The 72089-nt window shown below is 40.4% G+C and overlaps 2 protein-coding genes across 12 annotated transcripts in view; both read left to right on the plus strand.

Moving 5' to 3' along the window:
- Nucleotides 1-298: 298 nt before the first annotated feature.
- Nucleotides 299-40199, plus strand: PNPLA8 (patatin like phospholipase domain containing 8). Its single transcript, XM_030307733.1, is given in 16 exon segments — nt 299-1326; nt 1477-1626; nt 8409-8560; nt 12736-12830; nt 15972-16034; nt 16037-16062; nt 16065-16107; nt 16110-16143; nt 18940-18974; nt 18977-18996; nt 22264-22306; nt 22309-22356; nt 22359-22411; nt 22413-22457; nt 32043-32238; nt 39156-40199. Coding segments are annotated over 16 exon segments (2028 nt in total). The 5' UTR covers nt 299-576; the 3' UTR covers nt 39431-40199.
- Nucleotides 40200-67944: 27745 nt separating this feature from the next.
- NRCAM (neuronal cell adhesion molecule) overlaps nt 67945-72089 on the plus strand; it is a 258429-nt gene continuing 254284 nt past the window's right edge. For all 11 annotated transcript variants that reach the window (XM_030307737.1, XM_030307742.1, XM_032592377.1 and 8 more), the window contains exon 1: nt 67945-67998. The gene's annotated coding sequence lies outside the window, so the exon portion shown is untranslated. The remainder of the gene's footprint in view (nt 67999-72089) is intronic.

Genomic DNA, 72089 nt, shown 5'->3' on the forward strand with positions numbered 1-72089 from the left:
GCACTGACAAATGAATTGTTTTCGGTTAGCTTAAAAGTCAAATCTGCGCTATCTGTAATGGAAATGCATTACTCTGTCTTCTTTTGAGACAAGCTGCCGAGTTTAGTTCGAGCAGAAATGTATTTTATCTTACACCTGGTTTCCATTTTACCTTGAATCCTAATTTTTTTTTCTTGCCATTTCAGGTAAGACCATGAATTATGGCATTTCTTAAATGAAGCATTCAGGAATGAAGTGAAAATCATAACATATAGAAAATAAATGATTTGTAAATTATGTCTATTAATTTGACTACAGATATATTATATTTACCTCCTTAGTAATGCAAGAAGTCTTTGTGGGAAGCAGAGAAGCAAGCAACTGCATTTCTTGTGCTCACCTAAACATTACTGGAGGATAAGCCACGTCAGTCTACAAAGAGGTTTTCATACAAGCAAAATAAGATGTAAATGGACCAAAAGTGAAATACATTCTTGCAGCAAGCACTGTTCCTCTCCAAGCCACCATGGTTTACACATTGGGATTTTGAAACTTAGCACTTCTGCCCCCAAGGGACTAACAAAAGTGAGCATTCGTATGTCCCGTATTAAAAGTACTTTGAACTCTGTTTCAAAGGCTGTTTTTGGCACTCAGAATGAAATGATCTCACGTTTAGCTCAATTTAAGCCAAGTTCTCGAATATTAAGAAAAGTATCGGATGGTGGCTGGTTAAAACAGAAAAACATTAAACAAGCCATCAAATCTCTGAAAAAGTATAGCAACAAATCAGAAGATACTTCTTTTTCAGAAAAGGAAAGTCGTGTTCTAGATGAAGATCTAGGTAAACAAAGCCTGTTTCGTTACACGCGTAGTATAACCACAAAATTTGGAGAGTCGTTCTACTTTTTATCAAGTCATATTAATTCATACTTCAAACGTGAGGAAAGAATGCCTCAAAAAAAAGAAAGTAAACATTTCCAGGACAAATCGGAACTTGAAGATACAAAGGTTGAAGAAGGGAAATCTAGCTCTCCAGATCCTGGCTCCCTGAGGGATAAGCTAGATTCAGAATATTCCTTATGTTCTGAGGACAAGCCTGCAAGTCCCGGTGGAACACCCGAGGCACTTCCAGTTTCTACTAAACAAAGTATTGCTAACTTTCTTTCTCGTCCCACTGAAGGTGTACAAGCTTTAGTAGGTGGTTATATTGGTGGACTTGTCCCCAAATTGAAGTATGATTCGAAGAGTCAGCCGGAAGAACAGGAGGAGGCTGTTAAAGCCGAGCAACCTGTCAGCAAAGACAAAAATGCAGAGGAGAAAAAGCGGTTATCTCTTCAGCGAGAAAAGGCAAGTTGTTACCAGTGTTGCTTGAAGTTCTCATGTTTGTCCAATTCCTAAGTTTCGTTTCCCTATGGACCTAAGGAACTTCAGTCATTTGTTGATATTACTAGAGCAGTTTCATATTCTACTCATCTATATTTTAACATGTTTTTATAGATTATTGCAAGAGTGAGTATTGATAACAGAACCCGGGCATTAGTCCAAGCATTGAGAAGAACAGCTGACCCAAAGCTCTGCATTAACAGGGTTGAAGAACTGACTTTTCATCTCCTAGAATTTCCTGAGGGAAAAGGAGTGGCTGTGAAGGTAATTCTAATTTATTGAATCTGGTTTTGTCTCAGAATAAGAATACTAATACACTTTCTAAGATGGAGAGAGCAAAGCCTTTCATTTTTTTTTATTTAAATATTTTTGTGGTTTAAGGGGCGCCTGGGTGGCTCAGTCGGTTGAGCGTCCGACTTTGGCTCAGGTCATGATCTCGCGGTTTGTGGGTTCGAGCCCCGTGTCGGCCTCTGTTCTGACAGCTCGGAGCCCGGAGCCTGCTTTGGATTCTGTGTCTCCCTCTCTCTCTGCTCCTCCCCCGCTCATGCTCTCTCTGTCTCCACAAAAATAAAATAATAAAAAAAAAAAAACATTAAAAAGTAAATATTTTTGTGGTTTTTATCATGCACATGTTGTGTTATAGATTAATTGTCCCAATTATTCAGTGATAAATATTACGCTAAATACTCTCTTACTCTGTGACGATGAATTATGCTATTGGTACTGCTATCTGTACTTTGAGATTAAACATTTTAAAATAGAAGCTATAACTCAGTGCATTCATTGAATTGCCTAATAGTTGCCAAATTTTCTAAAATGCAATGTAGGTGTTTATACCAGATGTCTACTCTTTTAAGACAGGAGATGTAATTCATAAGTAACACCATTGCTAATTTTTATTTCATGATCTTTTGTATTTGCAGATCTAAAAAATTTAATGATCAATGATAATTGAATTGGTAATTATTTTAATAAAAAGTTAGCTTTTCTCGGCCTCAGTTTTTTCAAATATAAAAGTGAAGCTAAATTAGACCCATTTAAATAGACTGTTTCCAGAGAAATACTATAAAATATGAGTGATGTGGTTGAGTCTCTTTACATCTGTACTGCTAAGGTTATTTGTATTATCTAATGAACAATTTACAAATACATAATCAATAGATAATGTTAACATTTGATTAGAGATCTGACTTGCCATTCAGAAAATTTTAAGTTAACTAGTTCATATTTATTCCATTTTTTGACAGTTAACTTGCTGAAGAATGATCTAAGTCTTTAAATAAGTTGGCCTTCTGTAGTTGTATAATTCATACTTATGATGTATGTAAGCTAAACTTTAGAATTTCACGGTAATAAAATTGGGGATTGTCTTTCATAGATATTTAATCTCTTACCTAAAAGACAAATCTCCCAAATATAGGTATGCTTTTAAGTCCAATTAACATTTCAGTGATATACTGAAAGCTGAGATCTGAAGTAGAATTGCATACTTTAAAGAACTTTTAAAAAATGTTTTATTGAAGTATAGTACACATGCAGTTATTGGTATAAAGTTCAGTGACTTTTTCACAAACTAAATGCATCTGTGTAAGTGATGCCCAAGATGAAGAACAGAATTAACCAGCACTTCAGAAACCTGCCTTGTGCCCCTCTTCAGTCACAGTCTCCCCAAATTAGTTTAGATTAGATTAGTTTTGCTTGCTTTTGTACATTATATAAACCACTGTGATTGGTTTTTTTCACTCAGCATGTTGTTAATAGTCATTCACATTGTTAGGGGTAGTTGTAGAACAAGCTTTTTTGTTCCATGGTGTGAATGTATCACAATTTATTTACTTATATACCCCTGATGGATGTTTTCCAGTTTTGGTCTATTATGAATATTCATGCTAATAGAAATTTTGAGGGCTCTTTTATTTTGCATTACTGATCCCAAATCTGAGGACCTTTCAATACCAAGGGGTAGTGTGATGTAGGAGTGTATATTCAGATCAATTATGAATGAAAAGCTGGATGGTCTGAAAAAAGTTCTTATCATATTTGGTATACATAATAAGTATCTCAAAAAGAATGAACTTGATAAATTAAGACATGTTCATACCTACACTTTCATGTGAACTTTCCTAATGAGATAAATAAAAAAGTAACCTTTTATTATTATTATTTTTTAACATGAAATTTATTGTCAAGTTAGGCCTTTTATTATTAAAAAAAAAAGACAGTGTAAACGTTGTAAAAAATAAGGAAAAAAGCACTAACAGTGGCAACAGTGTGAAGCCTGCTTAGGAATCTCTCTCACTCTTTCCTTATTTCTCCCCCACTCTCTTTCTCTTTCTCTTCTCTCTCTCTCTCTCTCTCTCTCTCTCTCTCTCTCAAAATAAGTAAATTTCAGTCGGTTAAGTGGCCCACTTTGGCTCAGGTCATGATTTCGCGGTCCGTGAGTTCGAGCCCCGCGTCAGGCTCTGTGCTGACAGCTTGGAGCCCGGGACCTGTTTCAGATTCTGTGTCTCCCTCTCTCTCACCCTCCCCCATTCATGCTCTGTCTCTCTCTGTCTCAAAAATAAACAAACGTTAAAAAAAAAAAAAACCTGCAAAAAAAAAAGTAAATAAACTTAAAAAAAAAGGCATTCCTTAACATTAAAAAAAAAAAATGACATATTTCTGCTACCCAGAGATTACTGCTGTAAGTGTATTGATGTCACTTTGTATTAATCAGAGGAAGCTGAGTTAAACTTAATAACAAACAATACCAAAACCTAAGTGGTTTAACACAACAGAAACTTATTTGTCCCTTGTGCAACATCGCCTGGGGGTTTAGGTGACTCTCCAGGGCAGTGAACGTGCGGGTGGTGGCTACTTTGATCTTGTTCTCTGTCTCCATATGAGGCCTCCTCCATGATGACTCTAGCAGGTAAGAGAGTATTTCAGCAGAAAGTGCCACAGGCTTCTTCTACTCAGAACTTACTTATCCTGCTTTAGAAGTACTGCCTTTGTATGCCAGGAAGGAGGAGCAAACTGGATACTGGGGAGTGTTAGTAAGGCCTACCACAATATTTTTCTAGAAATTGTTCTGTGTATATTTAATATACCAAAATAAAGTCATTGTATATGTACTATTTTATAGCCTTTTTTAAAATTAAATTTTTTTTTTCTGTTCATAGTGTACACCTTTCTGTATCAGTAAATTTTCATCTCATCCTATACCCAGGTTGAAAAGGTTCTTTATATAACTGATAGTGTCCAAACGAGGGTCCAGTCTAGACCATACATGCCATTTGGTTATTTCCCCCAGGTCACTTATAGCGCTATTCTTCCTTCCCTCATTTTCAAAACTAATTGAAGAGACCAGGCTGGTTATCTTGTAGAATGGCTCGCTTTCTGGATTTGCCTGGCTTCCTGCTCATTGGTGTTATTTGACGTATTCCTCCTTCCCTTTTTTTCCTGAACGCTGGAATTTAAATATAAAGAATTGATTGAGTTAAACAATTTTTTGTTATAGAACATTGTATGTGATGTCATGTGCCTCATCTTGTATCATATCAGAACATAATTGGTTGAAAAACCATTAGTAATGCTAATGTTGACCCCCGGATCAGAGAGATGACAGTCTGATCTTCTCATTGGACATTTAGGCTGGAACCATGATCCCATTACCCATTAACCTGCTTGTTCCCAGAACTAGTCAATTCATTAGGGTTGCAGAATGATAAATGTCTAATTCTGTCACTCTTTCTGCATTGTAATTGACATTCTTTTGTAAAAGTAGAGCTTTCCTTTACCAGTTAAAGCTATTTGGTTACTCTCAAAGACCAATTTTACAGGATAAGCAAGAGAAATGCTTAATTTCTTTCTACTTAGTCACCAATTTTCAAAGTAAAGAGATGCTTTCAAAGCTGCCTCATTTGGGGCGCCTGGGTGGCGCAGTCGGTTAAGCGTCCGACTTCAGCCAGGTCACGATCTCGCGGTCCGTGAGTTCGAGCCCCGCGTCAGGCTCTGGGCTGATGGCTCGGAGCCTGGAGCCTGTTTCCGATTCTGTGTCTCCCTCTCTCTCTGCCCCTCCCCTGTTCATGCTCTGTCTCTCTCTGTCCCAAAAATAAATAAACGTTGAAAAAAAAAAAATTAAAAAAAAAAAAGCTGCCTCATTGGTGACATGAATGTTTTTTGGCATTTTTAAAAAGCTATCCTTATGAACTAGTTTTTCATAAATTGTGTTACTATAAATTTTTTTCTCCCCCTCCATTTTTTTTGAATGCTGAATTCATCTCTGCTTTGACTGGTAGGGGCCCTAAGCTCATTCATGTGACCTTTTTTAACTTTTTATAAAAATAGCATGGACAGAAAACTGTATGTAAGCATACAGCTCCATAAATTTTCAAAAATTGAGAACATCCATATAACCCTCACCCAATATAAGAAACAGAATGGTAGCAGCACTCCCAAAAGCCCCTCTGTGCCCCCTTCCAGTCACCGTCTCCAAAACTCCAAAAGTCAGAGTTTTACTGACGAGTTTTCCTGAGTTTGAGCACTATCGATTAGTTGTGCCTTTTTTCTGCATGTTGTACAAATGGAAGGATACGGCATGTGCTTTTTAGGTATTTTTCACTTGACGTTATTTGTGAGAACCTTCTATGGTATGGTTGTGAAACACACTCACTGTGCTGTGTTCTGTGGTATGAATATAGTGCAATGTATTTATCCATATTACTGATGATGGACATTTTTGGATAGTTTTCAGTATGGGAATGTTTAGGAATAGTGCTTCTGGGACATATCTTTTGGAAAATATAGGTCTTTATTCTTTGGGAGTGTATACCCAAGAGGAGTTTCCTGGTCACGAAGTATGCCTCTTTTCATCTTTAGCAGGTACTGCCAAATGGTTTTGCAAAGTGTTTATAGCACTTTATACTTTTGCCAAAATTATATCAGCTTTCTGGTTGTTCTTTTAGCCATTTTGTTAGATGTTTAGCGATATTAAATTGTGGCTTTGGATTGTGTTTCTCCAATAACTATGAAGTTTAGCACCATTTCCACTGTTTATTGGCCATTTGTATACCTCCTTTGTGAAGTGCCTCTTTCAGCTCTTTCTCGTTTTCCATTGGGTTGACTAGCTTTTTCTTATGATTTGGAGAATTTCTTTATATATTATGGATAGAAGTTTTTATATGTATAGTATATATTAAATATAATATAACATAGCATGTAATGTATATAATAGTATAGCTACATATATCTTTTTTGTAAGTGTATTTTCCCACTCTGAGTTACCTTTTAACTCAGCTAGTTTCTCTGTCTTCCATTTATGGCCCTCTATCTGAACCAATCCCAGTTTTTCAGTCTTCTGTTTCTTTCCCCAATGATCAAATGCCTCTAGAGAAGAAAAGCTATAGTTTGTCAGCTCACGTTTTAAAATTTTATTTATTTAAATTCAAGTTAGTTAACATACATAGTATTCAGGATAGAACCCAGTGATTCATCACTTACATATAACACCCAGTGTTCAACCCAACAAATGCCCTCCTTAAAGCCCATCACCCATTTAGCCCATCCCCCTACTCAACTTCCCTCCAGCAACCCCCAGTTTGTTCTCTGCATTTAAGTCTCTTCTGGTTTGCCTCCTGCTCTGTTTTTATCTTATTTTTCCTTCCCTTCCCCTATGTTCATCTGTTGTGTTTCTTAAATTCCACATATGAGTGAAATCATATGATATTTGTCTTTTTCTGCCTGACTTATTTCACTTACCATAATACATTGTAGTTTCATCGATGTTGTTGCAAATGGCAAGTTTTAATTCTTTTTTCCTCTCCAAAAATACAAGTAGTATTCCATTGTGTGTGTGTGTGTGTGTGTGTGTGTGTGTATACCACATCTTATTCATCCATTAGTCAGTGGACATTTGGACACTTGCCATAATTTGGCTATTGTCGATAGTGCTGCTATAAACATTGGGGTGCATGTGCCCCTTTGAATCATGATCTCTTCTCCAGATTCTTAGCCTCCCTTGCCCTCATTGCTTCTGCAGCTTTTAAACAGATTTTTTTTTTGTATTTTATTAAACTTTTCTAGTTCTTGGAAAGAAACTGTCCTACCCTAACCAGAAATGGAAATTTACATTCCCATGCTCTACCATTGTTCAGGTTCTTCTAGTGGGGCCTTGAAGCCTGACATTAGCCAGGGCAGAAACACAACCGAAAAGAATTTAGAACAATAGTAGTTCAGATTTGACATATCATACAAAAGAAATAAAATGAGTGAAACATTGGGATTCCTTTTTTTTTTTAATTTACTGAAGGTTACGTAGCACTAGTGTAGCTGCTACTCAACTTTGCCCCAGTACCTGGGGTACTGACGAGGTGAGATCTTTCTCTGTACAGAACCTAGTGAATCTTTGCTAAACTCAATGTAGAACCCTACGATCTAGGCTCTTGGCCTCTGGTCAACACTATGAACATGTGGAATCTTGAAGTCCTAGTTTTGTTTAAATGGATTATTTACATATTAAATGAACTTAAATTTGAACTTATTGTAATGGGATAGAAGTTTCTGCCTTCTACCTTAGTTTGATTTATTAACTGACATTTATTTATATTTCACTATGACTTACCCTTATATCCCATGTACACAAGATGGTTTATGTTTTCTTTTGATAACAAGTTTAATTTCCAGTAATTACTATGAAGCAGTTTCATCTTCTTTAGGATTTGGAGAAAATATTTATGTAATTAGAATGTTATTAACCTTTTGCGGTAACAATTAATACTACATAAATTTGTGTTAAGCAAATTATATTTTTTTCTAATTATTAAGCATTGTATTTTTTAAAGAAAACATTTGGCTCGAGGTTAATTTTTAACCTAGATATTAGAAAAAATGTCTTGAATATTAATTGACATTAATAATATGTTAAAAAGTCATTTAAGATTACTGAGAAATTAATAAACACTGGCACTGTGATTATATGTGCTGATCTATGTGTGTTGGTTAAAAATAAATCATACATTTTCACTCTTCATTTGACAAAAGCAATAAAGTATCTTTTCTCTCAACAGGAAAAAATTATTCCATATTTATTACGATTGAGACAAATTAAGGATGAAACTCTTCAGGCTGCAGTTAGAGAAATTTTGGCCTTAATTGGCTACGTGGATCCAGTGAAAGGAAGAGGAATCCGAATTCTTACAATTGATGGTGGAGGGACAAGGTGAGGCTAGAAAAATGATTTTTCTTTTAAGTTTAATTTTGAGAGAGAGGGAGAGAGAGAATCCCAGGCAGGCTCTGTGCTGACAGCGCGGAGCCCAACACGGGACTTGAACCCACGAACTGTGAGATCGTGACCTGAGCTGAAATCAAGAGTCGGATGTTTAACTGACTGAGCTACCCAGGCACCACAGAAAAATGATGTTTTAAATCTGCTGATCCAGTTCAGCCTTAGGAATTTTTTTAACCAATTCTGTGTAATTATAGTAACTACTTCGTTATAAAACCAAATTTTTGAAATAAAACAGTAAATAGTTTTTCTTAACTTGTTACTTACCGTCTAAGAGAATATATACCTGGATTTTCTTTTAGTTTAATTTGATCCAGTATTTATTTCAGTTTGGTCTTTTCAGACCTTTTTGGTAATTTAGCACAATTTACCAACCATGATTCTCTTAAAATCTTGGCAATGTTTTATAATGTCGGCTTTCCTTCATTATATTTATCTTACCCATGTTTACCAGTCAGCTAGTCACTTAATTAAGTGATGGTTAGAAAAGGAGTCTGTATCAGTAACTTCCTGACTCCCTACATCTTCACTTGTAGATGCCAGTTCTGGTGCTACAGGGGCCATCTGAGCATTCTCAGCTCAGGAGGTCATTTCACCATCAAAGTCCATTCTTTCTGCTGGCAGTTCATCCATACTTCTTGTTCTTAGTTCCTACTACTTGTTGGTTAGATTCTTTGATGTTAGCCTTTCGCCCCAAATTTTCTAGCTTGGGTGCTAGTTTCCTGCCATCTCTGCTCTTACCTCTTAAATTCAAAGTACATGCCTGCGCGTTGTTCTTAGCTTACTTTGCCTCTCTGATTTTGTTCTCTGATAGTCCTGCCTTGCCAGTTACTGTTTTGTATGTCCAAGTACTACCCTGACCTTTTTAAATTCTAAAGTCCTGTGTGCAAGCCAGATTCTTTTAATTTTGACACAATGTGAATGAAGGAGTGGATGATGAGAGAAGAGACTAATAATCTAGGCAGAGGACAATAAAATAATAACTTCAGATGATGGCAGTGGGAAGCAGGAGGAAGGAAAAATATGTAAGAAAACTTTGAAGAAAAAGGGGTTTGGATGTAGTTGAAAGAGGTCAAGGTCACTCTTAAGTGTAGACCCTATGGATGATTGGGACAGAATTGCAGGGAAATGGGAGGAGGTGGTTGCTATTGAGAAAGACAGTTCTGTTTTGCACATGTTGACTATAAGGCTTCACGCAGCAATATAGAAGTGCTAATTTGGCAAGTGAAGGTGGAATTGATTGAGGAGAGAAAAGTCTTAGAAGACCTTTTGGATGTTTCTTACAGAAGTGAAATTCAAGAAAGTGAACGTTAGTCATATGATAAAGTGGTAATGAGTTAGAGAGAATCATTCTAGTGCATAGGATTGGTTCCAAGTAATGAGAAGTAAGGAGAATGGCAGTTGAATGAGTAAGGAATTTCACCGAGGAGCAGGAAGAAGCCAGTCCTCTTCTGCCATTAAGTTCAGAGTATTTGGGAAGGATGGTATCATTTATCGAGTCAGCTAACATATTGAGTACCTGCCATGCTCTACACGGTGATTTGGATCCTGGGGTCACTCAGTAAGCAAAATCCAAGTCTTCATGGTACTTGCATTCCAGGGGAGGAAAGAGAACAAATAGGGGGAAAAAAATGTACTTTTGAGTAGGAATGGGTGTTATGAAGAAAAACAAAGCAAAGTGATAAAGAGTAGCAGTGCTATTTTGTACTGTCAACAGAAGCCAAATTATGGAAAGAGCCCAAATGTCCATCAGCTGATGAATGGACAAAGAAGATGTGCTATAGGGGTGCCTGGGTGGCTGAGTTGGTGGCGAGTCCAACTCTTGGTGTGCTCAGGTCATGATCCCAGGATTGTGGGTTTGAGCCCAGTGCCAGGCTCCACACTGAACATGGAGTCTCCTTAGGATTCTCTTTCTCCCACTGCCCCTATCTGCTGCTCAATGCCCTTTGTCTCTAAAGAAAATTAAAAAAAAAAAAAAAAAAAAAGATACATGTGTGTGTGTGGGTATATGTGTGTATGTATATATATACATATATATATACATGTCATATATATGTATATGTCAGTGATGTGGATGGAACTAGAATGTATTATGCTAAGCGAATTAAGTCAAAGACAAATACCATGTGATTTCACTCGTGGAATTTAAGAAACAAAACAGATGAACATAGGGGAAGAAAAGGAAAAATGGGGAGGCAAACCAGAAGAGACTCTTAAGTACAAAGAACAAACAGGGTTGCTGGAGGGGAGGTGGGTGGGGGGCATTGAGGAGGACACTTGTTGGGATGAGCACTGGGTGTTGTATGTAAGTGATGAATCACTGGATTCTACTCCTGAAACCAATACTACACTGTACGTTAACTAACTTGAATTTAAATAGAATCTTGGAACGAAAAAAAAAAAAGAGTAACAGTACTATTTTAAAGAGTGATCATGACTATGACTTCTTTTTTTCCGGTTAAAAAATTTATCGAGATATTAACTTACATTAGTTTCAGGTGTACAACACAATGATTTGCGGCACACAGGACAGCCCCCACAGCACAGTTGTCCGGCCCAGGTGTCACTCGTGCTGCCGATGGGACACCTGGGTGTAGGGGAGCGTGAGAAAGCAGCCAGAATGGGAAGTGTAGTTGGAAGGAGGAAGGTGTGAGGGCTTGTGAGGAAAAGAACCCAGATCTTTTATTTCTTTTGTATATGAGAGCCCGGTAGGCTGTTAGGCTGATAGAATCAACCTGGCAGGTATACTTATTTTTAAATTTGTCCTGAAGTAGTTTATAAATAACAGCATTTTAAAATAGTTTTCTTCCTGATTATACAAGTAAACCTGGGAGGGAAAAAAAGTAAAGAAAAGCAAACAAAAATTGTAGCTCACAATTCCTAGATTATTTTTAATATTTTGATTTTTTCAAATCTTTTTTTCTTGCACAAGTATATATATGTGCATGTTTATTTCTTTTTATATGATAGTGGTGGTCATATTGTTAAATATATTTATCCAGCATTATCTCTAATTCTTCATGTCCCCTCACTTTGATTTCATAATGTATCTCTTTAATAAGCCATCTTATCTTCTCTTACCTCTCTTTAAATCCACATTATTTCTTAAAATTAAAAAAAAAATCAGCATCTTTCATTTTCTATTTTTTTTTAAAATGTTTTTAAAATTTTATTTATTTTTATTTTATTTATTTTTTATTTCTTTAATTTACATCCAAGTTAGTTAGCATATAGTGCAACAGTTATTTCAGGAGTAGATTCCTTAATGCCCCTTACCCATTTAACCCACCTCCCCTCCCACCACCCCTCCAGTAACCCTCTGTTTGTTTGGTTTTCTATTTTAATCTTAGAATATTTTCTAGTGATTTCCTGTTAGTTTGACACTCTAAATTTTATTGGTGGTCCCTAACCACCACGATTCTCTGCCCCACATCTTGTATTGGGTTTAGACCATTTCACTGTGTCTGTATATTTTCCTAGTGTTAAGAATTGTCCACGTGTTACACACATCCTGAATTGGCCTACACCTTCTAGCCTGTTTCATTTTTCACATTTATCATCACGCATTTTGCTGCCTTGGCAAAGATCGAGAGATGAGCAAAGTCAGCAGCATAAATTATCTTAAATGTAGGGCATTACCTTAAAGTTGTTGAAAGTTTAAAAAAATAATGAATAAAAGAAAACTTAAAAGTATGACTAGCAAAGTAGAGACAACGAAAATATATATAGAAGCATAGATAACCAACTTGTAGTGGAGGGAGAAGAAACCACCAGTATACGGCGTTCCAAAACTGGTGAATGGAGGTTTTAAGTATTTTCCACAGTTGGCGTGTTAAAAAAGTATATTTTACATTGGCATATCTTTGTAGTCTTATTCAAAGAGATACTAGCGTAAATTTAAAAATGCGTTGCTGTGACACAGGTTTTATACCATTATTTAGTACTGGAGTTTTGAAAGTAATCTTAAAAACAGGCAGTTTTTACTGATGCTAATTTATGTTACTAATTTTTGTGTTTGCATCTAAGCTAGAAAAGCAACTTGTAGGCTTGTTTTATTCAATACTTAATTTCCTTGAAACAGGAATTTTTATCTTCCTTTTTGTCTGTAGGGGTGTGGTTGCTCTTCAGACACTGCGAAAATTGGTTGAACTTACTCAGAAGCCAGTTCATCAGCTCTTTGATTACATTTGTGGTGTGAGCACAGGTAATTATTGGCATATGGAAGCCGTGCCTCCCAGCAGTATGCATTTAAAATTCTGGTTATTCTCTGAAGTGGTGGGTATTAGTTTTATGTTTTAATGATGGATAATCCTTTGATTGGCTTAATGAACTTTATAAAATGCTTATTGGGAGTAAGGTAACATTCAGAAGTGGTTTTTAATGTGCTTTCCTAATACGTTTTAAATAAGCCACAGTGACAAATACAAATTACGAATTATTGCTTTATGGTGTAGTCACCTCAAGGAAAGTGATAAAGTGGAAGGAAGGTAGGGACCAAAATTGTACTTGAACCAATGGAGTGTTAAAGATGGATACGATTTTATTTTTTGGTGAGACGTGTCCCTCTGTGAGGAAATTGCTTTTTATAACATTTTTTTGTCTGGTTGTTTAAAACCTGAATTTAAGTTGATAAACGTGAGAATGCGTGTTTTTTAAAGCCTGCTTCTTAATATTGCTAGGTACATTTAAAGTTGTAGTTTTATATGTGTATAGAATAAGTTGGCAACTTAGGATATGATTGTTACTGAATAATTTCGTAGTTTTCCTTGAGTCACCATCAGATAAATTTTTGTTTTTTCTGTTGGTTTTTCTGTTTCCTTCCATGAGCTCTGTCACCCATACATCCACCCGTGCCCACCTCATGTATACATTAAGCCCCTCGGGATACACATAGCTATTGTTTACCCCTGAGGTAACACTCAAGAACTATTAGGATTGTGGATCCTTGCTGTGTATTTTACTGTTTGACCTGATAATTTCTCACTTCCTGTTAGTTGATCTTCATAGGCTTTTATTTCTATTTCTTTTTTCTCATTCTCTTGAATTAAGATAGTACTAAAGACTACTAGTAACAAAATCAAATGACTTCTCCACATTACGTGTGTCCAGTATGCTGACACATATATTTGAGCCCACATATTTGAGCTCACATATTTGAGCCCAATATGCTCAAAGGGCATGTTAATTAATGTTTAGTTTTGAAAGCTTAATGAGCAGTTAAAGGAATGATTCAAACACATAAGGAATCGGTGATTCTTATGATGTTCCATGAAATGAACACTAATTCCCCAAGATATTAGGTTACAGAAAGTTGTTGGGTTATAGGAAGTTATTACAGGTTTCTTTACAGAGGACTTCAGGGATACTTTAGTATATTAAAAATGCATTGGGGACACCTGGGTGGCTCAGTCGGTTGAGTGTCCAACTCTTGGTTTTGGCTCAGGTCATGATCCCAGGGTTGTGGGATCGAGCTCCTCTGCAGGCTCTGCGTTGAGTGCAGTAAGAGTGCGTTGGGACTCTCAGAATAGGAAAATAATATTTATTTCCCAATTTGATTTAACTGTGGAAACTTTTCCTAAAGAGACATTTCCTAGGGCTAATGTTTTTTTTGTTTTTTTTTTTTTGTTTTTTTTTTTTGTTTTTATATGAAATTTATTGATAAATTGGTTTCCATTCAACACCCAGTGCTCATCCCAAAAGGTGCCCTACTCAATACCCATCACCCACCCTCCCCTCCCTCCCACCCCCCATCAACCCTCAGTTTGTTCTCAGTTTTTAACAGTCTCTTATGCTTGGCTCTCTCCCACTCTAGGGCTAATGTTCTTTGACACTTGTTTTGCAGCTTTAACCCTGACCATTTCTGTTAAATTTGTAGTAGTTCTTAGCAATTCACACATTTAAACAAGCAAACTTCCTGCTTTGGCACCACTGTTAGTAGGTGGATGCTCAATAAAGAGAATTTTAAATCACAGAGATTCATCATCCATGAAGCAGGGTATCTGTTTATGTGATATACATACATTTCTGTATTTGTCATGATCTGTCTTTTCCATTCTCTTCTGGCTTACGTTAACCTTAACTTCGAATACAGTGCTTATAGTTTTCCTTTCTTCTTTCCATTTTGTGTATTCTAACGTAGAAAATTTTCTTTGCACTTAGAATTTTTATAAACTTAATAAATATATTTAATTTAAAGGTAATATCCTTACTAGTTCAGTAAAATTTAGTTTTAAAATATCTCATGTTTATAGTAGCTGTACTTGAAAGGAACTTAATTTTTGGCAGGTTATTTCTTGTGTTAGAGATTTTCTGCAAATTGAAAAAAATAGTTTCTATTATATAGTGATGCCATACAATTTAATTTAAAACTAAGCTGTTTTATCTTTTACTAGAATAACACTGAATATAATAAAATATTTAAAACTCATTATGATAATGAGTTGCTGTTTTTATTCTGTTTATAATGTCAAAATAAACTGTCATTCTGTATAGGTCTTTACCCCCAACCCCCCAAAGCTTTCTCGCCTATTTTCTCCTGAATTCAGGTTTAGGCCAGTTAGATACACTAGGTGGCAGTGTGTCCTGCCACGTGCAGCTAGGATATGAAATCGGCTATTTAAAAGGATATCCCAGAGACCTAATTACTTTTTTTTAAATTTTTTAATGTTTATTTTTGAGAGAGAGAGAAAGAGAGAGCTAGCGGGGGAAGGGAAGAGAGAGAGGGAGACAGAGAATCCAGAGCAGGCTCTGTGCTATCAGTGCAAAGCCCGATGTGGGGCTCGAACTCATGAACCGTGAAATCGTCACCTGAGCTGAAGTGGGATGCCCAACCGACTGAGCAACCCAGGTGCCCCGAGACTTAATTTCTTTAGTTATTTTAATTCCCTGGACCAACTTGAAGGAGTAATTATTTTAATGAATTGTTAAGTTTTAAGGAATCTATGAAGGTTAGAAAGAACATCATCGACCACAACTTAATTGTGTGTATTTGATTTAATGCAAAACAACCATTTTTTATATTTTAAAATTGATCCTCCTTATCATTGGTTGACATTTAGTCCTTACTGAGGCCGGGTAAAGACCTTTACCTGTGTTAATCCTGATATAAAAACATGTGTACATTTTAATTTTTTAATTTATTTTTTACTTATCATCTTTAGTTATTATACATTTTTTTAGTTACCTTTATTTTGTAGATGAAGAATCAGGGCTCTGGCAGGTTAAGTAGTTTGTCCCAGGTGACACAGGGAGTGTTGGAGCTAGAATTTTAACCAAATCTGTGAGTTGGGAAGTCTTATAAGTACTGTAACGTCAATGTCGGAAAACCAAGCATTCTTTCTTCCAGGTGCTATATTAGCATTCATGTTGGGATTGTTTCATATGCCGTTGGATGAATGTGAAGAACTGTACGAAAATTAGGATCCGATGTGTTTTCACACAAAATGTCATTGTTGGAACAGTCAAAATGAGTTGGAGCCATGCATTTATGACAGTCAAACCTGGGAAAATATTCTTAAGTAAGTTACAATTATTTTTTAATGTTTGATTATATAATAACATGTGCACATATTAAAAAAGAATATTAAATTATTGGTACAAGTTAATTAGAGATGACCACTGTTACTATTTTGGTGTATAATTCCAGTCACCGTTTTTTTGAGTTCATGTGTGAGATTTGCATGTAGAAGTTTCAATTCTTTCTAAGAATTGAGACCATCTTATAGATTGACATGTTGCACCTTGTTTTTACTAACATATTAGTCTTTCTCAAGTCATTAACAGATATTCTTCTAAAACATTAATAATTTGTAAACATTTTTCCAGGGTACTACAAGGCTTTATACTCACTTTTCCAAAAATATAAGCATAAAATTGAAACCTTTAAAATCACCCACAATACCATTCAGAGCTGTGGACCTTATATTTTCCTCTAGTCTTTTTTTCTACACTGTATATACATTCTCATACGTATTTATATAGCAGAGATTATATTGTAGTTTCAATTCTATATCCTTTCCCTATTTCCAACTTTGTGAAAATCTCTTGACAAATTTTTAAAGACTATGCTCCACAGTGTGATGGTACCATATTTTCTGAACCATTTACGTTTAGGATATTTATGTTCTTAATTTATTGTGATTATGAACAGTGCTTCAGTATGCATATCTATATAATAAGACTATAAAATAGACTGTAAGCCAGTTTCTCTGTTATGAAGTGTTTTTTTTCCTTTTGTTACTCGTTAGGGTATCTTCATATATTTGCTTATTGCTATTTCAGTGAAGGTTCTTCAAAGCCTTCCTTATTTTTAATCACAGCATTAATGACCTTTCTAAGTGTGATTAGTTGCTTTTTCTTTCCCTACTTTTTCACTTGGCTTGTGCTGCAAAGCATACCACTCCAAAACTTAATGACTTATTAAAAAAAATTTTTTTTAATGTTTAGTTTTGAGAGAGAGAGAGAAACAGAGTGCAAGCAGTGGAGGGGCAGAGAGAGAGAGGGAGACACAAAATCCGAAGCAGGCTCCAGGCTCTGAGTGGTCAGCACAGAGCCTGACACAGAGCTCGAGCTAACAAGCCAAGAGATCATGACCTGAGCCAAAGTAGGGTGTCTAACTGACTGAGCCACCCAGGTGCCCCAAAACATGGTGGTTTAAAACAACCTGATTCTGTGGTGTGGTCATTTCTTCTGTTCTTGCCTGACTGAACTCACTCCCACTCACACCACAGCTGAGATGGCTCCCGTGCCGGTCTCTCTCTACGCGGTCACTCTCATTCTGGACTTCATCCCATTAGAGTGGTCTGAGTTTCAAAAGGGTAAGCCCCAGTGCATAATACTTATCAAGCCTCACTTTAATGGCATGTTTGCTGATGTCCCCTTGACCACAGCCACTGAAACCTAAGGTCTCTGGGAAGGGACTGTATATGAGGATATGGACATCAAGAAGTACCATTCACTGGGGGGCCATTATTGTTACCTACCACATCTGCTCTCTGGCTTTTTTTTTTTTTTTTTGTCTTTTGTTTCTCTTATTTATTGAAAGCATATTTCTGCTTTTTTTTTTTTTTCTGAGATCATTTTGTGTTATTTTAGGGACACTTCAATTATACCATCAGTAGAATCTACAAATGGTGACTTTTTTTTTTTGTATTTTCACATCCATCTGAAATAAGCAATTAGTGTTCCTGACTTTCTTTTTGAATTTATGTTCATAACTTCACTAAAGCATATTACCTCTGTTTATAAAATCAAGGTTCAAAAAAAAAAACAAAAACAATGTGAACTTTGCTTAAACTGTAAAAGCAGCATGTTCCCAGGAACTCTGTCCCAATTTTACAGCAAGATTTCTATGAAAAGATTATTAGAAGAATACAATTGAATTGGTCTTCATGCAGATGAAACCTATAGATCAGGTTCGGAAAGACAAAGATCTTGTCCGCTTTAGAAAGTATTTTACAATCAATATTTATAAAAGATTATACAGGGTAGATCACCACCTAATTTGTGCATACTACCTACATGTGAAATTCACTAATACTGTATTTGAAAATCATGAATATTGTTTGAAAAAAAAATGTCATCAGAACATGTTTTTTTCTTTTGAGGCAAGTTGGCAGAGAACATAGTCCTTATATTCAATAGAGGGGAAAATTACCTATTTTTAAGCCAGGGAAAAAATGTGCTCTGAAATAAAACTCCCTTATAATGGAATTGTGGGAATTGTTGCCCAAGGGACAATATCTGTAATGTTGCAGTAATTCAGGTGCCAACTCAGATGATTTTCCAAAGCATTTTTAGGAGTGACTTTGGCTCTGTATTGCTAAAACAGGTTTAAAGTCTAAATGCTCTGCTCTGGTTTTTAGATCACTCTGTAACTACGCTATATACTTAGGCAGCTTTATCTCAGCACAGTTCCTCTATATTGTCAGGAGGACCCTGAAGACAACAGTTTATTCTGCCTCCATGCCTTTACCCCTTCCACATCCTGGCATTGGATGGGTTTCCTTGCCATCCCCTGCTGCCCTTCTCAAGCCACCCCTCCTTGCAGCCTGGGCTGATTCCTCCCCATACTATAGATACCAGCAGTTGAAATCAGAGCTTAACAAATAACTATATATTGTTTTATGTGCACTAATTATACTATAAGGCACCTAGAGGTGCCTAATTTATTATATTTTCTTATTTTTATATTTCTTGTTTGTCGCTCATAGTACTTTGACAAAGCCCTGAGCAAACAGTGTTTTCATATTGTATGTTCCTTGATGTTAGGAGATAAAATCATTTTGATATAATTTATTTTCTCCTTTATAAAGGGATAGAATGGGATCCTCACTAATGATTGAAACAGCAAGAACCCTACATGTCCTAAGGTAAGTTTAGAGTCTTAAATATAATACCAATTTGGAATTCAAGGTCAGGTTGAAAGCACTTATTCTGGAGGCCCTTTCTCTATTAAGGGAAACATTTCTTAGGAACCTCTTTAATAGATTATATTAATTTCTTACATCTTGGGCCATTCTGTGAAGATACAGGATGTGTTCATTAGACCTCTTCTAAACAAAATTTTTTTTAATGTTTACTTATTTTTGAGAGGGAGACAGAATGTGAGCAGGGGAGGAACAGAGAGAGGGGAAGACGCAATATCCGAAGCAGGTTCCAGGCTCTGGGCTGTTAGCACAGGGCCCAACATGAGGCTCGAACCCCACAGACCATGAGATCATGACCTGACCCAAAGTCAGACGCTTAACCAACTGAGCCACCCAGGCGCCCCAATAACCTCTTCTATATCCAGTAAGAGTACAACAGAAGTTTAAGAACATGAAAGACTAGGACTAAAAATAAGGAAGAATTATTTTATAAGGTTAATCAAATCTAGTGATTTAAGAAAGTCTGGCATTTCCTCCTCTAAGATTTTTAAAAGAAATTTTATATGCCTGTAGATATAGGTTAACATCCGAATGGAACCTAAATTTTAAAAGTGTTAATTGCCACTAGGATATGTCTCAGTGTAGCTGCTCTTTTTATTTGTTTTGTTTGAAACCCAGTGGTCTGAGTATTGCTTGAGTTCTGTGTTCTTTAATAATACTTGTTATTTGAAGAAGGAATAGGATTATGTATTTCAGAATCCTTGCAGCTTGTATTTATTCTTTGGATAATAATCTGTAACCATGAAAAATCAAATACAGCTCCCTTTCTCTTATTTATTTAAAAAAAAAATTTTTTTAACGTTTATTTATTTTTGACACAGAGAGAGACAGAGCATGAACGGGGGAGGGTCAGAGAGAGGGAGACACAGAATTGAAACAGCTCCAGGCTCTGAGCTGTCAGCACAGAGCCCACGCGGGGCTTGAACTCACAGACCGCGAGATCATGACCTAAGCCGAAGCGGCACTTAACCGACTGAGCCACCCAGGCGCCCCTCTCTTGCTTATTTAAATTTGTTCATACCTTTTTCTTTTTTGAAATTTATTTCTGAGAGAGAGAGAGGGCACGCCAGAGAGAGAGAGGGGAGAGAGAGAATCCCAAGCAGCACAGCCCAGAGGCTGTCACGGGGCTTGATCTCATGAAACTTGAGATCATGACCTGAGCCAAAATCGAGAGTCGGGACGCTTAACAACTGAGCCACCAGGTCCCCCTCATTCATTCTTTAGATATTAACTATAAGCCCAATGTGTCAACACTGTGCTAGGCACTTTGGAGACCTTAGTGAGTAATGCAGACATGGAGTTTATAGTCCAGTAGGGCAAGTAGGCATTAATCAGGTAATCACACAAATGACATATATTTTCCCTGAAATAAATGCTATGGACAACAAAAACAGTTCTCTGAACGCATGTATTTACAGGGACACGAGGGAAGGCTATTCTAAGGACATGAGGTTTGAGATCTTAGTGTGGAGGCTGATGAGTAGGAGCATTGCTGGCAAAGGGAAGGACCTGTGCGGGAGGAGGCATGGAGAAGTGCAGGAACTGAGAGTTCCAGAAGGCTGGAGCCTGAGGATTCAAGGGCATCGTGCAAGTTGAGACTGAAGTGGCAGGTGAATCAGACCAGCCGGGCCTTGGAGGCATGTCATAACGAGATGAACACGGCTCTTTTGGAGAAGACCCCCGGGTGTGCCCTACACCTCTCGTTGGTTCCCCCGTATGTCTTCAGAGCTTTCTGCTTGTTTGTTTTAACTCTTAGGACTCGCCACTTTAAATAAAAGAGTAGGTGTAAGGGACTTAAGCCACCTCGAAAAGTAATTCACTTGTGATAAAAGGGTTTATCGTGTTTCCCACATGATTCTTAATTCAGCCTGTCTATCGACCAATCCATAGACCCCCCTGGATTTTGGTGTATGACGACTCTTACCCACGGTGGCCTAGAGACACACTCAGATCACTCATGGGATCTAGGAATATACCGTTTGGTTTATAAAATAACAAAGCATACAGGCCCCTGACAGGGCTTGGCACAGAATCCTAATAACTTTGGCCTCCTCAATACCTTTCACCTTCTTCAGTTTATATTATAAGTCATTAACAAGTACAACACATTTTACATAAATTCAACTGATATCAATGAAATCCGAGACCCAAGATGGTCATTGTTAGTTATTTCAATAAAAATTTACCCAGCTACCAGTTATTAACTATAAGAAAGCCCTGAGAGTTTGTATAGTGTTAGTTTCAGTTACTAAAGTCATAGTGCCTTCAAAGAGAACAGAAACAAAGACTAATCCGTAATACTGTGAAAATAATGTGTTTATTCTCTTCAAGTAGTTTGTGTTCATTGCTACTATTGCTGTGTTGATTATTATCCAAAGATTTGCAAGTTTATGTCTTCTTAATGTCTTTTTGTTTTTTAATTTTTTTTTCAACGTTTATTTATTTTTGGGACAGAGAGAGACAGAGCATGAATTGGGGGACGGGCAGAGAGAGAGGGAGACACAGAATCGGAAACAGGCTCCAGGCTCCGAGCCATCAGCCCAGAGCCTGACGCGGGGCTCGAACTCACGGACCGCGAGATCGTGACCTGGCTGAAGTCGGACGCTTAACCGACTGCGCCACCCAGGCGCCCCTTCTTAATGTCTTTTTACATAGCTAATCAAATCATGTAGTCAAAAATATCTTATTCTTGGGGCGCCTGGGTGGCGCAGTCGGTTAAGCGTCCGACTTCAGCCAGGTCACGATCTCGCGGTCCGTGAGTTCGAGCCCCGCGTCAGGCTCTGGGCAGATGGCTCGGAGCCTGGAGCCTGTTTCCGATTCTGTGTCTCCCTCTCTCTCTGCCCGTCCCCAATTCATGCTCTGTCTCTCTCTGTCCCAAAAATAAATTTAAAAACGTTGGAAAAAAAAAAAATATCTTATTCTTGTCTTACAAGACCTGGGCTCTAACCCCTGAGCTACAGGACCTCACTATTATTGTCTTATAATAAATACATTTCTCAAAATTATCTCAGTCCTTGTATCTATTTTCCCGTAAAGAACTACCTAGTTAGAAACATCTGGTTCCCTTTGCTGAACATCATATTTATGTTATACGTTTATCTTGATGGGTAGAATTGTAGGTGGTTCATACACTACTAAATAATACTTAATTTTTCACAGATCCCCAATACGACTGTTTACAGTGGGTATTGTTCACTTTTTATTTACTAGGTAGCTGCAGTAAGTACCATAGTGAACAGAGGGATAACGCCGAAGGCTTTGTGTTCAGAAACTATGGTCACTTCCCTGGCATCAACTCTCACTACCTGGAGGCTGTCAGTACAAAATGTGGCAGGCCATCAGAGCCTCGTCTGCTGCCGCCTGGCTACTTTGCTGAGTACGCACTGGGAAACGATCTTCACCAAGTAAGTTGACCGTGGCTTACCTTTGAAACGTTCACGTAATTATAGAATCGGCACTTATCAAATGTCACATTTGTTCTTCATGTTTCCGTGTGGTAAAAGATGTGCCACACGGAATGTTTTTATTTGTTGTTTGTTTTCCTAAATCAACAGGCCTTCTGGCTTGAGAACACATTTTAGGAAAGATTTGTGTGTGTGGTGTGTGTATTTTACATAATGTGATTCATAACTAATTATCACTTACTGAGGGAAAAATGTGTGGCTTTTCAAATGTAATAAAAATTAAAAGAAAACATTTAAATGTAATAAAATGAAATAAAAATTCAAAGTGAAACATGGTCCCTGGGCACGCGGAGCCCAATCTGTTTGACAGTTTTGGTGGACATATTTTGAAGGAGATGATATAAAATAATAAGTTAGCTATGGTGCTGGACACTTACATAGTCCTTGGCATGCATTGTGTCACTTAAGTATCACTGCCTATGAGGTGGATAGAGTTATTCCCCTTTACAGATGAGAGATTGGAGTCTTGAGAAATGTTCACTAACGAGTAGTATCACAGCTAGCAAGCGGCAAGGATCAGGAAGCTGTCTATAGTTACACTATTTCGAAGTTTATGGCTAAATGATGTATAACATTGACTATTATTTCTGGTAATTTATTCTTTTTCTGTAATGTAGACTTATTTATCATGAATCTTTCCTCTGTCAAGTTTTTCCCATTATTCATGGAAATCTTAACTCCTAACTTACACTAAATGATAAAAAAGTGATGAAAACTCTTCAGCTGATACTACCAAAATATGTTTTATATATCCTTAATTTTTTAGATGATATCCCACTTAAAGTCAATCTCATTCCATAGAGCTACTAACCTTAACTTTACTCTCTAGCAGTGAAGTATTTGTTGTGCTCTATGTATTTGGTATTTGGATAAATGTTGAGAGGAAAACTATTTTGATAAAGATTTTCAGATGTCATTCAGAAGCTCCTACATACATCGTTTGTCTATATGAACTACACATCAACTATATAATTTCAGTTTACATGTGTCAATGTTATAATAACAAATACTTTTATCAGTTTTATTTTCTCTTATGTTTTTATAGTACCTTACACATATTTTAAAATGTTATGGTCAACTATCCCATTTTCCCCTGTCTTTCTAGAAGTAGTGTCACTATCTTTGTAGTCATGAATTTAACATAGGATTCCTTTTGTCTTTGAAGCCACTTCAGACTGTTTCTTACTTTGTCAAATCAGTCATTGTTGAATTATGTAAGGCACTTCCCCTGCTCGCATTTCGTCTTTCTTCCACCCACTCAGGGCAGAAAGTGCTAGCTGGAGAGTCCTTCTGACATTGGTTTCAAGACTTATTGGTCAAAATAAAATTCTTACTTTAATATGTACCTTGCTGTTCTAACAATGATTTCTGCATATTCTTCTCACCATGTCACAAACGGAGATAAATTTAGACCGTGTATTCAAAACATAGTACTTAAGGTTTATAACATAACTTTAAGATGATTGTCATGCTACAAAGTCACAGTTATGCCAAATATTAGTAGAAGTCTCAAATGATAAGTTACTGCATTTCAGGACCATGTGTTCCAGACTTCCAAAGAAGTTATCTCATTTTCTCTTTATTTTTTTCATCTGAGAGGAGGTAGCTCTAAAGTTTAATTCAGTCCTGGAGAATACATAATAACAAACCAAAGTAATCCAAGTGGTTCTCTTTCCATTTCATTTAGACTAGTGATATTTCTTTTCATGCTTAGCCATTTTTTTTTTAATTTTTTTTTTCAACGTTTATTTATTTTTGGGACAGAGAGAGACAGAGCATGAACGGGGAGGGGCAGAGAGAGAGGGAGACACAGAATCGGAAACAGGCTCCAGGCTCCGAGCCATCTGCCCAGAGCCTGACGCGGGGCTCGAACTCACGGACCGCGAGATCGTGACCTGGCTGAAGTCGGACGCTTAACCGACTGCGCCACCCAGGCGCCCCTATGCTTAGCCATTTTTATATTGATGACCATAATCTTTGAATTTAGGTTGAGCTACAGATTAAAATAACTTATTGTACAAAATTTATGTAAAGCATGTAATCACGTGTACAGAGAATATACTTGGATGTAAATCAGTGACTTGACTCGGGAAGATTTGCACATCTAATTAATCATATTTTAATGAAATCTGGATTCTAAGCAAGCCCTATTGTTAAGAATATTTTTCTTATTCTCTTCCAAACATGAGGAAGAAATGGGATATTTTTCTACTGAAAGGAGACCGTGAAAGATTGATTAGAACATTCTAAGATGTGAATGATCTTGATCGTTTAAACAAAGAAAACATTCAAGTGAAGTTCCTTTCCAACCCTTCAGAACTTGTTACGAAGTTTAAAACTAAAATATGGTGCTTACTTATTACAGTCCTCTTATCCCGAGCTCTTTGAATAATTGAGTTATTTCCAGACTCATCTTTAAAATCTGTTTTAACTGTCATGTCTGACATATGTTTTAATGTAAGTTACTTCATATCCTTTTGGAACCATGTAGAGTATAAATTATAGACTAACATTCTGTTTGAGCAGTTATTGAAAGCAGTGCTATAATTAAGAGGTACGAGTAGGTAGATGTATGGATTACGTTTGCCTTTGCCTATAAAGAAAAGAATATGGTAATATTTACAAGGTTTATTACGTGTCTTAGAAAATTATAAAGTGAGAGGAATTCTTTTTGAGTAGTTTTCTAATCTATTATTTCTCTCCCCCCTGCCCAAGTAGCATCATATCTATCTTGAAATAGTGCGTTTTACATAAAATTATCCCTTCTCTCTTTTTTTTTTTTAATTTTTTTTTTTTTCAACGTTTTTATTTATTTTTGGGACAGAGAGAGACAGAGCATGAACGGGGCATGGCAGAGAGAGAGGGAGACACAGAATCGGAAACAGGCTCCAGGCTCCGAGCCATCAGCCCAGAGCCTGACGCGGGGCTCGAACTCACGGACCGCGAGATCGTGACCTGGCTGAAGTCGGACGCTTAACCGACTGCGCCACCCAGGCGCCCCCCTTCTCTCTCTTTTTAACTTTATTGGTGTACAATTGATATACCCCAAAGTGAACATATTGATGTATACAGTTTGATGAGTTTGGACATATGCATGTCCCTTCTCTCTTACCTTTTCCCATCTCCACCTCCAGAATTGAATCATTAATTCTCTCCCTTTGGAGAAAGACCCTGATAAATTCATTTGCTCTAAAGGTTTTCATGACAGATTTTCATATATTATTTGTCTTAGGCGTATTTACATTGTGAAAGGGTTATGTCCAGAACTCAGAATACATTAACCTAAAGGGGATTGTGATATTTCATGTAAATGTTCCAGGTAAATAGTATCTTCAGCAGAAAGAACCGGCCTGGCACCTGGCAGATTGTGCCTGCGCCAGGCCACAACTATTAGTTTTCAGTATAACTGGTCAAAAATGTAGTGACTGCTTGCTGAGTGCCAGAAACTGTGTTAACCTTGAAGACCCTAAAGGTTTTAATAAGTGCCAGTTTATTGTTTGCGTTTCCTGGGTTCTACCCTCAAATAGCTCAAGCTAGGGGAATATAAGCACAGGAAAATAATAACAGGATAAATTCAATAATGAAAGTATGTACAGGGGTAAGAAGTAGCATAGAAGAAGTGGTTTATTCTATCAGGACTGGCTTTTACAAAGACGTTTCCACTGCAGTTGAGAGGTAAAGAATGAGTAGTTGGGCAGGATAGAATGGGATTGGGAGGAAATAAGGAGAGCTTAATGCTTTTAGAGTTTCTCTTGAGGGTGATAAAAACATTTTGGAAATAGACAGTGGTTATGGTTGTAAAACATTCTGAATGTAATTAATCCCACTGAATTGTTACCTTAAAAATGCTTAAAGGACCAATTTTATGTTTGGTGAATTTTACCATAATAAGAAACAAAGTTTTTTTAACTCAAAAAAGAATAAGCTGAGATGAGATGATTAGGAGACATTCACATTGTGCAATGGGTTATTTCCTGGAGGGATTCCGTATGATTTGAAATGATTAAATGTACATTAAAATCAATCAAAAGTATTTAAATTTTAGTCTGTTAAGTGCATGTATGATGTACTGCTATTAAAACACAATCCTGCATGTATCTCTGAGAGATAAGTAGCAAATATTCAACCAGTTCATTTTTTTAAATTTTTTATCTTAGAGAGAAAGCGCACGCGTGCCGCACATGTGCATGAGTGGGGGAGGGGCAGAGAGAGAGGGAGTCACGGAATCTAAAGCAGGCTCCAGGCTCTGAGCTGAGATAATGACTTGAGGCCGAAGTCGGAGGGCTAACCAACTGAGCCACCCAGGCGCCCTGCATCAGTTCATTTTTTAAGTCTTTTTTACGTGAGCATCTAGCAGTGGGCCTGGGCAAATACACAATAAATAAATAACTGTAAATATGAATACTTAAATGAATGTAGGTAAAGGAAAATCCACAGTCGTAACATTAGCCTGATGACTTCCTGATAGAAGAGCATTTGACAGGAGTGGCTAAGTATAACAGGCCAAGGGAATGGTGTGTGCTCTCCATGGACTAGAGTGAACACAAAAATCTTAACTTCTGCATGTATTTGATGGAAAATAGGTAAGGTAAAGGAATGGGAATTTAAAGCATGGACTATTAAAACCAGTTAGAAACCTGGCAGCTCTTTATTTTGGGAGTGGTTTGTTATATCAATTTTTGCTACACCCTTTGCTTGCCCCTTCTTATCTTTTTCTCCCTTTTTTGTCTTTTATGACCCTTCTTTATGGGCTTTTATAATAGTGAAGTATTCCATCTAAAATACTGAGAGATTAGAAGTTACAGACAGTATAACCAGAATTTAAAATAAAAGTTTTTAAAGAGGTAACCTTACTTGCTGAAGTAGAAGTGAAATGTTCTGTTCTGAAATGTCTCTGTTATGTGATAGGTATTGTTCTAATTGTCCTATTAATTGAAAACAAAGGAAAAAAGTTGAAAGTCCTTAAAATTTATATTTGAGAAGCCTTTACGAAATAATTAATGCTACCTACATTCAAGGAATCCTAGTAGGCTTTCACAAAGTTAAACAGTACAAATTTGCCGATGTAAACTGTCAACAGATGTATAAAAATAGCTAATTTTAAAAATTCTTTTAGAGAGGGAGAGAGCGTGAGCAGTGTAGAGGGACAGAGGGATAAAGAGAATCTTAAGCAGGCTCTGCACTCAGCACAGAGCCTCATATGGGGTTTCATCCCACGACCCTGGGATCATGACCTGAGCCAAAATAAGAGTCAGATGCTCAAACCAACCGAGCCACCAGGCACCCTAAAGATAGCTAAATTTAAAAATAGTTCTTTCAACCTGGTGAATGATAAACTATGATAACATCCAATAATTAAATACAACTCAGCAATAAAAAGGAATGCATTATGGACATGTGCAGTGACATAGATGAATCTCAGAAGCATTATTCTAGGTGAAAGAAGCCAGACTCAAAACACTGAATACCATATGATTCCATCTATCTTGATAACAAGAGCTAATAGTGTTGACCTTGGAGAGTAGATGGAAGAATGGATTTTGAAGATAAGAGGATTGAGCATCTGAGAGTCTAGGGTGTTAGAAAGTTATGAAGTCACGTGGGGTGTGATAAAGAATTTCTACCCCTTCCTACATGGGAGAGTAAGGAAGCCTGTGAACCAGGTGCTCACCAGTTTGTTGAATGGGGAGGTGACAGGTGACAACAGTGGTGGTGGCTGGGGGGAATAGCAGAACCGTCAAAGCACATGAATTTTCCAAGTCGATTGAGACTAATAATGGTCTAGAAGGAACACTAAAGAATAAATAGGACACCATCCTCCTAACCACTAAAGTATAGGAGATATGAAAGAATCAACAGCTACCTGGGAAACAGTATTGGGGAAGAGCCACATTTCTGTTAAAGAGAGCACTTTCAGAAGAAGGTGAGATGACCTTGGCGGTTTCAACTGTGGAGCAGTTCCGTACAGCACAGTGGGAGACGTCCGGGAGGAGTGAAAGACTGTGTCCCTGGCAAGCAAGCTCAGGGACTTGAGTGGCAATGTTGAATGGTGCAAAGACGCTGGAGTTTAGAATAACATGTGAATTTAGCCCCTATCGGGTCTGAGGAAAGTGAGCCTAGTAGCTCTAAAAACCGTAAAAGCCATCCCACCCTCCGCAGTGATCATTTCCAGGAGACACAGTGTCGGTTCACCTGCTTCAGGCTCGGCACACTCGAGGCTGGCACGCCTTTCGGCCTGGCGTGGCGTAGACGGACATCCGAGTTTCTGCTGGATGAACCAAGGTGGCCTACTCGGTGGCACAGAAGGTTTACTTCTCCCGGTCTTAACTGGCACTTTGATCCGTTTAAGATTCTCATCGTTTGTGTGTATTCTCTGCCATGCTGTTTTGGGTTTCGGAATGACTTAACTGTTTTCCTAACACGCATGCTGAAAATTAGGCCTGTGGGATCTGTAATAAAGGTAAGCACGATGCTGGCGTGTGTGCTTCAGTCACACATGTCCCTCTTCCTTAGTCTAGATGAGGGAGGGAAGCTTCCCCCTCCTTAGGACACCTCCTGCCAGTCGGGTGACAAATGACAGAACCCAGTCTCCCCCTTTTTTGTGTCCCAGACCTGAGGCCGTCCACAGGCCAGCTTTCTGCAGTCTGTAGGTTTCAGCGACAGTCCAAACTCGAGCCTCTATCAGCCACAAAGGGACTTTCTGAAAACAGCCAAAGAGCTGAAATGTGGTGGGCCTGCGAGTAAACGGGCCCCTGTTGACTGAAGATGTCTTTTGAAAGAATAGCCTTTTCTCATGAAAGTCAACACGTGTGGATACCTAAAACACATTCTTTTGAAGAGATGACGCTAGAGAGTGATGGAGATGAGCGCCTCGGGAGAAGGTAGAGATCAGATCCGAAGTGGTAGCAAATAACCCATCCTGAAATGGAGACCAAAACGAGCAGTGAAAACACGTGACCCAACGGTTTTTCTGCGAATCCACACAGCCCCGCGTATGCCTGTTACCCCAGGGGAATCCTGAGGCTACACCCTGGGGATGAATGACGTGGGCCGTAATAAAGGACCGTTAGGCTCGCATCGGCTGTTCCATAACTAAAGAGCCAGTTACCTCTGGGACATTTCTGTGCTGCTTCCTTCTAGTGTAATCTCACCGACGCAGGGTGTTACTTGAGATACGTGTTTTTGAAAAGTTGTTTTGGCAATGCTTAAAATAATGAAGAGTTGTCATTATCTGTGATCTATGAAATAAATCCTCCCCCTCCCCCTAAGATAACGGAACATAAATTCACAAAAAGGTAAGGTGCGTTTCTCTTTTGTGGTCCATGAGAAATTTTAGTGACACTGGTTACTTCGTTACCAAGGTAAAATGCTGCATGTTTTTAATGGGGCCTTGAAGCTAGAGAACACTAGTGTTGGCAGTGGGGGAGGTGGGGGAGGTGATTTTCCACAAGGAAAGGAAGCCACTTGGCAGAAGTCTCTGATCCTTTGAGTCCCCAGTTTTGTAAAAAGACAGTCAAATCACTACCTCACTGGAGCTTGGATCGCCGCATGTACTGCTTTTTACCTTTGTCAGAAACTTGCAGATTACTGGGGGAAAGGCTGTTGGCAACCACTTCTTGAAGTTCTAGGGCCGGTACTAAAATAAGTTGCCATTGAGCCTATACACTCAGTGTAGTACCTAATCCTAAAATTTTAGAAATTATCAAGTCACATCATATTTTTAAAAGTCGTGATGCCTCTGCCAAAGAGCTAGGAAGTAGAAGCTAAGCTGAGATTGGAATTAGAAGCAGCAATATTTCTGATCTGTGTTTTCCCCCACAATTCTGAATCATCAAGAGAAAATTGAAGCACCATCATTATATTCTTTTTTGAAAAGCATATGGCTTATCGCAGAAAGGGTTTTTATTAAATGCACACCCCTGTTCACACACTCTGTCCTAAGGAGAACTTAGCCATGCAAAGTGGCTCATTTGCCTAAGATCCTAGTTTGCCATAATTTTGCTGTAGTACACTAAAAAAGAATTTTGAGGGGCTCCGACTTTGGCTCAGGTCATGGTCTCACGGTCCTTGGGTTCGAGTGCTGCGTTGGGCTCTGTGCTGACAGCTCAGAGCCTAGAGCCTGCTTTGAAAGCTGCGTCTCCCTCTCTGTCTGCCCCTCCCTTGCGCTCTCTCTCGTGCTCTCTCTCAAAAATAAATAAAACATCAAAAAAAAAATAAAAACGAAAAAGAATTCTGAAAATACAGGTCTTAAGGAAAAATAGTACTTCTTTATAGATCTTTATCCCGTAATATTTGTGTCACTGTAATCTCAGTGCCTGTATTTCACGTGTGTACTGCCTTAGGACATGCCAATTTAAGCTTGTATCTCCTCTTCCTATTCTTGAGGAAAACCTATTTTTTTCAAAATTATTTTTCAGTGTACTAGTACAGAATTAGGCAGTCTCTTATCTTCCAGTAGAGACGGACTGTTTTCAGCTCAACATGTTAGGATTATTTCACTTAGGTTCTTGCTGGATCGATTACTCTTGGCCCATGTTTTGAAGAGTAAATGGGAGTTAGTTGAGCTAAGAAGGGGGCTGGAGAAAGTGTTCTGAATGAGATAGCATGTCCAAAGGCACGGGGATGTGGGTTATCAAAAACCTGCAAATAATTAATGAATGACTGGACTGTAGGCTTAGAAGCTGACCAAATCTGTGTGGCACTATCTGGAATTAATGGGAGACAGTTACAGAGAGGGCGATATGGGTGTATTAGAAGGAGTAACTTTTCCAACAGTTTATAGTTTTTCAGGATTGAAGGGATACACTAATACCAAGAGAGGTTTATCCCAGTAATGCAAGGCTGGCTATATACTTTTATTCTACAGTTTTACAGTATTTTTTGGCATGTTTAATCCTCCTTCTGAATTCTTCAAAATAATAGTTATGATTGATAAATGCTTAGCATTACAAGGTTTGCCTACTTTGTTTAGATGATATGTGTGTCTTAATGAATGTGATACTTTGAAATTGTATTGTTCACAGAGTTGCAGTGAAATTAGTTGAATTAATTTGTTTCTATTTGACTTATGAACAAAAAGCTAGTTTTAATCGATTGGTAGAACCGCAATTTTTTTGTTAGTTTTTATGTAGACTCTATAGTGACCACTGAACAAGGATAATATCTTTAAAGGTTAATTCTGTTTAAATTACCTTTTAAATTACCTTTAAAAGGTAATTCTATTAGTTTTAGTAGTTTTGAGAAAAATATGCAAAGCGATCAAGGAAGAAGTTAAAAGAACTTTCATAATAGGAAGGGAAAGTGTGATAAGGCCAGTGAATTTTCCCAATGTCTTTTTTGAAGCTGTGGTATACAAAATAAATACTCTAAGGGAACTTCTTGTCTTTAAATAATTTGTTCCGTTCACTACTCTCCTTGTGAGTAAATTTCAAACTGTTTAAAATACAGCTTTTGTTTTCATGTTTGTAAAATGGAATTTCACTTTTCAGAGTTCTGCACTATATTTTCTTGACTCCTGTTTTGCAGGATGGAGGCTTGCTTCTGAATAACCCCTCAGCGCTCGCCATGCACGAGTGTAAATGTCTTTGGCCGGACGTGCCCTTGGAGTGCATCGTGTCTCTGGGCACCGGGCGGTACGAGAGTGATGTGAGAAACTCTGTGACGTACACGAGCTTGAAAACCAAGCTGTCGAATGTTATCAACAGTGCTACGGATACAGAAGGTTAGTCTGTTTGCCACCTTAAAGCACCGTAACGTCTCAAGTTCACTTTTGGGTAGCATATGCCGCTGCCGACTACGAAAGAGTGTGTTGTGTCTACACGGGAGGCTCACGAATGTAGGGGAGCAAATCTTATGTTTCCACTTCTCCTCACTCATTTCTTCTCATTGACCCCAGAAGAGAGACTGTTCTTCACCTGGGCCCTGGTGTGTTACCTTTGCCTGGGTACAGTTGGAGAAGTATCTGAAGCAGGATTAGCACAAAGGTTTGGTTGGAGACTCTTAAAATGTGAATTAAATCCTGTCTTTAGCCTGCTCCGAACCCTCTAGGCTTCCCATCACACTTAGACCAAAATCCCAAAACCTCAATCACTGAGATATACCAGGTCCTTTAAGAACTGCGTCCCTCCCCCTCTCCTTGCATGGCCCCCCTCTGTCAAGTCGTCCAGCCACACTTTAGTTCTTGCTGTCCTCAGACTCGCTAGGAAGTCTCTTGCCTCGGGACCTCTATAGTTGCTGTGCTCTCTCTGTGAGGTCTTCTCCCACATTTATTCTTGATTCACTTCCCTGTTTCATTCAGGTCTCTGCTCAGATGTCACTTCCTCGGAGAGACTGTTCCTGATTCCTTTCCACCCCCTCACCATGTCATTCTAACCTCTTTACCCTGCTTCTTTCTCTCTCTCTTTTTTTCCAACTTAGAGCATTCTCTCATTGTGTGGATGTGGATTACATATTTGCTTGTGTGGTTGCTTATAGTCTCTCTATCCTGCAAGAATACAAGGTGGAAACTTCTCCAGTTGACTATGTTGACTGCAATGCCCACCACATAGTAGGCAGTCAATGAGTATATGTTGAGTGTCCAGTTTTGGCCTAGAGGTGTAGATCTTCTTATTTTACTATTTTATTTTAAGTCTTTTATAAATCCATTATTCAGTTCTTAAAAAGAATTGTCACCATTTAACAGCACCTTGCTTCTGAATCTCATTCTTTCCATATCATCAAGTCATTAGCCTACATGAGGATCTTAAACTCCCCACTAAGGACTTTTATCTATTAATGACAGCCCAAGAGAAGCTTATATACTGGATTTTTCACTATCTGAAATTTTGTCATCAAATCAATAAAATACTCTTTTCTCTCTTTTTTTTTTTCCCCATTACATTTTTACTGTATTCGATCACAGCACAAATGCATTTGACTTACACCCAGAATACTAAACTTCCGAATGTTTACATTGAAATAAGTGCCTGTGGTGGCATAAAACAACTTTCTTAAGGATGGCATGACACTGCTTCTGTGATACGATACGTGTGGCATATTTTTATGGACATGCAAGTGAGAAGTTAAAACAGAATGGTGCTTGATCTGTGATTTAAAAATAGTAAAAGAAAATTTCTTACTATTTTTCATCAGACTCTGAAATTACCACCATTCTTATCAAGAAGCGTATATCTAGGTCTATACAATATTGTGATTGTATAATCTGCTGAGAAAAAGAAGCCCTAATCAGCCAGTCTCAAAATATTTCTGTGTATCTGTTGCAAACCATGTGATGGACTAATTGGAATTTTCAAGAAACAAGTAATGCTGCTTCCACTCTAGTGTGCTTACACTCTAGTTAATGAAAAAATTGAGTGAAAGAAAAAATTGAGTGAAACGTATGTAATTGCTGGTACTAGATGGTTCTTGAACTATAAAAACTGCAGTTTCTGGGAATGCAAACTGGTGCAGCCACTCTGGAAACAGTATGGAGGTTCCTCAGAAAATTAAAAATAGAACTACCCTACGACCCAGCAATTCACTACTAGACATTTATTCAAGGGATACAGGTGTGCTGTTTCAAAGGGACACATGCGCCCCAATGCTTATAGCAGCACTATCAACAAGAGCCAAAGTATGGAAAGAGCCCAAATGTCCATCGATGGATGAATGGATAAAGAAGATGTGGTATATGTATACAATGAAGTATTACTCAGCAATCAAAAAGAATGAAATCTTGCCATTTGCAACTACGTGGATGGAACTAGAGGGTATTATGCTAAGCGAAATTAGAGAAAGACAAATATCATATGACTTTTCTCATAGGAGGACTTAAGATACAAAACAGATGAACATAAGGGAAGGGAAGCAAAAATAGTATAAAAACAGGGAGGGGGACAAAACATTAGAGACTCTTAAATATGGAGAACAAACAGGGTTACTGGAGGGGTTGTGGGAGGGGGGATGGGCTAAATGGGTAAGGGGCACTAAGGAATCTACTCCTGAAATCCTTGTTGCACCAAATGCTAACTAACTTGGATGTAAATTAAAATAAACAAAATGGTAAAAAGGAAAGAAAAACAAGGTATTATAGAAGTATGTGAAACATTTATTAATAAAAATATTTCCAGGTTTAAAAGAAATGCAATTCCATTTAGCTCAGTCTAATGTATTATCAATTAATAAATGGTGAATAGTTGTAAATGATTAAAACTATGAATTAAGAAGGGGAATAAGAAAACTAAAATAGGTTATTGTGGAGATTTTACAATAAGTAAATTAGACTAGGGTCGCCTGGGTGGCTCAGTCAATTAAGTGTCGGACTTCGGCTCAGGTCATGATCTCAGGGTTTACAAGTTTGGGCCCTGTATTGGGCTCAGTGCTGACAGCTCAGAGCCTGGAACCTGCTTCAGATTCTGTGTCGGCCCCTGCCCCACTCGCCCTCTCTCAAAAATAAATCATTTAAACAAAATTTTTTAAAAAGAAGTGAATTAGACTTGATACAGGTCTTAATAATAGAATAGGGTTTAAACATTTTAAAAGAGGGTTAAGACTTCCACTGCTGGCCATGATAAAATAATAGAAACCATACATTTCCTCTCACCTTAAACCATTAGCAAACTGAACCAAACCGACATTAGATGTCTGAAATGAATGATACAAAAGGGACCCAAATCAGACTTCTAGAGGTGTCATGGGTCAGTCATCCCTGAGAGAAGGAAAATAAATGAAGTAATTTTTGCAGTTGTGCAGCTTGCTACCTAAAAAGCATTTCTAGATTACAGCACAGTGAGGGGTGAACCTGAAAAAGCAGAATAAGATACAGAACTATAGCTCATGGAGGCCAAGGAAACTAGAATTTTTGGGCTAAATATAACAGGAGGAAGCTTCATAGAGAGAGTGCTCCAGACATACAGGGGAGTCCCCTTGAGTACTGATCGGTGCATACCTGTGAGGAAACTACTGAAGGCAGGGGAAGAACCACCAGGAAGGTTAGACAGAACAGTTCTTGGAGCTCACATAGGACCCAGAGTAGCTCAGATTTTTATCAATAGAATAGAAGGAACTTGTGTTACAGGAGATCATGCAGTGGGGTTCTCAGAAGAGCGTTGTTTCTGTAGTGGCATCAGATTAGTTCTAGACTGAGGGCTGCTCTGGATCCACTCTAACACTGCTTAAAAGCAATCCTCAAAAAGATCAAATTGAATCCAGTTAACAGCATCCATTGTTAGAATAAAATCAAACACTGTTAAAGGAATACAATAAATTCCAGTACAGAAAAAAACCAAAAATTCACAGTGTTTGGTATCCAATAAAAAATTACCAGGCATACAATGAACCAAGAAAAGACACCCTTCACCAAGAAGAGCAAATCCAATCAATGAGAACAGACCTAGATATGAATCAGATGATAGATAGGCAATTAGCAGACAAGGACATTACAGTAGCTATTAAAAGCAGGCTTTACATGTATAGTGGGCTGGAGGAAGACTTGAACAGGATAAGGAGAGTAATGAATGATACAAAATGGACCCAAATCAAACTTCTAGAGATGAAAAATACACTATCTGAAGTGAAAAAGATGCAGCTGACGAGATGAATAGCAATTCTACATAAATACTTGCAAGAAATAGAAGAAGGGTAAATACTTCCCAACTCATTCTATAAGGCCAGCATTACCCTAACTCCAAAACCAGGCAAAAAAAAAAAAAAAAAAAATGTAAAGTACATAAAAATACCAATTCCTGATTAGTTTCCTCATGCTGAAATTCTTAAAATATTCTAACAAATTGAATTCCGAAATACGTAAAAAGGAGAATACAGCATAACCAAGTAGGATTCAACCAAGAATACAGAGTTGGTTTAACATTTAAAAACATCAATATAATTTACCATATTAATAGACTAAAACATGAAAAATTTGTGGTAGTTTCAATAGATGTGGAAGACTCTGACAAAATTTGACATCCATTCATGATAAAAACTCATAGTAAATTAGGAACGGAAGGAAACTTCCTCAGCCTGACAAAGGACATTTATAAAGAATGAAAAAAAAAAAAAACCAAGAAACCTAGAGCTAGCATTATATTTAATGGTGAAAGACTGAATACTTTCTTTTTAAGATCAGGAGCAGAGTAAGATGTCTCTCATCACTTCCAGTTGGCATTGTCCTGGAGGTCCTTTCCAGTACTACAAGGCAATAAAAGGATATAAAAAGCAGATAGATTAGATGTGAAGTAAATATTTATAGATAACACCATGGTCTATGTTGACAATCCCAAGGAATCTATTAAAAATCTCCTAGAATCAACAAGTTGGAGAACACAAGGTCAGTAAAAATCAATTATATTTCTGCATACTCACAACTGGAAGTTGAAATTAAATATATACAAAGATAGATGTAATTTATAATAGCATGAGAATATTAAACACTGAAGGAATTATTTAACAAATAATGTGCAAGACCTGAACACTAAAAACTATATTACTGGAAGAAATTAAAGAAATACTGAGTAAATCAGTAGATATACCGTATTCATGAATTGGAAAATCTCAGTGTTGTTTCAGTGGCACACCACAAATAGATCTATAGACACCATGCCATTGCTATGAGAACGCAGACAGCCTTTTTCTGGGGTGGAGATTTAACAAGATGACTGTAAGATTTATATGGGTGTGCAAAGGACTTAGAAGAGCCAAAACAATTTTGAAAAAGAACAAAGTTGGAGGACTTCTGCCCTCTGATCTCAAGACCATAAAACTCCAGTAAGCAAAGGACTGTGTATTTGCATAAGGTTAGACCTTTAGATCAATGAATGGTACATAATAGTACAGAAATTGATCCATACATGTAAGCTCAAAAGATTTTTAATAAGGAAACTAAATGGGGAAAGGATGGTCTTTTTAACCAATAGTATAGGGACAGTTAGGTAGCTGTAGTCAAAAAAGTGAATCTTGACCCTTCACACTATATACAAAAATTAATCTGAAATGGATCATAGATTTCAATATAAGAGTTAAAACTATAAAACTTCTAGAAGAATACCCTGGAGAAAATCTAAATGACATTAGTTTAGGTAAAGATTGTTTAGATAGGACACAAAAAACATGAACCAAAAAAAAAATAAAGTAGACTTTATCAAATTACAGATTTTGCTCTTCAGAAGACAGTCTTAGTAAAATGAAAAGATAGTCTGTAGACTGAAATAAAATACTAGCAAAACATGTATCTGATCCATTATCAGAACCAAATACATAAACAGATCTAAACTGTATAGAGAATTATATATATACATACATACATATATAAATATAACGTATAAAAGAAAACATTCAGAAAATATTTGAACACTTTATTGAAGAACATACGCAGATGACTAAAAAGTACATAAAAGACTTTACATCATTAGTCATTAGAGAAATGAAAAGTAAAACCACAAAATACCACCACACATTCTCAAGAATGGCTAAAATTAAGGCTGACAGTACCAAGTTTTGGCAGATGTGAACAGTGGGAACTCTGATATATTAATGGTTGGAATGCAAAATGCTGTGGCCATTTGGAAAACGGTGTTGCAGTTCTTAAAAAGGTAAACATGTAACATTGTCTACTGTGCTTCATATAAAAAAAAAGATAAACACACTTTTCCCATATGATCGAGCAGTTTCATCCCAGAGTATTCCTTCAAGAGAGATGGAATCATATATCCACAAGAAGACTTATATGTAAATTCTTACTGTAGGATTGTTCCAACTAGCTAAAAACCGGAGAGAACCAGAACTGGAAAGAACAAACTGTGGTGTATATCTGTGCAATGGAATTCTACTCACCAGTGAAAAGGAAGGAACTATCGATACATACATACTATGACAGGGATGAATTTCCAAAGCGTGTTGCTATGTAAAAGAAGCTAGACACAGAACTATGTATTTCTGATTCTATTTGTATGAAATTCTAGAAGAGCCAAAGAGTAAGGAGAGGAGGAACTATAAAAAAGGCATTAAGGACTTTGGGGGGTGATAGAAATGTTTTATGTCCTGATTGTTGTGATTACACAAAAGTATACATTTGTCAAAACTTCTCAAATTATATACTTAAAACTGGTGAATTTTATCGTAGATAGATTATACCTCCATAAAGATGATACCCAAAATTAAAAACAAAAAGAGGGGCACCTGGGTGGCTCAGTCAGTTAAGCATCTGACTCTTCATATCGGCCCGGGTTATGATCTCAAGGTTTGTGAAATGGAGCCTCGCTTTTGACTCTGTGCTGAGAGTGTGGAGCCTGCTTGGGATTCTCTCTCTCCTCTCTCTCTGCCCCTCCCTCCCTCCCTCTCTCTCTCAACACAAAATAAATAAACATTAAAAACAAAACAAGTTGGAAAGGCATTTCAGCGGTGGCTAACAGTATGACCAAAAACAGCGACAAGAGCGTAAAGGAGCAAGTAGCAGAATTACAGGAGGAAGTATCTTGGGAGATGAATTTCCTTAGATTCATTATTATGGATTCCTTAAACCTACTTTTAATGGGCTGGAGTGATGAAATAAGTAAGGCTTTGTAATTTGCCTTAAAAGAAGATAATTTTAAATAAGGATAAAATTAGATCATTGCAGAGTAAGTCAATTTTCTCATCCACCCTGTTCTCTCTTTGTTTTAACAGAAGTCCATGTGATGCTTGATGGTCTGTTACCTCCTGACACCTATTTTAGATTTAATCCTGTAATGTGTGAAAACATACCTCTAGACGAAAGCCGAAATGAAAAGCTCAATCAGCTGCAGCTGGAAGGGTTGAAGTACATCGAAAGAAACGAAGAAAAAATGAAAAAACTTGCAAAAATACTAAGTCAAGAAAAAACAACTCTGCAGAAAATTAACGATTGGATAAAACTAAAAACTGACATGTACGAAGGCCTTCCATTTTTTTCAAAATTGTGAGAAGTGTGTGTGTGTCCATCTCCCTAAGTGAGGGCCTGTTCAGAAGATGCAGTGAATTCAGTAAGGAATTGGGGGCTTCGGCCGGAGTTTGCTTTGAGATGCCGGAGAATTCCTGAAGAAAGACGTGCTCGGACCGGCTTGTGCAGCACAGAGGGTGTGCTTGGTTACAGAATTCATATGGGATTCAGTTTTTATGATGTTCATAATTAACAGTGCTTTAGGAATCTTTCTGTACTAGTTGGTTTTAGTAGATCTTGGTGTTATATTGTTTGATATTTGAAAATTTATTAATGTATGTGCCAAGCAAGAGCTGTGACACCACTACACGTGATGTTTTTGCTTTAGTCACCATAATCATGTTGAATTTGTTTGATGACTGGTTTTCTGTTAGTGGAAAAGCCAATTTCTTAAATTTCCATCACTGATGTTTTGACCAGCTGCATTCTAGGATCCAAATGTTGCCTTTGACTGTAATGACATCAAAACAGGTGCAGAAACGTGGAATTTTCTCTATCAGAGGACTTTCACATTTGAAATATGAAAGAACCAGATACACAGTTCTATTCAAAATTTGTTTCTTTCAACACTGTTTGGCTCATAAAGAGAGGAGAAGTTCCAATCAACCACTTTTCCACCTGAAATTTAAAGATAGTGCTGGGTGTTAACTTTTCTAGCTCTAGCTTATCCATTCACTGTTATAAAATTAACTATTTGAATTTACTGAGAAAATATCCCTATCTTAACAAAAATAAACTATTGAAATAATGTATTGTTGAAAGGCTAATGTCATTTGTAAAGTTTTTATTGTTCGTAACGTAGCTTCTTCCCACCTTTTGTAAGCATTTGAATATACCTGTCCACAGTGTGCTTAAAAAATTTTGTTTTACCTGATTAACTCCTTTAACCATCGGATTTCACGGAGGTTGTAGGTGTATCGATCCGAATCATTGTTTATGCCAACCAAATTCCTCTTTGCTTTGTTGTCTCTCCATCTGCCATGTAAAGCCTTCCATCATGTTTAGATGGAAACATGTTTAGATTGTCCAGAAAAATGAAAAAAGGTAAATGCCTTTTGCTTTGTGTACACATCAACTAAAGCTAAACCCCATTGCCTGGACATGGCTCTTGCTTCTTTGTAACGTGAATTCACAGAGGCAGTGAGGCGTGGTTCAGAGTGCTGGGGGGAGCTGAGGGTCTGGATGTTAATCCCACCTCTGATGCAAAGTCCTGTTTGTGACCTGGAGGAGGGGGGACAGGCGCTCTGGGCTTCGGATATTTTACTGATCGAATGAGAAAAGCTGGCTCTAAGATGTTACATCCTCTTTCACGGCAATCCAAATTCTGCAAATATACAAGCAAACCATGGGAAGAGATGTGAAAATGAGCTTTCAGTCTTAATGCTTGGTAGAATTACCTGCTCTTTTCAAAGCAGCAAAGAGGAAAAATCGTCGATTTTAGAAATGTAGTTAATTCTCCAACACATCATATAAAAAACACAGAGAATAGAAGTGGTTTTGACGCCCGGGTCTCTCTGAGTGTCTCAACATTCTTATTTCTGTAATAAAAGGTATGCTGGCCATGTTTCAGTTCTGTTCTTGCTACAGATACTAATCTTTATTAAAAATAGTAGCTCAGGTAGAGCTGTCTCTAGAGGCAAATGGGCTGCGTGGGATTTCCCCTAGAGGCAGGAGAGAGCCCGGCCTGGGTTAACTTGACACTGTGAGCCTTCGCTCCTCCCACATCCCATTTTATCCAGGAGAAAGTAGATTCCCAAGGAATCTTCCTAGAGGGAAGGAAGTCACAAACAGTATACAGTCTGGGGGGACAGAGGGGAGGCTTATGACTTTGTTCTGGTGATAGAACAGATGGGCTTCCTCTGAGCTTCCCCGCCCCTGCCAGCAGCTGACCGCTCACCCTGTATGGAGCTGCTACTTACTGAAGCAGCAAGGATCCCGAAAGTTCGAAGCTCAAAACTTTACTTAATCTGCTATGTTCTAGCAATAATTCTTGTCACAGTTTTGAATATATCACAAGTGTCAGTGCTAGTAATGTGACTAAAATGATAGGTTTGTGAGATGCAGATTACACAGTTTTTAGACCCAGTGTAAGTAAGTATGAAAATACCAATGGTTTCTTTTCTTTCTTTTTTTTAAGTGAGCAGCAGGCAAAAGTTTATCAGCGTATGAGATCGGGAAGTTAAAGTAGCATGAAAGCTCGCTTTACAGAGAGGGAGCATTCGAAAGGGCGCAAGGACTATAGGCAAGGGACTTGGCTTTCCAGGGTTTTGGTCTGCCCAAATACCAATGATCTCTAAAGATGTAAAGTCGTCCTTTCAGACCACAAATAATTGCGTATTGCTATGCAACTGAAGCAACTCATAAGAAAAATGCAAACAATTGGGAGTCAGAAGGAGTCCCCAGAAATACTTTGTTTCTAATAAAACATTTCAAGCCCAGTAAAGTAATACTTAATGCAGTTGACCTATTCACACCTTCTCCTAAGGTCACTATTAATCAATGTGAAGACAGAGCATGTTAATGCAGCCCACCTCTTTTCCAGCTGAAGTTAACTCTCTGTCCTTGTTTGTGCTTCGCTGATTATTTCCCTCTTGAACACTACAAAATAGACAAGTGTCCTCTGGCCATAGCTTCTCTCTTACGCTACGTGGCACGGCACCTAAGTATGTCCCCATGTCCCTGTCCCTGTTTCTTGAGCTCTTTTCGCTCTCCAACAGGAGGCCCACCCAGGTGTGCAGTGTACCAATTCTCAGTCATTCTTGTCCCCATTTGTCCTTAAAACTGGTTATCTGAGCAACTGTGTAATTCACCTGAGATAACCCTCATCTTATAATGAAGCCAGTGCTTTGCATTCTCCAAAAGCAAAGTGGATTTCTTTTCAGGAAAGAACAGAAGTAAAGAACACTCTTCGGAAAGATAAGCGCTTGCTACCAAGTAGGTTATGGATTCTTCACTATTTTTAAAGTAGGATAGGTTCTTTATGAGAGAAAATTCTTAAAAAGAGATCATTGGCCTAGTTGGATTCCTTAAATCCTGTAATTCTGTGATAACTTATAAACAATAGGTAAGTTGCAAAAAAACAGGAAGTTAGGATATTACATTTTTTTTCCTATTTACTGCGTAAGATTTAACTGATGTCTTTAGCAAACCATTATGCTTCTTTTTTTTATATATGAAATTTATTGTCAAATTGGTTTCCATAAAACCATTATGCTTCTTGATAAACATGTATTTAAATCAGCTACTTTTTGTGCATGCCAATGGATATGTCTCATTTTGTGTTTTTAAAATATGTCACTGTTGTCCTTGCAAATGGATTTATCTTTTAAAATCTGATTGAAAAACCAAAATTTCTCTAGTGTCAATAATTTTACTACAACTGAGGTTGACAAAGTTCATTGTGGTTCTGTTTTTACTTTTAGGGAAATTCCATAGCCGTGGAAGTAGAGCAATATCAATGTGTTTTGTTAAGTATCTTAACATCTAGAGAGGCAATCTGAATATTTTTATGATTGCTGAGAGTTAATATTTAATTTTTTTAACATTTATTTATTATTGAGAGACAAAGAGAGACAGAGCATGAGCAGGGGAGGGGCTGAGACACGGGGAGATGGGGAGACACAGAATCTGAGGCAGGCTCCAGGCTCTGAGCTTGTCAGCACAGAGCCCGACGTGGGGCTTGAACTCACAAACCGCAAGATCATGACCTGAGCCCAAGTCGGACACTTAACCGACTGAGCCACCCAGGAGCCCCGACTAATATTTAATATTTAGCACTTACATGCCAGGCATTATACTGAAAGCGCTGTGTCCATCATCTCATTAGGCCTCATTCTATCCCTGTGAAGGAGGTACTATTATTATTCTTATTTTCCAGCAAAGGAAACCAAGGCGGTTAGAAAGTTAAATAATAGTGAAATGAAGAAAATCATGAATATTGTAAAGTTTTGTTTATCTCTCCCAGTTAGCCAAGTTCAGAAGCTCATTATTCATGGTACAAATGTTTTTCGACTGTCATCTTTATGCCAGAATGGACTTCACCCTTTCCATCACCCATATTTGAAGATCAATGCCTCTTTCTCTTTTCCCCCCTAAAGTTTTATTTATTTAAGTAATCTCCACACCCTATATGGGGCTTGAAGTCGTGACCCCAAGATGAAGAATCGCACGCTCCTCCGACGGAACTAACCAGGTGCCCCAACTCCCACTTCAACGTGAAGTGTCTTTTTTTCCCATTATTTTTTTACAGTGTATTGAAGTAGAATTTTCATACCAAAAAGCCACCCTTTGTAACTATACAATTCAGTCACTTTTAGCACATTTATACAGTTACATAACCATCACCATAATCCAATCTTAGAGCAATTCCGTTAGCCCTCAAAAGTTCCCTCATGCGCGTTTGTAGTCATTCCCGGCTCCTGTCCCCAGCCCCAGACAACCACTGATCTTTCTGTCAGCACAGATTTACCATTTCTGGATATTTCATGTACATATCATCATACGGTATGTAATCTCTTGCATCTGGCTTCTTTCCTTAGCATGCTTTTGAGATTCATCCACGTTGTGGCATGTGTCCATGGTTGACTTCTTTTTATTGTTGTGTGGTATTCCATTGTATGGATATACCACATTCGTTTATCCATTCAAAGTTGATGACCATTTGAGTTGTCTTCAGTGTTTACCTATGAGGAGTGATGCTGCTGTGAAATTCGCGTACAAGCCTCCTTGAGGACCTATGTTGTCATTTTTCTTGAATAGATATCTGGAAGTTAATTGTTGCAGTTGTGTGGTAAGTGTATGTGTAACTTTTCAGGAAACAGCCGTGCAGTTTTCCAAAGTGTCTATACCATTTTACGTCCCTGTCAGCAGTCTGTGTGTTCCAGTCTGCACATCTTTATCAGACATGGGTAATGTTTGTCATTTTGATGATAGCCATGCAAGGGCACATGTAATGGCATTTTATTGTGGTTTTAATTTGTGGCCTTCCAATGACTATTGATGTTGAGCATCTTTTCAGGTGCCTATTAGCTATTTGTGTATCTTCTTTGGTTAAAATGTTCAAATGTTTTGCCCATTTCCCAGTTGATTTATCTGACTTCCTTTTGAGTTGTAAGAGTTCTTTATATTCTGGATACAAGTCTCCTGCCAGATACATGATCTGCAGCTCTATTCTCCTAGTCTGTGACTTGTCTTTTCACTTTCTCAATGGTGTCTTTGAAAGCAAGCATACGAGTTTTTAATTTTGATGAGCGTCAATTTATCATTTTGCCAATTTGAGTTAATTTTGTTTATGATATGAATAATGGTCAAAGTATATGTGTGTGTGTGTGTGTGTGTGTGTGTGTGTGTGTGTGTGTGTGTGTGTAGGGATATCCAGTTGCCCCAACATCATTTGTTGAAAAAAATATCCTCTCACCATTGAATTGCATCTGTACTTCTGTCAAAAATCTGTTGTCTTTAAATTTGTGAGTCTCTTTCTGGACCCTACTCTGTCCCATTGGCCTGTATGGTATTCCTGTATCAGTAACTCACTGTCCTTGTTACTATAGCTATATAAGAAGTTTTGAAAGCAATGTATAATTCTTCCAACTTGTTCTTTTTAAAAATTATTATAGCGCTTGTTGTTCCTTTGTGTTTCCATATATATTTTAGATACATGCACACACGCACACACACATACACACACACAACTGCTAGAATGTGATAGGGATTGCATTGAATGTATAGGTAACGTTGAGAGAACTGACATTTTAACAACATTGCATCTCAGTAGTATCTGTCTTTCAAAGCATGCAATGAATATGGACTATCTCTCCATTTATTTGGATATTTAAAAAATTTGAGCTCAGCCATGTTTTGTAGTTTGCAGCGTACAACTCTTGCCCTCCTTTTGGAAAATTTATTTCCAAGTATTTTATTCATTTTGATATCATTGTGAACAGAATGTCTTTTTAATTGCATTTTGTAATTGATGCTGGCCTGTAGAAATACATACATATGGTGATCGCATCTCTGGTGATGGCGTGATTTTCCAGTTTGTGAATTACCAACCTAGTAATGTCACAGTAGCCTGGCCCATGAAGTACGGGCAGGGTGTAACAGATCGTGAAAAATCATCCCAGTATTCTCATAGTGGTCTTACTGGTAACGCATGACTGTGATAGTTCTGGGTTATTTTTATCTTTGGGCAGTGAACACATATTTTAAAGGGTTTGGTATTCATTGTGCAACAGCATGTGTATGTATTAAATATCACATTTACATTACTGCATTACTTTGGCATAAAGGGATTTAAATCTCTTGGAATTTTATTCATTTAGAAAAAGTCAGATCCTGGATTCTGGGTCAGATGATATTTTATTGTTGCAGGCACTGAGTAATTCACCAGCTACGGAGTCACATTTTAGCATTCTATGTTATTCTTATCTAAGATGTTTTGAATTTATATCTGATTAAATGTGTTAATTGGATTAGAGTTCAGTCTCAATCAGTAAAAATATGAATTACAGGCTAATTTAGAGAACAGCATGTTAGGTGCTCCATCCATTTATTTGTTAGGTTACGAATTTAGGAATTAGAGTGCCTGTTCTCTTTGTTTTCATGTGTTCATTGTGGATTCCTACACCAAATTCATAATGAACGAATGAAACAAAACATTTTGACATAGGCTGAGCAATTGTGAGCCATCAAGTGTAGAGTTCCTGAATTCTACAAATTTGAACAGGAGTCCATGATGAATTTAAAATATGGCACAAAATAATAAACACAAAAGCTCATCTCACGCCTTGTGAATTTATGAAAATACACACTTTCTTATTTTTTCTTTACCAGTTAACAGGGCAACAAATAAGACATGCTTCTAACGGTAGAAAATTGCCATTTGCCTTATTTTTTTAGTTTTATTTTTAATGTCTTTAATGTTTATCTTTAAGAGAGAGAGAGAGTGTGAGTGGGAGAGGGAGACACAGGATCCGAACTGTCAGCACAGAACCTGATGCAGGGCTTGAACTCACGGACCATGAGATCATGGCTTGAGCCGAAGTCGGATGCTTCACCGACTGAGCCACCCAGGTGCCACTTTTTAGGTTTTTCTGTGAGGCTGTCGTAATTGACCTTTGTTCCTTCGGGTGTATGTTATTCTGACAAATTCTTGCTCCTTTAAATGCATGAACTCCCAGTTTGTTACCTTTATGCCTCACAGCTGTAACATTTGAGTGCTTGCCGTGTACCCGGAATGGAGCTAAGCAAGCTACACGTGTTAGCACCTTTAATCCTCACAGAAAGCCTGTGAGGTGCGTATTATCATCATCCCTTCCTTGGTAAGAAAAAGTTGCACAACATACCACAGGCAGGACATGGGAAAGCTAAGAGGAATCCATTTTCTAAATTTTTTTTAATGTTTATTTATTTTTGAGCGAGAGGAAGAGAGTGCGAGCAAGGGAGGTGCAGAGAGAGAGGGAGACACAGAATCCGAAGCGGGCTCCAGACTCCAAGCTGTCAGCACAGAGCCCGACGTGGGGCTCAAACTCACCACGAGATCGTGACCTGAGCTGAAGTCAGATGCTTTTTCTTTTTTAATATGAAAGTTATTGTCCAATTGGTCTCCATACAACACCCCCGTGGTCATCCCAACAGGTGCCTTCCTCAATGCCCATCAGATGCTTAACCAACTGAGCCACCCAGGTGCCCCAGGAATCCATTTTCTTAACCACAACTTTTTCTAACCCTCTTTCCTAGAATGTCCTTTCCTGAAAAGTTGCAAAGTGACTTCATACCTCTGTTTGCTAAACTGAATCTCCCCTCTTGGGTTTAGTCAGTGAGGGAGTGTAATTCCAACATCAGATCAGGTCAATAGTGCTTACACCCTTGTCTACCATACTGGGTCTCTACTAGGCGTGGTGTTACCCACATCCCCGAAAATCTAGGGGAGTAGGGAGTGATTGTCTGGGGGAACTAGCAGCATTTAGTACTCGGGGAGTCGGATATGGCTACTGTTCTACTACAGACCGGGCGGAGGAGAGCCCTTCATTGTGAAGAATTCCCCCACCCCAAAAACCGACACTGCTCCCTTTCAGAAAGTATGAGCTGCTTATCCACAAAATGCAAGTAACGAATTTCTTCCACAAGAAATTGAGGGTATACTTAGACCCAGAGTTAGGGTGCACCCACCGTGTGCAAAATTCCATTCCCGTTTCATCCCAATAGGAATTCTTGCTGCATTCATTGCTTCTTGTTCTTTTTTTTTTTTTTTTTAATGCCAAGTTGAAAAACAACTGAGCTGTTCACTTCATCTCACTTTTTTTTTTGGACCACATCTATGGCAATTGCTCTTTTCATGACTAGGAAATAGGAAGGAGGGAGATCACATTAAAAAACAGTTTGTTCTGTTCCTGGCAGGAGCTATCTACCCTCCAAAAAAGATTCACAGAGTACAGATGTCCCTGGACTGAACTGTTTGCATGCGCTGGTCCAAGGGTTTGATAAATGTGTCTGTCTCAGAAGTCACACTGATTGCCTTGTTCATTATAACCTTTATTCAGACCGATGCATGTGGTTTGAAATTCATCACATTCCACAGGTAGGAACTATTAGTTTCTGTAATTGGTTAAAATATTGACCGAAACGTTGACTTACCTTCATGATAAGACTCTTTTAACTTGATGCAGATTCATTCCTCGCCTCTAGACCATATATAGTTGAGATATAATTTAAAGATTTCAGTCTGATTAATATGAACAGGTTACATGTTCCAAAATGATTGGAGGTTCTGGTAATAGCTGTGGCTAACATTTATCGCCATTTAACCTTGTGAGGTAGGTGCTAGCATTATCTCTGCTTTATACTAGCATGAGATGATGATGACGGTGAGTAAGGGCTTCTCTTTCCTGAGCGCTGCTCAGGCTGTATGTCCTTCGCCAAAGAAAAACAAATAACCTTCTCATTATCAATGGGAAATTAAAGATCACAGTGTGAACACGAATGACACCACTCTGTTAAAAATTATACACCTAAAATAAATACTGTAATATCCTTTCACATACTTTAATCTAAGGTTTATTACATGTAAATGCCAGATTGGTATTGTTTAGACAATTTTCAAGGATCAACCCAAGATAAATGTACTCTTTTAATTTTTTTTTTAACGTTTTATTTTTTTTTTAATTTTTGAGACAGAGAGAGACAGAGTATGAACAGGGGAGGGGCAGAGAGAGAGGGAGACACAGAATCTGAAATGGGCTCCAGGCTCTGAGATGTCAGCACAGAGCCCGATGCGGGGCTCGAACTCACGGACCATGAGATCATGACCTGAGCCGAAGTCAGACGCTTAACCGACTGAGCCACCCAGGCGCCCCTAAATGTACTCTTTTATAGAACAAAATAGTCTAACAATTACTAGTTGGAAACACTCTCTTATAGCATATCCCTCTACTGACGGTGTTTGTAAAAAAACAAAGTGATTAACAGCAATCCAAAAGTTATCTGAGAAAGGAAAGCTATGTCATCTTATATTAATCACATTACGTTGTATTCCAAGCATACCTTGCTCCAACATAGTATTTAATGTACATTTGAATTAAATTACCTCTGCAAATAATGTAGAAAGAAGTGTGACAGCAATTGAAAATAACCCATACCTGGACCAAACAGAACAGAATATTAAAAAGAAAAAAACCAAGAAGTCACCAAATACGCTACGTTCTATATTCAACACAGTCCTTGGGATTCACTCTATAGGAATCTTGCAAAAGAAAGTGCCTTATCATTCTTGTTATGTTTCGTACAATTGGACCACACTGTTAAAAACAAATGTTCTGGGGTAACAAACATTAGGCATTGTGCTTTTGTGTTTGTGGTAACATACATCAACCATCTAAGAGATTTTTTAAAGACTCAGATCGAAAAGGCTCTTGTAACTCAACCTCTCTTTCTGCCTTTCAAATTTGTTCTTAAAACACTCAAATTTTCAAAATAATACTAGAACTAAGAACCATTTCAAAATCACATGGGGTGTGTGTGTGTGTGTGTCTCAATCCTTAAAGCCACATTCTTTGTAAATCACAGGTGCTGTTATTTTGCTAATTTTGAATGCACCCTTGGTATCAGGATACAAATAATCCATACATATCTAAACATGCCCTTAGGCATCCACTTCCCATGTTGAATTACGTGAAACGTATCCAGTCTGATCCTCAGAAACTGTAGAGGCATTGGATTTTAGGCCATGTTTGCTGAGTGTATATAGTGAAAATATCTGTTTATATATGCATACAGAAGAAGGAAACATGCACTTCAAAGGTTTTGATGAAGTTTAGAGAGCAGAGAATTTTGTGATACGGGCTTATACCATTTTTACGTGGTGAACCTGATCTTCAGACGCAGTGTCCTGAATGTGGGCAATAGTGTGTGGAAAAATACTGCCACGCCCAACTCAACAAGCGTGATCTACCCACTCAACTCCACATCTCTTTAGGGTGATTTTCACAACCAGAGTCACTCTTTTAAAAACAAGCGTCTTGTAGGCACTGCAGTCATCTGCAAATATCTGCGAGCCACAATTGCGATTTTAAAACCCGTAAATGAAACTATCAAACTTCTGTTTGAAGCACGAAAGAGAAAGGAAGGAACATTCTCACGGGGTCCCATAATTGAAGTAACGTAACTTTCTTTCTTTTTAACTAATTACATTATGTATTCCCAACTCAGCTTATCATACGCTTCTCTTGCGAATACCTCATGGTTTCCGGCCCCCTGCTCGATACATTAGAGGTCCTTAATATTTTTCTTAAATGAGGCTAACCTGACTGATCTCCCTGAAACCATTATGGGGAGGTGGGGGAAAGGCAACTGCTTTCAAAAGTACTGTCTGAAACCCTTGACCTTTGAAATCTGAACACGGGGCCGTTCCCTGTCTGGTAGGTAGGCTCTTGGCGGGTACCATTTTCCTCAGGGTGAGTGGGACCCTTTACAGATCATAGAAATGATCTGTCATACAGATGACAAAGCCTGGCATTTCCTGTCGCCTGGTACCTGGGGTAAACACTGCTGCATCGCTCTGTGTGCCTCTCATCTTGACAGGGGCTCAAATACAGCCCTTCTGGGCACAGAAGACAGATTTCTTTTGTTTGAAACGTGAGCTTTTATCTACCTCTATCTCACCAGTATCTGCTCATTCTAAAACCATGTTCCTGTTCATCCTAGCTGCTCCCCTCACTTGGGGTCTCAGTCTTTTTTTTTTTTTTTTTTTTTTTTTTTTTTTTTTTTGCAGATGGAGTCTTTTTATTGGGCCGTCTACATCCTTGAAGATGCACCTTGTTTTAGTAAATTTATGGGTGGAGAGCTCTGTGTCTTCAATGGACAGTAACTATAGTCACACATCCGTATACATTTATTCGTGGTTGCAGACAGCATTTCTAGCCTTTCCCAAACACTTGCAAATATACTTCTTCTTTTTATTCTAACGACCATCTTGTGGGTTTGGCCGGGCCAGCACGTGTACCCCACAAGGAATATATGAAAAGCACATCACCAGCAAATCCAAAGGCTTGCGTGACCTCACCCTGTTCAATATGATGGCTTGAGCCAGTGGCCTCCCAGTCCAGGACTCTTTCCACCGCTTCGCCAATAATAGCTGGGGGGGGGGGGGTGGAGTGAGGTGGGGGGGGGATGGGATGCAATTAATAGGTTTTGGTCGTGGTAGTGACTTGTATTCTTGCCCGGTATCGCGCAAGAGCTGTGTTTCTGTGACATTTGCTTTTATTTTTCTAAAAGGGGAAGGCTTCATCGTCTAAATGACATTTATTAAGGGCCCTTTTGTATCATTGCCTTTAACTCTTAATGCCGTTTCGGTACATCGAGAAACTTGTCCTAAAAGATCTGGATGTGAAAGATCTGGATGTCAGAAAAATAAGACAGGGAGTGATAGCCTACGTGCTTTGGAAGTACACAAACGGTGTTGTGTTGTCCAGTTGTCTGTCTAGTCTCCCCAGAGTCCCCTGTCATAGCCCGCGGGAGGTGATAGGTTTTGTGTTAAGATGAAGGTCTTTGTTGTGGTTCCAAGTGAGACTTGAGCCAAGTTCCTTCACCTCCCCGACAGTTTCCTCACCCGACAAGTGCCGTGTTGTGAGCAGGAAGAATAATAGAAGTCAAAGTGCCTGGAATATAGTCGGCACTCAATCGGTAATTGCTATTATTTTTGTGTTCTGGGAAATTAAGGTACTGAGGGAAAGTACATTCAGTTAATATTATTTTTCCCGGAAATACATTAGTTCCAACATCTAAGTGTGTGTTTCTCAAACACAATATCTTAGCCCGAAGTTGCGCAACAGTCTTCCCCTCCAAACCTTGTAAGGATCATAGAATCATTTGACAGGGCAGGGCGTCTTTTTAGTTTTCTGCATTATCTTTTATTATTGTTAAATCATACTACTTGTTGCATTGCTAAACACATTAATGCTATTATACTTAGTATTGTACTTTGGGATAAAAATCGAGGATACAAATGCTCTTGTTGCACGTGAATTATTACATCTCTGTTATTTGCTTCCAAATGGTTTTAAAACAATTTCCTGAAATTGGTTTTAAAATAACACAACCACAACAACAAAAAAATAAAATAAAACAGAATAACAAGCATGAGAACTGTAGACCCTACATGTCTTATATATGCCTAAAAAGATGCTTTAAGATATTTAGCAAATTACATTTCCAGCAGGTTGCAATAGTTACTAACTGTGCAAATGAAACCAGGTAGCTGTGAAGAAATCCATCGTGGAGCCCACCAGGTACCACAGTCTGGTCTATGGCATGATGTAGAGAAGGGACGAGGGGGAAAAATGAGAAAAGAGACTTTTCGTTGACTTACATTTTTAAAAAATTTTATTTCCAGCAGAGCTATCATACGGTGTTATGTTAGTTCAGTTGTACAACATAGTAATTCAACACTTTCATCTATTACTTGGTGCTCATCAAGATAATTTTATTTAGTTTAATTAATTATAAGTTTAATTAATCCCCCTCACCAATTGGACCCATCACCCCACCCAACTCCCCTCTGGTAACTACGTGTTTGTTCTCTATAGTTAAGAGTCTGTTTTTTGGTTTGTCATTCTCTTTTTCTTCGCTTTGTTCGTTTTGTTTGCTTCTTTTTAAAAATGTTTTTATTTATTTATTTTGAGAGAGAGAGCGAGCAGGGGAGGGGCAGAGAGAGGGGGAGAGAGAGCACCAAGGAGGCTCCACGCCATTGGCGCAGAGCCCGATGGGGGGGCTTGATCCCACGAAGTGTGAGATCATGACTTAAGCCGAAATCAAGAGTAGGATGCCTAACCAACTGTGCCACCCGGGGACCCCTTTTTTTGTTTCTCGAATACCACATATGAATGAAATCATATGGCATTTTTCTCTCTCTGTCTGACCTATTTCAGTTAGCGTTACACCCTCTAAATCCATCCATATTGTTGCAAATGGCAAGATTCCATTCTTTTTTGTGGCTGAATAATATTCCACTGTGTTTATACACACGCGCACACGTGCACACACACATACACACATCATCATCATCATCCTCCTCCTCATCATCATCTTCTTTATTCATCTATCAATGGACACTTAGGCTCTTTCCACAGTTCGGCTATTGTAAATAATGCTACAATCAGTACAGGTGTGCTTGTATCCCTTTGAATTAGTGTTTTCATATTCTTTGGGTAAATACGGAGTGATGCAATTCCTGGATTATAGGTCGTTCTATTTTTAACTTTTTGAGGAAGCTCCATACTGTTTTCCAGAGTGGCTGCACCAGTTTGCATTCCCACCAGCAGTGCACTGGGTTTCCTTTCTCTCCACATCCTTGCTAACACTTGTTGTTTCTTGTGTTTTTGTTTTTAGCCATTCAGACAGGTGTGAGGTGATACCTCATTGCAGTTTTGATTTTCATTTCCCTGATGGTAAGTGGTGATGATGAACATCTTTTCATTTGTCTATTGGCCACCTGTATGTATTCTCTGGAGAAATGTCTGTTCATATCTTTTGCCCATTTTTTAAATTGGATTATTTAGGTGTTCAGTGTTGAGTTGTGTAAGTTCTTTACATATTTTGAACACTAACCCTTTATCAGAGATGTCATTTGCAAATATCTTCTCCCATTTTGTAGTTTTCCTTATAATTTCATTGATTGTTTCCTTCACTGTGCAGAAGCTTTTTATTTTGATGTAATCCCGATAGTTTATTTTTGCTTTGTTTCCCTCGCCTCAGGAGACATATGTAGAAAGATGTTGCTATGACCAATGTCAGAGAAATTACTGCCTGTGCTCTCTTCTCAGATTTTTATGGTTTCAGGTCTCACATCGAGATCCTTAATCCATTTTGAGGATAAATCCATTTATTTTTGTGTATGGTGTAAGAAAGTGGTTCCATTTCTTTCTTCTATTTTTTTTTAACGTTTATTTATTTTTGAAAGACAGAGAATGACTGGGGAAGGGACAGAGAGAGAGAGAGAGACAGAATTTGAAGCAGGCTCCAGGCTCCGAGTTGTCAAGACAGAGGTTGACACGAGGTTCAAACCCATGAACCATGAGATCATGACCTGAGCCGAAGTCAGATGCTTAACCGACTGAACCACCCAGGCACTCCTCCATTTCTTTTTTCTACATGTTGCTTGTCCAGTTTTTCCAACACCATTTGTTGAAGAGACTGTCTTTTTCCCATTGTGTATTCTTTCCTGCTTTGTTGAAGACTAATGGACCATATAGCTGTGGGTTTATTTCTGGGTTTTCTATTCTGTTCCATTGATCTATGTGTCTGTTTTTGGGCCAGTACCATACTGTTTTGATGACTATAGCTTTGTAATACAACTTGAAGTCTGGAATTGTGGTATCTGCAGTTTTATTTTTCTTTTTCGAGATTGCTTTGGCTATTTGAGGTCTTTTGTGGTTCCATACCAATTTTAGGATCGTTTGTATGGAATGTCTTTTCATTTCTTTGTGTCGTATTCAATTTCTTTCATCAGTGTTTTCTAGTTTTCAGAGCACAGATCTTTCGCCTCTTTGGTCAAATGTATTCCTAGATATTTTGTTACTTTTGGTGCAATTCGATGGGATTTTTTTTTTTAATTTCTCTTTATGCTGCTTCATTGTTAGTGTATAGAAATGCAATGGCTTTCTGTATATTCATTTTGTGTCCTGTGACCTTACTGAATTCATTTATCAGTTCTAATAGCTTTTTGGTGGAATCTTTAGGGTTTTATATATATATACACACATATATATATATATACATATATATATAAAAATGTACATATACATATATATACATATGTATATGTATATATGTATTCATATATATACGTGTATACACACACACACACACACACACACATATATATATAGTATCATGTCATCTGCTGATAGTGAAAGTTTTACTCTATCCTTACCAATTCCGATGAAGAGTCCGAGATTTTAAATAAAAATATTTTTTTGGAAAGATATGTCTGGTCAAACTTTACATGCACAATTTAAAAATCTCCCATAATTCTGTCACCTTAATAGAACTTTTTATTTGCATATAATCTTTCTCTTTTATGCCTTTTAGAGTTGCAATACTAGCACACGTATCATTTTCTGCTCCACTCTTCCATATTGCATATAAATATTTTCCTCATTTCTCAGTCTTCTCCTTATTTTAACCTATAGCATGATATTTTCATGTTGTGTTATACCATAAGTCGTTAAATTATTAATATAAACATCCTCTAATTTTAGCAAGTGGAATCAAGCAGGAAATGATGTGATTTGATTTTTGCCACCCCTTCCATTATCAAAGAAATTCTTGGTAAATGAAAACAGCTCAAATAAAACAACAAACGGCAACAACGAGAAGAAACCAACAATGCCGAACAAAGAACGAACTGAATAATCAAAACACTGAAGGACAAAAACACATTTATCTCCAAATGTAGGCTTTGAATGAAAATCCAGTAAGTTTTTCAAACTAGGGGAGAACGGTAGGAAAGCACTTTCTGTACCAATATCAAATTAGACAATTCAAGACAATTTTATTACACTAATAACCCTGCTTCTCTTCTCCCCTCCCCTACCAAAAAAAAAAAAATTAAGATGAGATCCATTTATGTACGAACTATTACAAACCAAAATCACTTAAATCCAGACGTAACCTTATTATTCTAACAGTATGTTTTAATACATCAGTATATTCATCATAGTAAGAAATGGATTCTTTTAGGATCTTCCATAATAAATGGGGGAGAGGGGAAGCTTGGGGAAAGAATACAATTGGAGGTCCACACCACATGTGTAAATATTTAAAAGTTTTAAGATATGTTCTGCCTTCCTATTTTGACAAAGATACCTTCATAAAGATCTTGACGTCCACGTTTGAACTTTAGAGTTCTTGTAGTTGCGTGTCAGAATATGGTGATGAAAACAGCCCCACACCCCAGCCCATGGCCCATCCCTGGTGTAGTCATAAAGCTTCGAGGGCCTCGAGCCAACTTGGGTGAACACCCCAATCCATGTGTCCATATCCTGTCCACACTGCTGCATCAGCCACTTACCAGACTTCCAGGGTTTTTTGTTGGTTTGTTTCTTTGTTTTTGTTCCTGTTTTCCAGGTTTCCTAAGATATATTTGGCCCATAACATTGTGTCTGCTTCAGGTGTACAAGGAGATGATTTTCTATACGTATCTGTGGTGACACGATTACCACCTGCTTGTCACACGATCACATGATGGTTCACCCGTCCATCGCTTTGCTTAGTTACTTTTTTTTTTATATATATGAAATTTATTGACAAATTGGTTTCCATACAACACCCAGTGCTCATCCCAAAAGGTGCCCTCCTCAATACCCATCACCCACCCTCCCCTCCCTCCCACCCCCCATCAACCCTCAGTTTGTTCTCAGTTTTTAACAGTCTCCTATGCTTTGGCTCTCTCCCACTCTAACGTCTTTTTTTTTTTTTTTCCTTCCCCTCCCCCATGGGTTCCTGTTAAGTTTCTCAGGATCCACATAAGAGTGAACACATATGGTATCTGTCTTTCTCTGTATGGCTTATTTCACTTAGCATTACACTCTCCAGTTCCATCCACGTTGCTACAAAAGGCCATATTTCATTTTTTCTCATTGCCACGTAGTATTCCATTGTGTATATAAACCACAATTTCTTTATCCATTCATCAGTTGATGGACATTTAGGCTCTTTCCATAATTTGGCTATTGTTGAGAGTGCTGCTATGAACATTGGGGTACAAGTGCCCCTATGCATCAGTACTCCTGGATCCCTTGGGTAAATTACTAGCGGTGCTATTGCTGGGTCATAGGGTAGGTCTATTTTTAATTTTCTGAGGAACCTCCACACTGCTTTCCAGAGCGGCTGCACCAATTTGCATTCCCACCAACAGTGCAAGAGGGTTCCCGTTTCTCCACATCCTCTCCAGCATCTATAGTCTCCTGATTTGTTCATTTTGGCCACTCTGACTGGCGTGAGGTGATACCTGAGTGTGGTTTTGATTTGTATTTCCCTGATGAGGAGCGACGCTGAACATCTTTTCATGTGCCTGTTGGCCATCTGGATGTCTTCTTTAGAGAAGTGTCTATTCATGTTTTCTGCCCGTTTCTTCACTGGGTTATTTGTTTTTCGGGTGTGGAGTTTGGTGAGCTCTTTATAGATTTTAGATACTAGCCCTTTGTCCGATATGTCATTTGCAAATATCTTTTCCCATTCCGTTGGTTGCCTGTTAGTTTTGTTGGTTGTTTCCTTTGCTGTGCAGAAGCTTTTTATCTTCATAAGGTCCCAGTAATTCACTTTTGCTTTTAATTCCCTTGCCTTTGGGGATGTGTCGAGTAAGAGATTGCTATGGCTGAGGTCAGAGAGGTCTTTTCCTGCTTTCTCCTCTAAGGTTCTGATGGTTTCCTGTCTCACATTTAGGTCCTTTATCCATTTTGAGTTTATTTTTGTAAATGGTGTGAGAAAGTGGTCTAGTTTCAACCTTCTGCATGTTGCTGTCCAGTTCTCCCAGCACCATTTGTTAAAGAGGCTGTCTTTTTTCCATTGGATGTTCTTTCCTGCTTTGTCAAAGATGAGTTGGCCATACGTTTGTGGGTTGAGTTCTGGGGCTTCTATTCTATTCCATTGGTCTGTGTGTCTGTTTTTGTGCCAATACCATGCTGTCTTGATGATGACAGCTTTGTAGTAGAGGCTAAAGTCTGGGATTGTGATGCCTCCTGCTTTGGTCTTCTTCTTCAAAATTACTTTGGGTATTCGGGGCCTTTTGTGGTTCCATATGAATTTTAGGATTGCTTGTTCTAGTTTCGAGAAGAATGCTGGTGCAATTTTGATTGGGATTGCATTGAATGTGTAGATAGCTTTGGGTAGTATTGGCATTTTGACAATATTTATTTTTCCAATCCATGAGCAGGGAATGTCTTTCCATTTCTTTAAATCTTCTTCAATTACCTTCATAAGCTTTCTATAGTTTTCAGCATACAGATCCTTTACATCTTTGGTTAGATTTATTCCTAGGTATTTTATGCTTCTTAGTGCAATTGTGAATGGGATCATTTTCTTTATTTGTCTTTCTGTTGCTTCATTGTTAGTGTATAAGAATGCAACTGATTTCTGTACATTGATTTTGTATCCTGCCACTTTGCTGAATTCATGTATCAGTTCTAGCAGACTTTTGGTGGAGTCTATCGGATTTTCCATGTATAATATCATGTCATCTGCAAAAAGCGAAAGCTTGACTTCATCTTTGCCAATTTTGATACCTTTGATTTCCTTTTGTTGTCTGATTGCTGATGCTAGCACTTCCAGCACTATGTTAAACAACAGCGGTGAGAGTGGGCATCCCTGTCGTGTTCCTGATCTCAGGGAAAAAGCTCTCAGTTTTTCCCCGTTGAGGATGATGTTAGCTGTGGGCTTTTCATAAATGGCTTTTATGATCTTTAAGTATGTTCCTTCTATCCCGACTTTCTCAAGGGTTTTTATTAAGAAAGGTGCTGGATTTTGTCAAAGGCCTTTTCTGCATCGATTGACAGGATCATATGGTTCTTCTCTTTTTTTTTGTTAATGTGATGTATCACGTTGATTGATTTGCGAATGTTGAACCAGCCCTGCATCCCAGGAATGAATCCCACTTGATCATGGTGAATAATTCTTTTTATATGCTGTTGAATTCGATTTGCTAGTATCTTATTGAGAATTTTTGCATCCATATTCATCAGGGATATTGGCCTGTAGTTCTCTTTTTTTACTGGGTCTCTGTCTGGTTTAGGAATCAAAGTAATACTGGCTTCATAGAATGAGTCTGGAAGTTTTCCTTCCCTTTCTATTTCTTGGAATAGCTTGAGAAGGATAGGTATTATCTCTGCTTTAAACATCTGGTAGAACTCCCCTGGGAAGCCATCTGGTCCTGGACTCTTATTTGTTGGGAGATTTTTGATAACCGATTCAATTTCTTCGCTGGTTATGGGTCTGTTCAAGCTTTCTCTTTCCTCCTGATTGAGTTTTGGAAGAGTGTGGGTGTTCAGGAATTTGTCCATTTCTTCCAGGTTGTCCAATTTGTTGGCATATAATTTTTCATAGTATTCCCTGATAATTGTTTGTATCTCTGAGGGATTGGTTGTAATAATTCCATTTTCATTCATGATTTTATCTACTTGGGTCATCTCCCTTTTCTTTTTGAGAAGCCTGGCTAGAGGTTTGTCAATTTTGTTTATTTTTTCAAAAAACCAACTCTTGGTTTCGTTGATCTGCTCTACAGTTTTTTTAGATTCTATATTGTTTATTTCTGCTCTGATCTTTATTATTTCTCTTCTTCTGCTGGGTTTAGGCTGCCTTTGCTGTTCTGCTTCTATTTCCTTTAGGTGTGCTGTTAGATTTTGTATTTGGGATTTTTCTTGTTTCTTGAGATAGGCCTGGATTGCAATGTATTTTCCTCTCAGGACTGCCTTCGCTGCGTCCCAAAGCGTTTGGATTGTTGTATTTTCATTTTTGTTTGTTTCCATATATTTTTTGATTTATTCTCTAATTGCCTGGTTGACCCACTCATTCGTTAGTAGGGTGTTCTTTAACCTCCATGCTTTTGGAGGTTTCCCAGACTTTTTCCTGTGGTTGATTTCAAGCTTCATAGCATTGTGGTCTGAAAGTATGCATGGTATAATTTCAATTCTTGTAAACTTATGAAGGGCTGTTTTGTGACCCAGTATATGATCTATCTTGGAGAATGTTCCATGTGCACTCGAGAAGAAAGTATATTCTGTTGCTTTGGGATGCAGAGTTCTAAATATATCTGTCAAGTCCATCTGATCCAATGTCTCATTCAGGGCCCTTGTTTCTTTATTGACCGTGTGTCTAGATGATCTATCCATTTCTGTAAGTGGGGTGTTAAAGTCCCCTGCAATTACCACATTCTTATCAATAAGGTTGCTTCTGTTTATGAGTAATTGTTTTATATATTTGGGGGCTCCGGTATTCGGCGCATAGACATTTATAATTGTTAGCTCTTCCTGATGGATAGACCCTGTAACTATTATATAATGTCCTTCTTCATCTCTTGTTACAGCCTTTAATTTAAAGTCTAGTTTGTCTGATATAAGTATGGCTACTCCAGCTTTCTTTTGGCTTCCAGTAGCATGATAAATAGTTCTCCATCCCCTCACTCTGAATCTAAAGGTGTCCTCAGGTCTAAAATGAGTCTCTTGTAGACAGCAAATAGATGGGTCTTGTTTTTTTATCCATTCTGATACCCTATGTCTTTTGGTTGGCGCATTTAATCCATTTACATTCAGTGTTATTATAGAAAGATACGGGTTTAGAGTCATTGTGATGTCTGTATGTTTTATGCTTGTAGTGATGTCTCTGGTACTTTGTCTCACAGGGTCCCCCTTAGGATCTCTTGTAGGGCTGGTTTAGTGGTGACAAATTCCTTCAGTTTTTGTTTGTTTGGGAAGACCTTTATCTCTCCTTCTATTCTAAATGACAGACTTGCTGGATAAAGGATTCTCGGCTGCATATTTTTTCTGTCTAGCACACTGAAAATCTCGTGCCAATTCTTTCTGGCCTGCCAAGTTTCAAAAGAGAGATCAGTCACGAGTCTTATAGGTCTCCCTTTATATGTGAGGGCACGTTTACCCCTTGCTGCTTTCAGAATTTTCTCTTTATCCTTGTATTTTGCCAGTTTCACTATGATATGTCGTGCAGAAGATCGATTCAAGTTACGTCTGAAGGGAGTTCTCTGTGCCTCTTGGATTTCAATGCCTTTTTCCTTCCCCAGTTCAGGGAAGTTCTCAGCTATGATTTCTTCAAGTACCCCTTCAGCACCTTTCCCTCTCTCTTCCTCCTCTGGGATACCAATTATGCGTATATTATTTCTTTTTAGTGTATCACTTAGTTCTCTAATTTTCCCCTCATACTCCTGGATTTTTTTATCTCTCTTTTTCTCAGCTTCCTCTTTTTCCATAACTTTATCTTCTAGTTCACCTATTCTCTCCTCTGCCTCTTCCATCCGAGCCGTGGTGGTTTCCATTTTGTTTTGCATTTCATTTAAAGCGTTTTTCAGCTCCTCGTGACTGTTCCTTAGTCCCTTGATCTCTGTAGCAAGAGATTCTCTGCTGTCCTGTATACTGTTTTCAAGCCCAGCGATTAATTTTATGACTATTATTCTAAATTCACTTTCTGATATATTATTTAAATCCTTTTTGATCAGCTCATTAGCTGTTGTTATTTCCTGGAGATTCTTCTGAGGGGAATTCTTCCGCTTGGTCATTTTGGATAGTCCCTGGTGTGGTGAGGACCTGCAGGGCACTTCCCCTGTGCTGTGGTGTATAACTGGAGTTGGTGGGCAGGGCCGCAGTCAGTCCTGATGTCTGCCCCCAGCCCACCGCTGGGGCCACAGTCAGACTGGTGTGTGCCTTCTCTTCCCCTCTCCTAGGGGCGGGATTCACTGTGGGGTGGCGTGGCCCGTCTGGGCTACTTGCACACTGCCAGGCTTGTGATGCTGGGGATCTGGCGTATTAGCTGGGGTGGGTAGGCAAGGTGCACGGCGGCAGGGGGGGGCAGGCTTAGCTCGCTTCTCCTTAGGTGATCCACTTCAGGAGGGGCCCTGTGGCAGCCGGAGGGAGTCAGATCCGCTGCCGGAGGTTTGGCTCCGCAGAAGCACAGAGTTGGGTGTTTGCGCGGAGCGAGCAGTTTCCCTGGCCGGAACCGGTTCCCTTTGGGATTTTGGCTGGGGGATGGGCGGGGGAGATGGCGCTGGCGAGTGCCTTTGTTCCCCGCCAAACTGAGCTCTGTCGTCCGGGGGCTCCGCAGCTCTCCCTCCCTTTGTCCTCCAGCCTTCCTGCTTTCCGAGCAGAGCTGTTAACTTATGACCTCCCAGACGCTAAGTCGCGCTTGCTGTCGGAACACTGTCTGGCCCCTCCGCTTTTGCCAGCCAGACTCGGGGGCTCTGCTTGGCCGGCGAGCCGCCCCTCCGCCCCGGCTCCCTCCCGCCAGTCCGTGGAGCGCGCACCGCCTCGTCGCCCTTCCTACCCTCTTCCGTGGGCCTCTCATCTGCGCTTGGGTCTGGCGACTCCGTTCTGCTAATCCTCTGGCGGTTTTCTGGGTTATTTAGGCAGGTGTAGGTGGAATCTAAGTGATCAGCAGGACGCGCGGTGAGCCCAGCGTCCTCCTACGCCGCCATCTTCCCTCCAATCCCACTTAGTTACTTTTTTCCACTGAGACATAATTGACACCTATTAGTTTCAGGTGGATGGCACAATGACTCAACATCTGTATATCTTGTGAAATGGTTACCACAATACAGCTGCTTATCATCCACCGCCATGCGCAGTTACAGCTTTGTTTCGCTTCGTTTCTTCTTGTGATGAGAACTTTTAAGATCTCTATGCGTCAGGCCTGCAGTTTTGCCCACCCCCAGAAAGTCCTCTGTTAGGAGCATGAGGAGCAGACGCTTTGCAAGTCCTGATGAGATTCAGGGATCCTCTGTACCCAGATGTTGTCCAGGAGGAGGAAGGGGTGACAGGGGGCTCTGTGGACCAGAGCAGGGCCTTCGAAAGCACAAGGCCCAGGGCACGGCGGTACTGAACTTGCTTGTCTCCTGTCGCTATCTGGAATTTAAAAATATTGGAAGGTTTTAAAGTAAAATTTAAATCGAGGCTTAAAAGAAAAATATAAAAGGAAATACAACATGCCCATCAACCTAACACCATTTTTTCTTCTTAAATAAATTCAACGAAACACCAAGAGGGCATCTGTTCCCTCTTAAGCCAGCAATGAAGGGCACATATCAAGAGTGTTTCTCAGCATCTCTATTTTCCAGAGCAACAGTTCGCTGTCGCTAATGACCCCATCTACAGTGGCTGATTGCACGCTGACCTTGGCTAGTCTGAAATCCAATCCACAGAACCTATGTATGTTCCTATGGATAGAAACTGTAGGAACAGATGGAGAAGTTGGCTATAAGGAACATACTTATTACCACTGAAAATGTTCTCCTCTTTCCAAGCCGGTTTCCCAACCATGGGGGTGGGTTGAGCCAAGCAGAAGGTCCTAGTGACTCACAAGCTTCCGGAGAAGAAATCCACAGATGGCAACCACTAAGGTCACATTTTCCTCCAATTGCTTAAGCAGTACACTCTTTAGATAGGTGCAGGGATACTGTGTTGCTAAGCACCAGGCAATGACTGGGTTGCACATTTCTGGTTTCTGTTGTGGTGCCACACGGCACCAGGCAGGGACAGTGAATTCTGTGGTCGTGCGGCAGATGGCATGAGAGCTATTGGTGTTTTGCATCTGTGGAGACTTTCTACTGCTTACTGGTTAGGTGATGCATGAAACTACACAGCCTGTGATTATTTATATTTCATCCATAACTGCACATCTTATTATTATCCATGGTGGGTAATAAGCACCCACTGTGAGGCTGCAAGGGGTGTGGTCCAGCTGAGGCTGTGGCTAACATCCAAGAGGAGAGAGTAGCACAGCCTGGGGGGTGGGGGGCACGGTTCATGTCCAAGCCCGGGCTCGGCTATAGGAGCGAAGTGTGGCTCTGGGGTGTGGCACTGGTGGGTTGACCTTTGGACAAGGCACACTGTTGTCTAACGCGTTTTCCACACTTGCTCCTTTGCCCAGATGGTATCTGCATCTTATCCCAACCACCAGCTGACCCAGTTTCCCCTCTCCCATCCAGAAAACAGATATGATATGCATGGTCAGATGTGAATTCAGAGTTCTGAAATGCGCTTAAACAATCGTCTTAGTGACGAAATTATAGCTATAACTAGAAACACCTATTGTCTCCCAGTTCCTGTGGGTTGAGAAACCAGGGGCAGATGACTTGGGTCCTCTGACTCAACATCTCTCCCAACACCTGGGCTGGAGTCACCCTGAAGCTCCCTAGGGGCGACCTGCCTCCAAGCACGCTCAGATGGCTGAGGCAAGACTCCGCTCTTCACAAGCTATTGGCCAGAAGCCTCCCTCAGGTCCCTGCCGTGTGGAGGGCTCACGACATGGCAGCTGGCTTCCCTCCCAGCAAGCAAGGGAAAAAGCAAAATGGCAAGAGAGAAGGAGCCTCAGTCTTTTTGTGACATCCCACTACTTTTGCCATATTACGTTCATTAGAAGTGAGTCTCGGCGCACCTGGGTGGCACAGTCGGTTAAGCATCCAACTCTCGATTCCTGCTCAGGTCACGATCTCATGGTTTGTGAGCTCGGGCCCTGCTCCAGGCTCGGCATTGACAGCGTGGGCCTGCTTGGCATCCTCTGTCTCCCTCTCACGCATGCGTGCACATTCACTCTCTCTTTCTCTCTCAAAATAAATTAATAAACATTAAAAAAAAAAAAAAGAAGTGAGTCTCTAGTTCAGTTTATGCTCAAGGGGAGGGGACTACACAGGACATATAGACAAGGAAGAGAGGATCACTGGGTGCCATCTAAGAAGCTGCCCACAATAACGACTCTCCTGTTTGACCATATTGGATTAGAATACCCCGATTCACGTTGCACAGCCACAGGCTATTAAGACAGAGATGATACCGGTGCGAGGCACTCGTGTAGGAAACAATGTTATTATATTGCTGCCAGTGTTCCACTCTTTCCTACCTAGAGTTCCACCAGCTTTCCTGCGCGTTTGGCCACCGGACTCAAAGAAATGCTCTTTGTCACCACCAGAATCACAGAATGACAGACTTAAAAAAAAAGAGTATCTGTCCTCACCTAGCCTGGCTCCTTCATTTCTCAGTGTGGAGCCAGACTGAGAGGAAGTAACTCACTCCCAGATGCACGGCCGGGTCCTGGCATAGCCGGGTCCATGTTAGGTTTCAGTGAACGTGGCCTTGGCTTTAGGGCAGGGCCATCGCACTGCCTCCTGCGGGAAGCTGGAGGCATGGATGGACAATTAGGACAGAAAATGAAATGAGAGACGGTAGCAGGGGAAGAGGAAAGGAGAGCGAGGGTTCTGAGGAAGAGAAGCAGGACTATGGAGGAGGAAATGGGAGGAAACGGGAAAGGCTGATCACATATTCACTGCTGGTACCACTGGGGGGCTCCATGGCTTTCTGATGTCGCTGCTTGGAGGCAGAGAAATTATGAAGCACCCACCAAAACAAACTTTGAGTGCACTGTCACTGAAAGGGGGGCAGAGAGCTGTGGTTAAGAGCGTGGACAGAATGCCCCGGCCGGAATCCCAGTGGTTTGTGACCTCTGCAGGTTACTTAACCTCCCATTTCCCCCAGAGCTGTTATCCTCTTCTGTCTTTGCTCGTTTCCTGAATAGTATGCACTCACTTAGCAAACACCTGATCAAACAATTGCTTTTCCAACTAGAATCTGCTGAGTACCTGCTGAGTCCCAGACTCTACTGTGCTATATAGGTTGACCCTTAAAATAACTCTGTGTATGAAGTATTGCTATTCTACCTGTCGAGATAAGGAAAAGTCAAGAAGCTGCCACTTGCTTGAGACTCCCTTCCAGAACCTCAGTACCTCTGCATTGCAGGCCGCCTGGATGGCATCGGGACCGACCTGGACCTCACTGGGACCACTTAGTGTCTACCTCGACCTGATGTTGCCTGCAGGCCTGAAGGAAAGGAACGGTCCCACGCAGAAGTTGGAATTGTTGTTTCAGGATGGTCCTTATGAGGTTGTCACACTAGAGGATACAGACAGTCCTGCTTCAGTGCCCACTGGGACAAACTGCTACACAAAACGAGGGCAAGAACTGGAGACGGCAGAGTGCCATCTTCCCACCTCATCCTTGCCCTGGAAAGGAGAACGTTGACAGTGGCTGGGGTGAAGGGGCACCCTTGGGGCAGGTGGGCACAAGGCAGAGGACACGTGGGAAACCCCAGGACTCTCAGCAATGACCGGGGTGAGGAGGGGGTTGATGGGTCTTGAAGTCCTTCACACGGGTGGGAATGAGGAGGTGGTGAGATTGGAGTATTGTGATTATCTGTGGGTCCATTTGTGTTGGGTAGGAAATAAGGTCACACAATAATAAATGACAAATTGTCCTCCAAGAAGGGACATTTTGTATAGTCAGACATGCAATCGTAACGATGCGACAGGTACTATTACAGCTAAACACATAGGGACTCAGGAAAGACTTCACGGAGGAAGTAACAACTGAGCAAGTCTGAGAGATGAACAAGTTTACCAGATGGAAAAAAAAAATGGAGGAATATTCTAGGTAAGAGGAGTCTCCCGTGCAAAGGCTTAGAATGAAAGCAATTCTTCTCACTGGAGGATGGAGACAGAAGTTAGAGCAGATCGTGAAGGAGCCTGCCAGGAGTTCTGGAATTTATTTTATAGGCAACAGAGAACCAGGCCAAACTTTGAAATAAGGGTATCATGAAAGCACATTCTTCTTCCTTCTTCTTCTTCTTCTTCTTCTTCTTCTTCTTCTTCTTCTCTTTGAAAGGTCATTCTGAAGGAAATTTGGACAATTCATTGAGAGGTGAGAGGTAGTGGGTAAAGATCAGGGCCAGAAGAGGGATGAAACTAAGCAAAGACCCCATAGTCAGCGATGAGAACACGGGTTCAGGAACTGTGGTTTCAGGAACAGGAGGTTCTGGGTGCCTGGAGCATATCAGGCGGTGGGAGGAGGAGAGGGTGGTATTAGCAGAAGAAAAAGAAGGCTGCTCCCCTGTGTGTGTGGGTGGGTTGAAGTGGCAAGTTCAAACTCAAGTTAGAGTAGAGCAGAGGAGTAGTCAGGGCCTGGAACATCGCCCTTGCGCCTTTTTTATTCCTGAATCCCTGCCCTAGTCTTGGGGCCCAGGAGAGGAGCCTCGGGGTGGAGAGAGGAGAGGAGGGGCTTCACAAATGTTTTCCTGAGTGACACTAGAGAAGGAAAAAAACTCCATTCTCCAGCTAAGCCTTAGTGAGAGTTCGAGAACGCAGTACATGGTCAACCGGTCAAGCCGTGTGATGCCTGGCAGTTGGGAGGGAAGCTCTCAGAGGTCCGGCTGCAGACCTGAGATGGCTGATGACCTTGAGTGCCAGGCTAAGAAATCCTGGACCCCATCTAGGGTATAGTGGAGAAGGGCCTCCCGAACATACTACACATTTAGAAAACCCTCTTTTTTTCTTTTTCCTTCCTTCCTTCCTTCCTTCCTTCCTTCCTTCCTTCCTTCCTTCCTTCCTTCCTCCCTCCCTCCCTCCCTCCCTCCCTCCCTTCCTTCCTTTTTTTCCTTGTAAATGGTTCTCCATAAAGCTTCCAAATCTGAAACTAAGCAAATGTGAACTAATCCTATTGCCTGGAACCAGAAGACCCAATTCCTACCGCGAATAAACAGCATCTACCTTACACTGAATGCTCGCTCCCCTTTCTGGGGGCTGTTTGGAAAGAACGGTTGCAAAAAAATAAATAAATAGAAGTAAACAAATAAAAATACCCCCCTCCCCAATTCACCAATCTCACCCATCCAACTGGTGAGTTTCGAAGAAATTCAATGCTTCCCAAGGAGAAAATGAAAAGGCCATAGACCTCAGACAGAAACCCACACCCATGAGAGCGGCATTTAAAGACCGTCCGTTTTCTGGAACGTCTCCTGTAGCCAAATCCCTGCCGCCCCTCCGTGCCCCCCCTCCCCCGACCCCGACAACCACCGCCACACACGCTTGGCGGGGTGAGGGCGCGGCATCCCAGGTGAGGGGGCCACCCGGTCCCCAAGGCGCCGGCGGCCTGAGCCCATTCGTCGCCGCCGCAGCCGCAGGGGAGGGAGGGGCCGGGCCAGCCGGGGAAGGGCGGGGGACGCCGGGGAGGCGAGCGCGGCGGGGGTAGGACGCTAAAGCGAGCGACCGGGAGGCAGAGCGCGGCGCGGGGCGGGCGCGCAGGGGCGGGAGCGGCGGGGGCGCGCGCCGACGCGGGGCCAGCCCTGCTTCGCCCGGGTCGCGGGCGGACGCGCGCCGCAGTCGGAGCCTCAGACGCGCGGCGCAGGGGACACCGCGGGGCCGCCGGAGGCCACAGCTCCGTCGGGAACGGAGAACGTCCGCGCTCCGGGGAGCCGGGCGGCCGCGCCGGGGCTGAGCGGTGGGCGCGGCGGAAGAACGTGAGTAGCTCCGTGCGCGTCCGGCGGTGACACTCGGTCCTGCTCCGGGGCGACGGCTGGAGCGGAGGAGGGCACCGGGGGGGCTGCTGTGTTGTCACTCGGACGCCGGCCCGGGGTTCAGCAGAGCGCCCTCCCGGCTGGCAGCGCCGCGCCGCTCTCTGCGGCGGGGCGAACCTGGTGGCCAACTCCCTTCCAACCCTCAGGCCTCGGACGCGCCCGCGGGCGCCTAGCGGGGTGGAGGGGGACGGGCTCCCGGGCGGGGACTCGCCGAAATGCGGCAGCCCTGGCTGGCTCGGGCGGGCCCTTCACCTCCTCCAGTCTGTGGACAACTTCTGCATCCGCGCCCCGCGCTTTCCGGGAAGCCCTGCCTGGGGTCCCTGGGTGGCCAGTTGGGCCTGGGGAGGCTGCTGGGGCCCGGCACGGCGGCTTCCCCGCCATGCACGCGGGGGGCGTAGGGTGTCACGCCACGGTGCCGGCGGGGCGTGGAGCGCAGGTGCCGGGCCGGCGCGCACCGGCGGGTGCGCGTCCGGGTCCCCGCGGACACATCTGGGCGTGGGCTTTGTTCGGCTGTGCTCACACCTGCGCCGATCGCCGGGCTCCAGGCCGAGCCGACCTCCACTCTCGCCGCCCCAGGGGAGAACTCGGGGAATCTGGGGGAAAGGGAGAGACCGCAAAGGCAGCAGGGTGGGGGCTTTCCGGGGGTTTGTTGGCCCTACAGGTGCGAGTCCTCGGGGTCCCGGCGCTCCGCCCAGCCTCCGGGGGCTGGGACTGTTGGGGCTGGCCCACCGGGGTTTGGAGCTGGCCCAGAAGAGCCCCTTCCCTGCCCGGGCTCCCGGTAGTGGGCTCTGGCAGCCGTTTGGCCCGGGATGCTGTGTTGAGCCGGGAGTGACTGCCGGCTCTGGAGCATCCATCTCGCCGCCAGCGCCATCTGCGCCGTGCGCCGCCCCCGGCCCCCTCCTGGCCGCGCGAGTGGGCGCCGCCGAGTGCTGGTCCCCGGCTGCTCGCCGGCTCGGGGGTTCCCGGCCCGCAACTCCCCGCGCCCAGAGGGGACCGGGGGTGCCGCGGTCGAGTGAGCCGGGGACTCGTCATCACTCCTGGAGCGGTGTACCCTGGGCAGCAGGCGCCGCCAGAGGGGTCCTCGGGCCCCGCGGGGCCGGTGAGCCGGCCGCTGGCCTTCCCTCCGGATCCCGTCCCCTGTCGTCCGCTCCGGGCCCTCGGCCGCATCCTCGGTCCCCCGCACGCTCGGGGGGCCGCCCTTGCGCAGCTGCCGACGCCGAGGGAGGGCGCCGAGCGGGGGCGTCTCCTTCCACCCAGCCTCTCTCTTGCTCTCCGCGGAGCTGTTTGTCCTAACAGGGAAATGTTCTTTTCCTTCTCGGTCCCGCATGGTTAACGCGCAGAGATGCAGGTCTGAGAGGCTGGGCCCTTCCTCGCCCGAGGCTCTTGCAGAGAAGTGATGGAGGCGAGTGTAATGGGGCAGGAGGCTTGCGTTCTGCACCAGGAGCTCCCCCTGGGGCTGTCAGCAACGCGGCAGCTACTGAAGGCAGACCTTTGGAGGCTGGGCTGCTTTGGTTTGGGACTGCTTGAAGCTAACCATGCCCTGTTATTAAAATATTGTAATAATAGCTGAAGAGTAAAGGAGACTTTCCGGAAGTACTGAAATGGATTTAGACCACTGGATACTTTCCACTTTAGTGGTAATGAGAGTCCACGTTGTTTTGAGAGCTTCAGATGTACCAGGCACTGTGCATGGTACACGTATCATCTTCTTTAATTTCCACAACATATGACTACCCTTTTCTTAAAATTAGGAGACGGAGACTTGAGAGGTCAGTTAACTTTCCCAAGGCCGCATAGCTAGGAAGCGGGGGAGGGGAGTGGGGGGCAGGAGCAAGGGTGAGTTTTGCCCCTACACTTTACCATCATCCCAGACTGTGAAAATGGGGACTTTTTGGAGGCTTACCGCATTAGTTTAGGGGAAGCCTAAAACCACCAAGTGATCAGGGACATTATAAGGCCATTCAGTTCTGACTCCCACAGACCTCACAGTAGCAGGCGCTACTGTAAATCAGCAGATTGTATTGTGGAATAGCCTTTTATTGCCTCGTATTGCCCTGGAATTCCTTTACATGTTCTTTTATTCCTGTTAGCTTTTAAGTGCCCTGCTGTTTGCCTAGCCAGTTACAGTCACCGGACTGTTCTTAGTGACGAGATGCTTCTATGATTACAGAGAGGCTGAGAGGTTCCTGCAACATTGCAATTTTTCAGAAAACTTTTTTCTTTTTTTAATTTTAAGAAAAGGCAAACATTTCCATTTGGCAAACGTTTTTAGTAGGCTCCCCAGTCCCGAATCTCCTTTGTACACTCCTTTGACTGCAGATTTACTCCTCAAATTGGATGTTGAATTTGAATAAGACCCTACTATGACATCTTAGGAAAATATCCGATATCCTGAGTATTTGACTGTGTGGTGCCTTTACAAAGATGCTGCATATTAACTCGTAGAAACAAGAATTTGACCTAAAGTGAGATCAGCTGTTCCTGGAATAGCCTTCAGCATGTTTGTAATTGTGAATTCATTGTGCATTCTTTAAAAATTTTTTTAATGTTTTTATTTATTTTTGAAGGAGAGAGAGAGAGAGAGGCAAAGCATGAATGGGGGAGGAGCAGAGAAAGAGGGAGACACAGAATCCGAAGCAGGATCCAGGGTCTGAGCTGTCAGCACAGAGCCCGATGTGGGGCTCGAACCCACAAACTGTGAGATCATGACCTGAGCCAAAGCCAGACGCTCAACCGACTGAGCCACCCAGGCGCCCCTCATTGTGCATTCTTAATCCTACTGACTCATGGTCTTCTTTCAGCCTGCTTTGTACTTTATTGCAGGAAAGTTGCAAAACATTTCACATCATCCAGGAATTTGAGAGCTGTAAGAGAATACTGTATCCAAATGTTTTGGTTTCTGAATGAGTACAATGGGGTGCTGAGAGGTCACCCAACCACCTAATGCCGGGTAGTGATGAGGTCTTTGGACTGAAGGCCAGTCTCCCCACATGGTATCATTTCATTATTGCAGCAGTGACGGTAAATGAAAAGCAAACTCATCTTTGGAAATGGTACTTCCTGTGAGGCTGATGTGACCACGACAAGGGTAGCTGGGGGTATAAGTGCTTCTGAAGCAGGAGAGGGTACTGTACCTGGGCTACAGAAAACTTCCTAAAGGATCATTTCGAATAACGTTTTCATGTAGGTGTAGTTTTCCTTGTACAACTGGCTGGATAGAAACAGAAATGGCAGATAATGTATTTGCATGTACGAAGGAGCTATTTAATGGAACCCCACAGGATGCTTTTCTGATGAAGAAATACTTTAAGTCATTCATTCATTCATTCATTCATTCATAAATATTTACTGAATGGATAGTCTAGTGTCCTAGACACTGCAGTTCCTGCCTTCAGAGATATTAATTAAGTTTCATTTTTATTTTGAGAGAGAGAGAGAGAGAGAGAGGGAGGGAGGGAGGGAGGGAGAGAAAGGGCACATGCATGGGCAAGGGGCTGAGAGAGGAGAGAGAGAGAATCCCAAGCAGACTCCATGCTGCTGTAGAGTCTGAAGCGGGACTCGATCCCACAAACTGAGATGAAATCAAGAGTTAGTGCTCAACTGACTGAGCCACCCAGGTGCCCCCAGGGAGATTAGTTCCAATGATAACATTAGAAGTATGGCTGCATACTTCTGCACACAGACTCTTTTTTCACATATCATAAATGTACAGCTTGATGAACTTGCTCAAACTGAACACACGGGTGTAACGAGTGCCCAAATCAAGGAATAGAACATTGTGAACATCTGAGAAAGTCCTCTTGTGGCTCCTACCAGTCATCGCTCGCTCCCTTAAGGGTAAGCACTGAGCCTTATCTGAAGGGTAAGCTGTTTCCCTGAGATTCTCACCAGGAAATCAGAAGGTCTTTGTTCTAGTCAGCTGGGGCTGCCATAACCAAATACCATAGACTGAGTGGTGTAAGGAACAGAACTTTGCTTTCTTCAAGTTCTGGAGTTGGGAATTCTGGGATCAGGGCACCAACATGGGCAGGCTC

This window comes from Lynx canadensis, chromosome A2 (genome assembly GCF_007474595.2).
Source record: "Lynx canadensis isolate LIC74 chromosome A2, mLynCan4.pri.v2, whole genome shotgun sequence".
Lineage (NCBI taxonomy): Eukaryota > Metazoa > Chordata > Mammalia > Carnivora > Felidae > Lynx > Lynx canadensis.